Here is a 71071-nt window from a genome sequence, read left to right as displayed (position 1 = left end):
TTCCACATACTCCCCCTTCTTTGGCTAATAAATAGTCTAAGGCAAGACGATTTTGCATAATGTATGTGCGAGAAAGAGCACTTTCTTTGGCAAGTTGTTTTAAGGCAAGAGCTGTTTTGTTGGTAATGATTTCTACAACTGCTTGGAGCCTTATGATGCGATTAAGCATATAAATGGGTGTACGATAGCCCCAAGTGCAATCTTGGGCCCATGTAGCAGGGTCGTAATAGTTCATGATGCACTCAGGGGGCCATTCGTTATCCTTCCAGTTGCCAATGTTAATATTGTTTGAGATCCTAGAAATGTCACGTTTTTGTACGTGGCCCACCTCATCATATATAGGTATGCCAAGTATTTGGCGTCGTTTGAGAGGAAGAAGAAAAAAGGAGGGTTGAATGGCACCTAAAACACAAGAGCCATACCATCCCTTGGGAAGAACATTATATGCATATGCACCACAAATCCAGTATAACCCGTCAGGTGAAAACCATGGTAAAAGGTCATTTTCAGGGTCCTGTAAATACAATAAGTGTTCTATGGATGCGAGTGAATTGATGGGGGCAGTGGCATTGGTAGAAGACCACCATGTGTTATTATTCCAGGTGGACAGACACAACAGATTTCCCACTGGGACTCTGTCAGAGGCATTATTTCTTTGGTAACATACTCGCCCAATGAGATTAGAACTTAATAGCCAAGTTTCATTTGCTCGTTGGAGATAGGTATAGTTTGCTTTCCATATTGCAAGTTCAGTATAATTGGCCACTCTGGCATGCCATGGCCACTGATCTCCCATATTAGTTCCACCACACACAAAACAATTTTTTACAACCAACTCTTTTGCTATAGTTTCGGCTAAATTAATAAACATATTATGAGCTTTAGGAGGAGCGGGTAGTTGATTGAGTTTTGAAATCTCTTCCTCATATTCCCAAAACACCGAAAGAGAGGAAGAGGAGAGTATGTGGGTTTGAACCCGTACCACAATGTACCCGTAAGGGTCCTTTCCAGTGACATCAATACCAAGGCCAAATCCATAATAACGGGTTGAAGGGGAGTGCATAGTAGGGGCTGATAAACAAACAGTGTTACAATGGCCGGTGGAACATGTGGTGGCAGCTGGGCCTAAGGTAAAGTTAAAACCCTCAGGGCCAGATTGGATGGTTCCAATCAGGCCTGTGTACCAATAGTTATAAGCATCTTGAAAACTAACATGCCCAGTGGATTGCACCTTGTGAAGAGTAAAAAGATATTTTTGTACAGGAAGTATGATTGCTCCCATGAAAAGGAGCCACAGGTGACCCCCACAGCCCCATCACCCTGCCCTTTAGTTATGGCTGTGCAAGCATCAAAACAAACAGAAACTGAGCCCTTTTGGTTATTTGAGGGGCGATTCCGGGAGGTATTGTGAGCAACATACCCCGATCGTTGTTGGGCAAGTGAAAAGAGAGTTGAGGGTATTTGAAATTTGGCATTCGGATGCCAGCTACCCCCTTTATACCCATATACGTGAACAGAAGCATAAACAGGGCCCAGGGCGTGCGGGTGATAACACTGAGTTCCTGACGAAGTGGTGCAGCGGGCATACACAGTGTTGTTTCGGGTGCAAGAGTCTAGGTCCTTTGTACAGTCTGGCTTCAGTGTGTGGTAGATTAATGTCTGACGAGTGCGAGTGCCTGATTTTGTGGTCTGGATGCATTCCGCACAATCCTGAGAAAGGGTGGTTGCTCGCTTTGTCTTGGCAGGTGAGAAACTTTAAGAAAAGCGTCAAGTGAAGAAATGACTTGGCGAGTGGGAAGGCAGGTACGAAGAAGCTGGCACCAGTAAACACCAGAGTCTGAGAGTTGGGCGTGATGAAAGGTCAGCGTAGATGATGTAGGGTTGACACGAGAGGTAATTGTAATGGTAGAAGAGTTGGACAGCTGATGTTCCTCCTCGCCTTTTCGGGCCCATGTTAAAATCATTGGTCCAGGGCCATCCATGGTAGGGATGCAGGTGAAAGATGTGGTCCCATTAACTGGGGCGGTGGCAGTCCGCGGCATCAGCATCAGTGGAGGTGGTGGCTGATTGATCGCGGCGGCCGTCACATGTTGATTGTGTTTCGCAGTCCAACTTGCCATCAGGGCGATCAGTAGGAGGAGCTGCATCGCGGGCTTTCAGATGGCAGGGGCGGATGTGACGACCTGGAACCCAGAGGACACAGTCGGGAAGCTGGACTGCTGCGTAACCTCTCCCCCAGGTGATGAGATCAGCAGGTCCGCGCCACGTCAGGTCAGGTAGGCAGAGATAGTAGACTTGAGGTCGCTGGGCTACAGCAGACGGAGAGGTAGAGAAGTGACGACAGGCAGCAGATGACGGTGGGTGACCGGTGAGGTTGAGGAAATGCAGAGTATACAGGCACAGATTAAGAATATTTTGCCCCGCTGGGAGGTCTGGGGGTAGTTTCCCCTGTGAGTCAATATATCTGTCTAAGGCATGTTTCAAAGTGTGGTTGGCACGTTCTACCAATGCCTGGCCCTGACTATTGTAGGGAATGCCAAATTTATGTAGAATATCCCATTTTTTACAAAAGTCAGCAAAGGCCGTGCTAGTGTAAGCAGGGCCATTATCTGTTTTTAATTCTTGTGGGCGTCCCAACGATGCAAAGGTCTGAATACAATGATTAATTACATTTTTTGAGGCTTCGCCCCTTTGTGGGGTAGCCATGATGAACCCAGAATATGTGTCGATAGACACATGGATAAATTTCCATGGAGCAAAAGAGGGATATTGGGTAACATCCATTTGCCAGATTTGACAGCTTTCAGTCCCCCGGGGATTTACCCCCATGGGGATGGAATGCGCTTGTTTACTGCAGGTAGGGCATTGTTGTAAGATGGCAGTGGCTTCTGCCGTTGTTATGCCGAATTGTTTTATTAATGCCCTTTTGTTTTGGTGAAAGTAGGAGTGGCTTTCCCATGGGGTAAGTGAGGTGAGAGGGTAAACAAGAGTGTCAGAAGCCTGTGTGGAGGCCTTTGCTGCAGCAGTATCAGCAATATCATTTCCCTCTTGAAGAAAGCCAGGAAAAGGTTGATGGCTCCTGATATGTGCAACATGAAAGAGATGAGACCTTTGGGAAATTAACTGCTGCAGGATGAGGAAGAGAGATGGAAGGTCAGCTTCAATTGAGGGGGATAAGTATGAGAGATAAATAGAGGAGATTATCTGGGAAACATATAGGGAATCCAAGATTAAGTTGAAGGGTTGGTTGGGAAAGGTTTGAAAAGCCAGGATAGAAGCAACAAGTTCAGCCCTTTGTGCTGAGGTTTGGGGTGGGGTAATCTTAGTGTGCCATTTACCGTCTGACTGCCAGGCACAAGCACCATACTTTTTACTGCCATCTGCAAAGACCGTGATGGCATTTGGAATAGGAAACTGAGCATTAGGAGAATGCCATTCAAAGGGAACTGTTCTCAACAGCTGAACTCTGGGATCAGGAGGAGGGTGGCAAGAAAACTGTCCTGGCCAATCGGCCAGAGCAAATTGTAGTTGTTCACTATTTGATAAAAGAGCTTCCCAGGTGGATAGAGAGCAGGGAACGAAAATGGTGGATGGTTCTACGCCTGCAAGCATCTTAGAGCGGTGACGCCCTTTTTGTATTAAGAGTGCAAATTGTAGAGGTTTGGAAGTGATGGTAGAGCGAGGAGTGTGTTGTAAGTGAAGCCATTCTAAAATCAGTAAAGAAGGAGTGGCTTGGACAATAGCCCAAGTGTGTAAATGAAATGTGTTGCACAATAAGAGAGCAAAAGGAGTGTTTGGTGTCATTCTATCCACCCATCGTACCTGTAAGGCTTGATCAATGAGGAGCAATACCTTCAGCTGTTGTTCCTGTAGGGGAATAACATCAGCAGGATGCTTTCCTTGTGTGAGAGCAGAAAAAAGAGGTGATAATTGTGGTGTGGTCAGGCCTAAATAGGGACGGATCCAATTAATTGCACCTAAATATTGCTGTAATTGAAGCAATGTTGGTTGTTTTGGCAATTTTAAGGAGGGAGATGTGGGGGCGGCATGAGAGGAGAATAATTTGTGACCTAAATATTGGAAGGGAGGTTTAGTCTGAATTTTGTCGGGGGCAATGTATAATCCTCCCTTTTTCAGTATTTTTGACAATATAGGGAAGGTTTTGAGGACAGTTCCTGGTGGGCCTGGAGCTGCAACCAAAATATCATCCATGTAATGATATATTAAAAAGGAAGGATAAGCCAGTCGATAAGGGTGCAACACATGAGAAACAAAAAACTGGCACATTGTGGGGCTGTTAAGCATTCCTTGAGGTAACACCTTCCATTGATACCTACAAGTGGGTTGAGAATTATTAAGAGTGGGGATAGTAAAAGCAAAAAGCGGTCTGTCTTGGGGGTGCAATGGAATGGAAAAGAAACAGTCTTTCAAATCAATAATCATGAGGTCATAGTGTTGAGGGATCAAATTTGGGTTGGGAAGACCACACTGAAGCGCCCCCATTGGCTGTAATATTGCATTGATTTTCCTTAAATCATGCAGTAATTAATTAATTTAATTTATTAAACTTCTAGACCGCCCCCTCTCCCCAAAGGGACTCGTAATCGCCAAGTACCTGATTTCTTTTTAATGACGAAAACTGGAGTGTTATAGGGGCTATTTGTTGTTTCGATGTGGTCTTCTTCCAATTGTTTCTGCACCAGATTTTGCAAGGCAGATAATTTTTCCAAGGTAAGTGGCCATTGATCAACCCACACAGGAGTTGTGGATTTCAAAGTGAGGCGTAGCACCAAAGGAGATGACATTATTGTAAAACAAGTTTGGCATCAAATTGTGAAAGTAAATCACGACCCCATAGGTTAATATGTAGGGGTAACACAACAGGTTTGATGTGTGCGGTCACCGAACTGGAGGGTGATGTCACTGAAAGCCAATCAGAGCTAATTCGTGCAGGTTGGGAACCACCCACGCCTCGAACTGAAGGAGCTTCATGAGTACGCCAGTCGGAAGGCCATTCTGATCGTATGACCGAGACGTCAGCGCCGGTATCTAAAATACTAGAAAAAGGACGCCCATTGAGCGTAAATGTAACTACTGGGCGAGATGCCCGCATGGATTGTTCTATGGCCATGGCTTCAGGGGATTCCAGTAAAATCATTGTGGCAACAACATCGCCTTGATTAATGGTAATGGGAGTGTTAATCATTATTGAAAGAGCGAGGTCGGAAAAGGAGTCACAGCTTCTCATAAACGGAGCAGCTATGACACCCTGAGCTGTTAAATCCAGATTTGGAAAAATGAGAACGGGTAAAGCGGGGGGCAGAGGGAGGGGGAGCTTTGGAGAAATAAACAACTGATAAACATGAGCAGGTAACCCATAATGTACTGTTTCATCAGCCACCATTTCAAAAGATTGCGAACACCATTTGTCATTTGGAGGTTCAGCCTTTGGGGCGGGGCTAGCTGAATCTATCTACCATCCACTTATCATCCACGTACTGACTTACCATCTGATGTGGAACCTGGCTTGCTGACTCAATTTAACATCTACAGCACCCTGGCCCTTGCTGCAGCTCCCCCCAGTATATACTCGAGGTCAGACTTGCTCCTGCTACGGGAGTCCCCCCTCTCGCAGACATGGCCCTTTGCCCTTTCAAGGGCCCACCTTAATGACGGGTTTGTTAACCCCGAGAGGTGGAGGAAGCGAAGACTTAGGGGTTTTTTAACCAGATGTTTTTTATCCATTTTAGGGGGCACCAGGGTGGGTGGGAGGGATAATCAGGCCAGGAGGGGGACTTTTGCCAGGCGAACAGGTGAGGTCAAGGGGGAAGTGAGCGGAGTTGGGGGGGGAAGGGAAAATGACATTCCTATAGAGGGTTGTTTTATTCCAACGGTCGTGGGGAGGGGTGGGTGCGAGGACGGAAGAAAATCTCGCAGTCGGTTGGGAGACCGTGGCTGCTGGACACGCCCGGTCGCTTGTACCAATCCCCGCAGTCTAGGTGGCCAGGGCCTACAGAGCCAGGGCCTGAGGCTGATGCTCTGCAATGCAAGGTCCGCTGTTAACAAGCCCCCCTCATTAATGAGTTGATCTCAGAGGGGGAGCCGGACCTTGCAGGGATAACGGAGACCTGGTTGGGCCACGAGGGAGGTTTACCTCTCGTGGAGATGTGCCCACCAGGCTACCGTGCATTCCATCAGCCACGGGCCCTGGGTAAGGGTGGTGGGGTGGCGGTAATTATACGGGAGAGTCTGGAACCGAGAGAGTTCACTGTGCCGCAGATATCCGGTTGTGAGTCCCTTGGTGTGAAATGGGGCCCCGGGAGGCAGTTGGGCTTGCTGATTGTATACTTGGCTCCTCGCTATACATCAGCGGCCCTGCCTGAGCTCCTCGAGCTGATCGCGGAGACGGCGGTTGATACCCCCAAACTTGTGGTTATGGGGGATTTCAACCTGCCGTCGACGGGTGAAGCATCCGAGGTGGCTCGGGAGTTCATGGCTTCCATGACAGCCATGGACCTGACCCAATTAATTCAGGGCCCCACACACAAAGGTGGGCACACACTGGACCTTGTTTTTGTCTCTGGACAGTGGACGAGTGATCTGGGAATAGGGGATTCGGTTATTACACCCCTGTCATGGTCAGATCACTCATCTCTCCGGCTCGACTTCCCCGGCGCTACCCCCCACCGCGGGGAGGCGGAACCTGACTGTCCCAGATGGTTCCACCCCAGGCGACTGATGGAACCTGATAGGTTCCAGACGGAGCTTGGGCCACTTCCTGTAGCCCTGACCCACTCCCGGACGGAGGACCTAGTGGCCGCTTGGAATAGGGCGGCTGCTGGGGCCTTGGACCGGGTAGTGCCTTTGCGGCCTCTCCTGCGGCAACGAACCACCCTGGCTCCTTGGTTTACCGAGGAGCTGAGGGTGATGAAACGCCACAAGAGACGCCTAGAAAGCAGGTGGAGGTCCTCACGCTCCGAATCTGACCGAACACAGGTAAGATCCTATTTACGGACCTACCTTGTGGCACTGAGAGCGGCCAAACGTAGACACTGTGCCGCTCTTATTGCGTCCGCAGATAACCGCCCTGCCGCCCTGTTTTGGGTGACCCGCTCCCTCTTATCACAGAGGCCGCGGGAAGCCCCTTTGTAGGGTAGAGCAGAGGAGTTTGGGGAATATCTGCAGGACAAAATCGCTCAGATCCGGAGTGGATGTGCCCCCTTCAGTGGCCCAGGGGAGACGTCGGAAGCAAGTCTTGAGGCACCACGCTGGGAGGAGTTTGACTCTGTTGCCCCTGAGGATTTGGACAGGTTACGTGGGCGACTGCGAGCCACTACATGTTTATTGGACCCGTGTCCCTCCTGGCTTGTACTGGCATCCTGGGAGGTTACACGAGGCTGGCTCCTGGGTCTTGTGAACGCTTCATTGGAGGAGGGGTCCTTACCGACCGCCTTGAAAGAGGCGGTGGTGAGGCCCCTACTCAAGAGGCCTTCCCTGGACCCGGTGGAGCTAGCTAATTATCGTCCCGTCTCCAACCTTCCCTTTTTAGCGAAGGTTGTAGAGAGTGTGGTGGCACAACAGTTCCCACGTCACCTGGAGGAAACTGACTATCTAGACCCGCGCCAGTCCGGCTTCCGGCCCGGTCACAGCACGGAGACGGCCTTGGTCGCATTGGTGGATGATCTCTGGAGGGCCAGAGATAGGGGTTGTTCCTCTATCCTGGTCCTATTAGATCTATCAGCGGCCTTCGATACCATCGACCATGGTATCCTATTGCGCCGGCTGGAGGGGATGGGAGTAGGGGGCACCGTTTTGCGGTGGTTCTGCTCCTACCTCTCCGACCGGACGCAATGTGTGTTGGCAGGGGAGCAGAGGTCGACCCTGAGGCCACTCACTTGTGGGGTGCCGCAGGGGTCGGTCCTCTCGCCCCTCCTGTTCAACACATACATGAAGCCGCTGGGTGAGATCATCCGTGGTTTTGGGGTTGGATACCATCTGTACGCTGATGACACACAGCTGTACATTTCCACCCCAAACCACCCCAACGAGGCCATCGAAATGTTGTCCCGGTGCTTGGAAGCCGTTCGGGTCTGGATGGGGGACAACAGACTCAGACTCAACCCCTCCAAGACTGAGTGGCTGTGGCTACCGGTGCCCCGGTTCAACCAGTGGATTCCATCGCTGGCCATAGGGGGCGAACAACTGCCCCCCGTGGAACAGGCGCGCAATTTGGGCGTCCTCCTTGATGCCCAGCTGTCGATGGATGACCATGTGGCAGCCGTGGCAAGGGGGGTGTTCCACCAGGTTCGCCTGGTGCGCCAATTGCGCCCCCTATTGGATCGGGACGCCTTACGCTCGGTCACTCATGTGCTGGTGACGTCTCGCCTGGACTACTGCAACGCTCTCTACATGGGGCTCCCCTTGAGATGCACCCGAAGACTACAGCTAGTTCAGAATGCGGCCGCGCGGGCCATCATGGGAGGGACAAGGTACTCCCATATAACACCACTCCTGCGCGAGCTGCACTGGCTGCCTGTGGTTTTTCGGGTGCGTTTCAAGGTGTTGATTACTATCTTCAAAGCGCTCCATGGCACGGGACCTAGTTACCTGCGGGATCGCATCTCACCTCATACATCTTCGACCAATCCGCTCTCACAGGGAGGGACTCCTCCGGGTGCCGTCCACTAAGCAGTGTCAATGGGCGGCACCCAGGAACAGAGCCTTCTCTGTGATGGGCCCAACCCTCTGGAATGTCCTCCCCCCCGATATTAGAAATACCACCGACCTCCGCTCCTTCCGACAGAAGCTTAAGACCCACCTGTTCCAATTAGCTGGCTTAACTGATTTATAGTCCCATTTTAACCTCCTGGCAAACATCTTATTGGGTAGTTTTTAAGGGTATTTTAATGTTTATTTGTATTTTATTTTAAATATTGTACAGTCCACATCCTACCTCCTCCGTGTACCTATTTGTATATTTAATGTATAACTATACTTTGTATTCATACTGTTTTAGTATGACTGTACACCGCCCCGAGTCCTGTTTAGGAAAGGGTGCGGTTTATAAATTAAAGTTTATTATTATTATTATTATGAATGCCCCGCAATTAGTTTTCCGACTGGGGAGGGGTTTGAGTGGCGCGACACTGATTGGCCCAATGAAATCCCTTCTTGCAGCGAGGGCAAACGGTTTTCGGTTTGGTTTGCTGGTTGCTGCATCGTGAGGCACCCCCCCCCCCCTCAGGAGCTCTGCATTGTGCTTTAAAGTGGCCTGGTTTCCCGCAGTTAAAGCAATTTCCGGTGGGGCGGGAAGAAGAAGCGGGAAATGGCGACGGTGGCTGCATTGCCGCAGCCAGCACCTCCATTTTATGACTTGTGGTGCCGACAATGCGACAAGCCTGCATGAAGTCAGCAAGGGTGATCCCCGGCTTGTTCGCAATGGGCTGCAAAACCTTCTGGCAATCTGCATTAGCATTTTCATAAGCCAATTTAAGAAGGAGTTCATTGCGAGCCTCTTCATTGTCAATTTGGCGTTCAACCGCTAAATGAAGGCGGCTGAGAAACTCCGAATAATTTTCTGTAGGGCCCTGGACAATTTTTGAAAAAGTTTGGGTAGATTTTGCAGTGGAGTCATCAACCTTTCGCACAGCAGCCATAGCGGCTTGAAAAATAATAGGAAAAGCAGCGCGATCAGTTTGAGTCTGGGCTGTAATGGTGTTAATCGTGCCAGTGCCTAGGAGGTGATCCATAGTAACATTAACTGGGAGTCCTCCCTGGACAGCAATGGCAATCTGTTTTTGATATTCTGACCACCAAACGACATACTGAGCGGGTGTAAGAATCATATTAAACAGCATTTGCCATTCAGCCAGCAACATTTCCCCCGCAGATTGAGCAAGTGAGCAAAGCAAGCCTTGAGCATAACGAGATTGCAAGCCATAAGTAGAAACAGCAAGTTTAACTTCTTTTATCACCTTCATACTAAGTGGAGCGTAAACAGGAACAGCAGCGGCTCCAGCAGCCGCGTTTTGAGGGACAACAAAATCTACCAGATAGGCAGCGCAAGCCTCCATTTCCTTTATATCAAGGTCCCCCTGTGCCCGAGCTGCCAGCATGGCGCGAATCAATGATCTGCCCGCCGGTCGATTAGGAGCAGTGGGGGGGCAGGAAGGCATGGTGTCGTCTGATTTTTTTGCTGTTTTGTCTGGCTGCCCTTCGGTGGAAGTTTTTACAACCGAGTCATACGGAGGCGGCACCACCTCCGGGGCATTTTGATTTCCAAATGTATAGTGAATCATTACACATTCCATAATCATCCGCCAGGTGGTTAAATTTTGAATGGGTGACCTCGGCGGACTGTGGAAATATTCTCCCAATTTTGTCCATGTAGAGACTTTTAAGGAGCCCTTTTCGGGATAAGAAGGGCATTTTTCCCAAATATATAATAGTAAATTAACTAATTCCTTCTTTTTTAATCGGGGAAGAGTTTTACCCCCGTGAGAAGCTATTTTTATAGAAGATTCGGTTAATTTCCTCAGTTCTTGCAAATGTTCAACTTGCGGCTGAGAGAATTTTCCACCCATACTTACGGAGTAACCACGTCATGTTCCAGACAGGTCGAATGCGCAGCCTCTTCCAGGCGGGTAAGCGGGGGTGGTCTGAGACGTATTCCGCGAATCACATTGGGGTCACCAGTTGTGGAAAACCGGGGCTCAATCTTCCCGGTTTGGCCAGAGGCCTTCTCCGGGGGCCGATTTCATGAGATGGAGAGTGAAGACACCACACAGGATTCCTCGGGATGAGATCGCGCCCAGAATTGCATCTGGAGATCTCTATTATTGGTAGGCAAGGAAGGGTGGGGTAAGGGGTATGTACTACAATTACACGTAGGCTTAACACTACCATATTTGGTCATATTTCCTGTACAAGCATTCTATTGGCTCGTGGTGTCTTAATTTCATTGGCTGTACATCATGTCATTCTGGTGACGAGATCCTTTTGTCTCTTTTGTTTTTCCTCCTAACGTGGTCCGGCCTCTTCCCAGAGGCCTGCACGTAGTGGAAATTTACCAGGGATAGTTCTTCTGAGCACGTGTTATTTTTGTTTAGCCCTTAATGGTGGATCAAATACTACTGCAACAAATAATATTCTTCTTTTCTTCTGCTTTGTATTGAATTCTTCCCTCATCATCTTTTAATTGATATATCATCCTTTTTTCTCTTTCATTCTTCAGTCTGCATGCCAGCCATCGTCCAGGTTTGTTGGCTTGTTCAAAGTAATTTTGTCTGGCCGCTTTAATTTTCTGTGCTAATTCTTTTTGAGTTCTTAACTTGATCCTATGTTTAATTATCTCTCTTTTTTCTTTTTTAATTTTATTCTTTGGGTCTTTCTGTAGTTCATCTATGGCTTCCATGTCACTGTGTTAAAATTGTTTGCTAGCCTGAACTGACTGAATTGACACTAAATAGTTAAACTGAGAAAGAGTTATTGCGCAGGTCATAAAAGTTCTTATCTGACAGTGATGTACTGCGCATGATTCACACATTCCTGAGCTACTTCTGATTTTGTCCGGCTGCCAAGAAACTGGTAGGCGGAACTCTCTTTTATCAAAATGTAACAATTAGTTAGTTTCGTTTTATTTCCATTTATTATTTTTGCATTAAAGTTTGTTTATTAATTAGAATATGTTTCTCCAGAAAGCTTATTTCTTTTTCTTCGCACCTTAAAGAATATGCTGTTGGAAACAGCCCCGATCCTAGACCTCATTTAGTTCAGGGTGAAATCTTCCCCTGACAATTAATGGAAGCAGAGAGATGGTTATAATTTACGGCTGTTTTCCTTCAAGCTATCTTAAGATAACCGGCTAGGCTAATTAGCCATGTCGAAGAAGAAAAAGAAGAAGAAATGTGGAATGAGCTCAGATGGGTCCACTTCTTCTGATACAGAGACTCCCTCAGACACAGAGAAGCAAGATTCTTCAAAATTACTTCAAAAGCAACACATTTCTCCAGCGGCCGAGCCTGCTGTGAAGGAAGAGGCTACAGGAGGCGAGATCTACGAACAGAGGTCAGTAGTTCCCCCTTCTCAAATACCTCCAAAAGATTATGATTTATTGGGGGCCAAGCCAAAACTTTCCACATTACCAGAGCCACTTCACTCCCAGACTCTTGGAGATTATGAAACAATTGATGAATGGCAAAAGCCTCCGCGGCAACTGCCGGCAGAGGAAAAATACCCCCATGCAGAAAGCGAAATTTATGAATCCTTCTCCGGCACTGGGGAAGAAATGCAAAGCTATCGTGATCAGATAGAGCTGTTCGAAAAATACGCCAGGGAAGCCAGAGAATATTTTGAAAGAATGAAAAGAAGTAGGAGGGGTTCCCCCACTCCCAAAATGTCTGAGGACGCCATCTTGTCTTCAAAACAACAGCCTAAGACACACCCCACAGAGGACATTGTTTTAGGTGAATCAGAACAAAGAGATATGTACACGTCACCGAGGTCACGTGATCCCTTTTGTTCCACCACATTTCCGGCCACGTATAGAGGTCTGATGCAGCCAAGAAGTGAAGCTGCACTGCCATCTGCTGGCGGAGAAAATTTATTAGAGCAAAAGCTAAAGCAGCTACGCCACAGTTGGAAAGATTTATCTATAAGTCTTACAGAAGCCCAAGTTTTGCCTCCAAAGGTTAAGTCTTCAACGCCCCCTGGTGGTGTTGGATCCTCCCTAGATGGAAAAAGGCAAAGCCAAAGGCGAATGCAAGGAAGCCAACTTGATGTTGCCACACAAAGGCCAATGGTGCAATTACAGCACCCCCTGGTTCAACAACCAGCTTTGCAACCTGCACAAGTTATTCCAATGCATATCACTCAGCAGGCATTTTCAGTCACTCCTTTGACTGGTGAGTCAAAATTAAAGGAGTCAGGAGAGAATTATAAAGCCTGGGTCAGTGAAATTGCGCTCTTGCTTCGCAGAGAAGGCACATACTGCATGGTTTTTAATCCTCCTGCCCAGCCATGGACACCTGCAATGAGAGATTTGGAAAACAGAGCAATCACGACTTTGCTCATGTCGATGGAAATTGAGCTCCAGGGTACCTTTCCACCTGATGCAACAGCCCAACAAATTTGGGCTATTTTGGAAGATTGCTACAGGCCCATTTCAATTGAATCTTCATGTTTGCTCATGTCTGAATTCCATGGTTCGAAATTGAAACCTGGTGAACAAATTGGTGGACATTTGACCAAACTGAAAAGAATGAGAAGTGAATTGAGAGAAAGTGGCCATGTTATTGATGATATCCAAATGATCAGCTTCATCATTAACTCATTGAATCATGAATGGAAAGATGCCATTGCAAAGATTAACTACGTACCCATTACTCAACGCACTGTTAATCATGTATGTAGACTTTTAATTGAGGAGGAAGCTATTAAATTAGCCACACCACATCTACAACGACCCCCAGCGTCAAAAGCTCCAGCTAGACATCCCTTCCGAGGAAGAGGCTACACTCCAAGGATGCCAAGAAGCTACATCTGCAACCGTATGGGACATCACACCCGGGATTGTCCCCAACGACTTCCAGCTCCCGTCACATACCAGCCCAGAGGAACAGACTCCAGAGGCAGAGGTAGAGGCGGAAAACAAGGTAGTCGTGGTCCAAGGCGTGATCCACAAGCTCCACTTGCAACATTGGCCATAACCAACGTTCCACAACCTGATCCAAAGTACGACAGACGTCTTTTGTGGACTTTAGATAGTGGCGCAGCTGTACACGTTACCCACAGAAAGGAACTTTTCACAGAGATGGGCGAACCCGAGCCCGAATATCGAGAATTGTACTCCTTCTCCAACCACACTTGCAAGGTCGTGGGAAAAGGAATTGTTTACATTGAAGAGCTCGATACATTCATCCCTGATGTTTATTACATACCTTCAGCAACCAGTAATTTGCTTAGTCAAAGTCACTTGTCTAGAGAGTTAAAGTTCCAGGTTCACCACCTCGAGAAAGCAAGTTACATAGTTAAAGATGGAGATATTGTTGCTGAAACCATGCTGATTGGTGGTGTTTATTACTTAAAGCCAAACCCTAAAAGGCAAGCACAGGCAAGTATGCAAACTCCCAAAAGGAACAGCATGGGCCCAGAGAGAGTTGGTTCAGAGAGAGAACCCGTTACTGTTCCAAAGGCTCCTAAAGCCAACAAACAGAGAAAAAGGAAGCAGGTTGCTCAGAGCAAACCTGAGGTTCCTCATGAAACTGTTAATGTTGAGAATTCACTAACTGGTAAACCTTTGCATTCCAGGTGTATCCACAAGTGGCATAGAAGATTGGGGCACGCCAGTTTCCGTGTTCTTAGAAAGATGCCGGAGTTCGCAAAAGGTTTGGATCTAAAGGGGTGTAAGGTGTTTTTGGATTGTGCAGTTTGCAGGAAAGCTAAATCCAAAGCAGCTGCAATTCCCAAACACGCTACAAGCCTGTCAACACGCATTTTTGATTTGGTACACACTGACATAGTGGGTCCTTTCCCACCATCATTTGGTGGTAGAAAGTATTTTCTAACAATTGTAGATAATCATTCTAGATATGGATTTGTATATCCTATGAGAGAGAAATCTGAGACCTTTCAGATCTTTAAAGACTTTGCAGCTTTTGTTTCTACACAATACCAAGTTCGCATCGCCAGAATCCAGAGCGACCGTGGTGCAGAGTTCATGTCTCAGCGTTTCCAGGACTGGATGCGTAAGAATGGAATTCTTCATCAGACATCCGCTCCATATACACCGGCTCACAACCGAGTCGTAGAAAGAAGACAAGGGGTTCTACAAACCATGATGCGTTGTCTCCTAGAAGATGCCAATCTCGGTAGCATATACTGGGGTGAAGCAATCAAATATGCAAATTACATTGTCAACCGTACTTGGAGCAGTGTAATCAATCAAACTCCTTTCTACATGATGTATGGTTACAAGCGTGATCTTAAGAACCTCCACATTTTTGGTTCATACGCTATGGTGAACATTCCCTTAGCTAAAAGAAGAAAGGGAGATCCAGTAGCAAAGAGACTGAGATTTATGGGTATTGATGATAACTCAAAATGGAGCAAATTTATTGATCCTAAACATGTAATTGTCATTTCACAATCTGCTAATTTTGAGGAAGATATTGACTGGTCCAGGATTCATTCTAATGATCCTGGAGTTTATTTTCCTAGAGATGATGTTGCAGATGCCACGCAGCCTGATGACAATTTACAGGCAGATATCCCTTCTACCAGTTCTTCACAACCTGATGTTCCGTCTTCGCAAGCCGCAGATGCTGATGCTAGCGACGAACGTGAGGAAGAGGACAAAGAAGAAGAAGAATGGACTGTTGTTCCGAGACGTTCCAAGAGGGTCACAAAAGGAATCCCTCCACAACGATATTCATGGCAACTGACAAAAAACACCCTTGCCTTTGATTTGCAATGTTACTCTTCCTCCTGAGACATTCACACAAATCAAGCAGCTTCCTGAGTCCGAACAAGACAAATGGTATGAAGCAATGCAGGATGAAATGGACAGTTTAAAGGAACTTAATGTATTCACACCTGCAAAACCTCCAGCAAACAAGAAAGTCATTGGCACTCGATGGGTCTACAGAATCAAGAAGAAACCAAATGGTGAGTCTTTGTACAAAGCCAGACTTGTAGCTCAGGGTTTCGCTCAACGTTATCCTGAGGACTACACAAACACTTACTCACCAACAGTCAGAACTGAGAGTGTAAAAATTGCTTTAACCACTGCAACTATTCTTGATTTAGAAGTTTTCCAATTTGATGTGGACACAGCTTATCTACATGCAGACCTAGATGAAGAGATCTACGTGAGAAGCCCTCCAGGATTCCGAAAGCAAGAAGGGGATACCTGGTTCCTGAACAAAAGTCTTTATGGTCTGAAACAGTCAGGTTTAATGTGGTACTTATGTCTTACTGACAAACTAAATTCAATGGGCTTTATTAAGTCCGAAACTGATGAATGTGTGTTCACAAAAAGATCTAACAATGCATATGAGATAATTCTTGTTTATGTTGATGATATTGTTTATATTGGTCCAAATAAGAAAATGAGTGAGATTTTTACAAAAAGTTTGCAGAGATACTTCACATTGAAATCTTTAGGACACATTAGCACTTATTTAGGTGTTCAGATTGAAAAAACACAGAAGGGGTTTAGTCTTTCACAAGAGGAGAAAATTGACCACATTTTGCATCATTGCAACATGAAGGATGCTAACACAACAAAGACACCCATGCAAACAGATTTTCACAACTTAACACATGAACCAAGTCCTGAGTTCGAAGATCAAACACTTTATTGTTCAATCATTGGGTCACTATTATACATTAGTAGTTGGACCAGACCCGACATTGCACTTAGTGTTAATCTTTTATCACAACACGTAGGTAAGGAAACACAATTTCATTGGACATGCATTAAGAAGTTGTTGAAATACCTGAAACACACTAAACACATGAAGTTATTGCTAGAACCAACACATACTGATCATGCAAAGTTATGCTGTTATGCAGATTCTGATTGGGCAAGTGATAAGAAATCACGCAAAAGTACTTCTGGTTACATGATGTTCCTGAATGGATGTCCTGTTTACTGGCAAGTGACAAAACAGAGTTTTGTTTCATGTTCATCTACTGAAGCTGAATATGCTTGTGTTTCAGATGCATGTAATTCTCTAACATGATTTGATGCTTTGATCACAGATATCTGGACACATCCGATTCAATCAATCACCATGATGGAAGATAATGAATCGGTGGTTTATCTTTCTGAGTCACATTTTACAGGTTCTAGGTCCAGACACATGACATTCGTTATCAAAACGCAAATTTATTAGTTAAGCAAGGTTTTGTTAAATTGCAATATGTTTCTACACATGATCAGATTGCTGACATGCTCAACAAACCACTTCCAGCAGTTCAACACGAGCATCTGCGAAAGAAGATGTGCCTTATTTGATGATTTGATGACATCAGCCCAACTAGCAAAAGAAGGGGTGTCATTGCGTTAATTGTTTGCTAGCTGAACTGAAAAGTTACTGCGCAGGTCATAGGCCTTATCAGCAATGATTTACTGTGCATGGTTCTTAACACGTTTCTTAATACATCACACATTCCAGAGACTTCTTTACTTTTGTTATTCTGTTCGTCTGCCAAGAAGGTGGGCGACAATTGCTCTTGCCAAAATGTAACAATTAGATAGATTTGTTTATTTCTTATTTTCATATTAAAGTTTGTTTTTAATTAGAACATGTTATTGGGTCTTTTCGCTTTTTTCTGAAGATGTACTTTTTAGGAAAGCCGACGGTCTATACCTCATTAGCTCAGGGTGAAATTTCCCCTGACACCTCTAGCTAAGGAACCTCTTGAGGAACGTTCTGAGGCTGTAGACCACGTTCCTCAAACTAAAGAACCTCTCCTGAGGCTGTAGGCCACTTTCCTCTCACTAAGGAACCCTTTCTGAGGCTTTAGACCACTTTCCTCCAGCTGAGGACATTCTTGGGGAACATTCTGTGGCTGAAGGCCATGTTCCTCTAGCTAAGGAACCTCTTCTGAGGCTGTAGGCCACGTTCCTGTAGCTGAGGAACCTCTTTTTTTTTAAATTAAAGGTTTTTTTATTGTTTTAATTAAACACACACACACACAAAAAACATTCTTCATTACATCTTCCAGAAAGCATGTTGATTGGTTACAAATAAATTTCGTGTGTTACTACCACAATCATTCTTTATACTTCATTCATATTGGATTATATATTTTAAATGAAAAATCTTTATATACCATCAATGTACCATCACTCTCATTTAACTATATTTGTTTAAACGTGCTTTTATCTAGAATCATTTGTATTTAAGGACACAACCACATACTGGCATTCGTTAGCTATTTCTATAAATTTCAGGCTTATATCCAATTGCTTTCACCAATGCCAACCCATGTAGAATCATTAAACATTATCCATTAACATTTCGTTATTATTATTGTAGTTATCTAACATCTTTATAATAAATCTAGACAAAAATTTATTACTAGAATTTATAAGTACCCAGGAAAGATTACATCTTTATAACAAAATCTAAACAAATATAATTAATGAATCTTTTCCCCAGGTCCCATATTATAGTTTATATCTAAATTGTAGTAAAATTTATAGGTACCCAGAAAGAATTACACCTTCATAACAAAATCCAAACTAAAAAGTATTAATAAAATTGATAAGTCTTTTTCCCAGGTCCCAATTTACAGTTTATATCCAAATTGTTTTCACTAATTAGAGTTGTTATTTCACTATTATTATCATAATGAATTATCTGTTAATGAATAAACATTTTAAAAAGAACAAGAACATTCTATGAGCATCTACAAAATCCTACTTATTAATCACCAAAGATTAACTAAGTTTTTAATTATCAGCATTCATTGTCAACCTGTGTCTATCCAGTAACAAAACACTCTTATCTCTTTAGCCAGTCGTTGTGTCAATTCTCTTATTAATTTCTTTATAGAGTTCTTAAAGACTTCTCTCCACACTTTTTTGCTCAAAAAATCTCTCAAGTAGTCTCGTTGCCCTTCAACTGGAATTGACATTAACATATCTTTGATTATCAGACGTCTTTCCAAAGCTGCTTCTCCTCCTAGTTCCATCATCAAATCCATATATTGAGAAGAGGAATAGAGCTCCAAATAATAAAGTTCACTTTTCCATATCTTTCCATTTTCACTCATAGGTGCTTCATTAATAATAATAATAATTTATTAAATTTCTAGACCGCCCCCTCTCCCCGGAGGGACTCAGGGCGGTGTACAGGAATAAAATTTAAAACATACAAACGATCATACACATAAATAAAAATCAGATTAAACAACCCCTGTACAATTTATAAAAATTAAAAACAGACCTTAAAACCAATCTTAAAAAATTTAGAAATAGGACTGAGGTGGGATAGGTGGAATTAGGCCAAGCCGGCTAGCTGGAATAGGTGGGTTTTAAGTTTCTGACGGAAGGAGCGGAGATCCGTAGTCATTCTAATGTCGGGGGGGAGGTCATTCCAGAGGGTCGGGCCCATCACAGAGAAGGCCCTTCCCCTAGGCGTCGTCCGCTGGCACAGCCTAGTGGACTGCACCCAGAGGAGTCCCTCTCTGTGTGAGCGAATCGGCCGGAGGGATGTATGGGGCAGGATACGATCCCGCAAATAACTAGGTCCTGTGCCATGGAGCGCCTTAAAAATGATGGTCAACACCTTGAAACGCACCCGAAAAGCCACAGGTAGCCAGTGTAGCCCGCGCAGGAGAGGTGTTACGTGGGAGTAGCTAGAGACTCCCGAGACTGCCCGCGCGGCCGCATTCTGAACCAGCTGTAGCCTTCGGGTGCATCTCAAGGGGAGCCCCATGTAGAGAGCGTTACAGTAGTCTAGTAAGTTCATCTATTATCTTGCCTTTATCTTCTATATCTTCTATATCTTTATTCTCTTCTTTAGTTTTGGGAGCTCCAATCTCTTCCACTTTTTCTGCGCATAGCAATAATTTATCCAGCTTCTTTCCAAATCTCTCGAATCCTTCCAATATATTTTGAAGCCACTTTCCTCCAGCTGGGGAACCTCTTGGGGAACATTCTGAGGCTGTAAGCCATGTTCCTCTAGCTAAGGAACCTCTTCTGAGGCTGTAGGCCACGTTCCTCTAAATAAAGAACCTCTCCTGAGGCTGTAGGTCACTTTCCTCTGGTTAAGGAACCTCTTGAGTAACGTTCTTAGGCTATAGGGCACATTACTCTAGCTGAGGAAAATCTTGAGGAATGTTCTTAGGCTGTAGGTCACTTTCCTCCAGCTGGGGAACCTCTTGGGGAACATTCTGAGGCTGTAAACCATGCTCCTCTAGCTCAGGAACCTCTACTGAGGCTGTAGACCATGTTACTCTAACTAAGGAACCTCTTGAGGAACATTCTGAGGCTGTAGGCCATGTTCCTCTAGCTAAGTAACCTCTTCTGATGCTGTAGGACACCTTCCTCTAACTAAAGAACCTCTTGAGGAACGTTCTGAGGCTGTAGGCCATGTTCCTGTAGCTGAGGAAACTCTAGAGAAAAGTTCTGAGGCTGTAGGCCAATGTCCTCTATCTAAGGAACCTCTTCTTATGCTGTAGCCCACTTTCATCGAGCTGAGGAACCTCTTGAGGAACGTACTGAGGCTGTAGGCCACTTTCCTCTAGCTAAGCAACCTCTTCTGAGGCTGTAGGTCACATTCCTCTAACTAAAGAACCTCTTGAGGAACGTTCTGAGGCTGTAGGCCATGTTCCTGTAGCTGAGGACCCTCTTGAGAAAAGTTCTGAGGCTGTAGGCCAATGTCCTCTATCTAAGGAACCTCTTCTTATGCTGTAGCCCACTTTCATCGAGCTGAGGAACCTCTTGAGGAACGTACTGAGGCTGTAGGCCACTTTCCTCTAGCTAAGCAACCTCTTCTGAGGCTGTAGGTCACATTCCTCTAGCTAAAGAACCTCTTCTGAGGCTGTAGGCCACTTTTCTCGAGCTACGGAAACTCTTTAGGAACGTTCTGAGGCTGTAGGCCATGTTCCTCTAGCTAAGGAACCTTTTCTGATGCTGTCAGCCACCTTCCTCTAACTAAAGAACCTCTTGGGGAACATTCCGAGGCTGTAGGCCATGTTCCTCTAGCTAAGGAACCTCTTCTCAGGCTGTAGGCCACTTTAATCTAGCTGACGAACATCTTGAGTAAGGTTCTTAGACTGTACGCCACTTTCCGCTTGCTAAGGAACCTCTTCAGGAATGTTCTGAGGCTGTAGTCCATGTTCCTCTAGCTAAGGAACCTCTTCTGAGGCTGTAGGCCACGTTTCTCCAGGTACAATACCTCTTCTGAGGCTATAGGCACATTCCTCTAGCTAAGGAACCTCTTCTGATGCTGTCAGCCACCTTCCTCTAACTTAAGAACCTCTTGGGGAACATTCCGAGGCTGTAGGCCATGTTCCTCTCGCGAAGGAACCCTTTCTGAGGCTTTAGGCCACTTTCCTCCAGCTGAGGAAACTGTTGGGGAACATTCTGTGGCTGAAGGCCATGTTCCTCTAGCTAAGAAACCTCTTCTGAGGCTGTAGGCCACATTCCTCTAACTAAAGAACCTCTCCTGAGGCTGTAGGTCACTTTCCTCTGGTAAAGGAACCTCTTGAGGAACGTTCTTAGGCTGTAGGTCCCATTCCTCTAGCTAAAGAAACTCTCCTGAGGCTATAGGCGACTTTCTTCTAGATAAGGAACCTCTTGAGGAACGTTCTGAGGCTGTAGGCCATGTTCCTCTAACTAAAGAACCTCTCCTGAGGCTGTAGGCCACTTTCCTCTATGTAGGGAACCTCTTGAGGAACGTTCTTAGGCTGTAGGCCACTTTCCTCTTGCTAAGGAACCTCTTCTGAGGCTTTAGGCCACTTTCCTCCACCTGCGGAAACTCTTGGGGAACATTCTGTGGCTGAAGGCTATGTTCCTCTATCTAAGGAAACTCTTCTGAGGCTGTAGGCCACGTTCTTGTAGCCGAGGAACCTCTCTTGAGGCTGTAGGCCACTTTCCTCTAGTTAAGGAACCTCTTGAGGAACGTTCTGAGGCTGTAAGCGATCTTCCTCTAGCTAAGGAACCTCTTCTGAGGCTGTAGAATACATTCCTCTTGCTAAGGAACCTCTTGAGGAACGTTCTGAGGCTGTAGACCATGTTCCTCTAGCTAAGGAACCTCTTCTGATGCTGTAGGCCACCTTCCTCTAACTAAAGAACCTCTTGGGGAACGTTCTGAGGCTTTAGGCCATGTTCCTCTAGCTAAGGAACCTCTTCTGAGGCAGTAGGCCATGTTCCTGTAGCTGAGGAACCTCTTGAGGAATGTTCTGAGGCTGTAGGCCAATGTCCTCTATCTAAGGAACCTCTTCTGATGCTGTAGCCCACTTTCATTGAGCTGAGGAACCTCTTGAGGAACGTTCTGAGGCTGTAGGCCACTTTCCTCCAGCTGGGGAACCTCTTGGGGAACATTCTGAGGCTGTAAGCCATGTTCCTCTAGCTCAGGAACCTATACCAAGGCCGTAGGGCACGTTCCTCTAACTAAAGAACCTCTCCTGAGGCTGTAGGCCACTTTCCTCTAGCTAAGGAACCTCTTGCGGAACGTTCTATGTCTGTAGGCCATGTTTGTCTAGCTATGGAACCTCTTGAGGAACGTTCTGAGTCTGTAGGCAATGTTCCTCTAGCTAAGGAACCTCTTATGATGCTGTAGGCCACTTTCCTCTAGCTAAGGAACCTCTTGCGGAACGTTCTGAGGCTGTAGGGCACATTCCTCTAACTAAAGAACCTCTTCTGACACTGTAGGGCACTTTCCTCTATCTTAAGAACATCTTGTGGAACATTCTATGTCTGTAGGCCATGTTTCTCTAGCTAAGGAACCTCTTGAGGAACGTTCTGAGGCTGTAAGCCATGTTCCTCTAGCTAAGGAACCTCTCCTGAGGCTGTAGGCCACTTTCCTCTAACTGAGAAACCAAGTGAGGAATGTTCTGAGGCTGTAGGCCATGTTCCTTTAGCTAAGGAACCTCTTGAGGAACGTTCTGAAGATGTAGGCCACATTCCTCTACATAGGGAACGTCTTCTGAGGCTATAGGCCGCTTTCCTCTAGATGAGGAACCTCTTCAAGAACGTTCTGAGTCTGTAGGCCCTGTTCTTCTACTTTATTTATTTATTTATTTATTTCTTAGATTTTTAAACCGCCCCCTCTCCCAAAAAGGGACTCGGGGCCTTTTAAGGAATGTTCTAAGGTGCCTCTTAAGGAATGTTCTGAGGCTGTAGGTCACTTTAATGTAGCTGAGGAACATCTTGAGTAAGGTTCTAAGAAGGCCATTTTCCTCTTGCTAAGGAACCTCTTCAGCAATGTTCTGAGGCTGTAGTCCACGTTCCTCTATCTAAGGAACCTCTTCTGAGGCTTTAGGCCACGTTCCTCTTACTAAAGAACCTCTCTTGAGGCTGTAGGCCACTTTTCTCTAGATAAGGAACCTCTTGAGGAACGTTCTGAGGCTGTAGGCCACTTTCCTCTAGCTAAGGAACCTCTTTAGTAACGGTCTGAGGTTGTAGGACACTTTCCTCTTGCTAAGGAACCACTTCTGAGGCTATAGGCCACTTTCCTCCAGCTGAGGAACCACTTGGGGAACATTCTGTGGCTGAAGGCCATGTTCCTCTAGTTAAGGAACGTATTCTGAGGCTGTCGGCCATGTTCCTGTAGCTGAGGAACCACTTTTGATGCTGTAGGCCACAACATCTAGCTGAGGAACCTCTTGAGGAACGTTCTGAGGCTGTAGGTCAATTTCCTCTAGCTAAGGAACCTCTTCTGAGGCTGTAGAACACATTCCTCTTGCTAAGGAACCTCTTGAGGAACGTTCTGAGGCTGTAGACCATGTTCCTCTAGCTAAGGAACCTCTTCTGATGCTGTAGGCCACCTTCCTCTAACTAAAGAACCTCTTGGGGAACGTTCTGAGGCTTTAGGCCATGTTCCTCTAGCTAAGGAACCTCTTCTGAGGCAGTAGGCCATGTTCCTGTAGCTGAGGAACCTCTTGAGGAATGTTCTGAGGCTGTAGGCCATGTTCCTCTAGCTAAGGAACCTCTTCTGAGGCAGTAGGCCATGTTCCTGTAGCTGAGGAACCTCTTGAGGAATGTTCTGAGGCTGTAGGCCAATGTCCTCTATCTAAGGAACCTCTTCTGATGCTGTAGCCCACTTTCATTGAGCTGAGGAACCTCTTGAGGAACGTTCTGAGGCTGTAGGCCACTTTCCTCCAGCTGGGGAACCTCTTGGGGAACATTCTGAGGCTGTAAGCCATGTTCCTCTAGCTCAGGAACCTATACCAAGGCCGTAAGGCACGTTCCTCTAACTAAAGAACCTCTCCTGAGGCTGTAGGCCACTTTCCTCTAGCTAAGGAACCTCTTGCGGAACGTTCTATGTCTGTAGGCCATGTTTGTCTAGCTATGGAACCTCTTGAGGAACGTTCTGAGTCTGTAGGCAATGTTCCTCTAGCTAAGGAACCTCTTATGATGCTGTAGGCCACTTTCCTCTAGCTAAGGAACCTCTTGAGGAAGGTTCTGAGTCTGTAGGCAATGTTCCTCTAGCTAAGGAACCTCTCCTGAGGCTCTAGGCGACTTTCCTCTAGCTAAGGAACCTCTTGCGGAACGTTCTGAGGCTGTAGGGCACATTCCTCTAACTAAAGAACCTCTTCTGACACTGTAGGGCACTTTCCTCTATCTTAAGAAAATCTTCTGGAACATTCTATGTCTGTAGGCCATGTTTCTCTAGCTAAGGAACCTCTTGAGGAACGTTCTGAGGCTGTAAGCCATGTTCCTCTAGCTAAGGAACCTCTCCTTAGGCTGTAGGCCACTTTCCTCTAACTGAGGAACCAAGTGAGGAATGTTCTGAGGCTGTCGGCCATGTTCCTTTAGCTAAGGAACCTCTTGAGGAACGTTCTGAAGATGTAGGCCACATTCCTCTACATAGGGAACGTCTTCTGAGGCTATAGGCCGCTTTCCTCCAGCTGCGGAACCTCTTGGGGAACATTCTGTGGGTGAAGGCGATGTTCCTCTAGCTAAGGAACCTCTTCTGATGCTGTAGGCCACCTTACTCTAACTAAAGAACATCTTGAGGAACGTTCTGAAGCTGTAGGCCATGTTCCTCTAACTGAGGAACCAAGTGAGGAATGTTCTGAGGCTGTAGGCCACATTCCTCTACATAGGGAACGTCTTCTGAGGCTATAGGCCGCTTTCCTCTAGATGAGGAACCTCTTCAAGAACGTTCTGAGTCTGTAGGCCCTGTTCTTCTACTTAAGGTGCCTCTTAAGGAATGTTCTGAGGCTGTAATGTAGCTGAGGAACATCTTGAGTAAGGTTCTTAGAAGGCCATTTTCCTCTTGCTAAGGAACCTCTACAGCAATGTTCTGAGGCTGTAGTCCACGTTCCTCTATCTAAGGAACCTCTTCTGAGGCTGTAGGCCACGTTCCTCTAACTAAAGTACCTCTCCTGAGGCTGTAGCCCACTTTCATCTAGCTGAGGAAGGTTCTGAAGATATAGGCCATGTTCCTCTACCTAAGGATCCTCTTCTGAGTAAGTAGGCCACGTTCCTGTAAATAAAGAACCTCTCCTGAGGCTGTAGGCCACTTTCCTCTAGTTAAGGAACCTCTTGGGGAACCTTCTGTGGCTGAAGGCCATGTTCCTCTAGCTAAGGAACCTCTTCTGAGTAAGTAGGCCACGTTCCTGTAAATAAAGAACCTCTCCTGAGGCTGTAGGCCACTTTCCGCTAGCTACGGAACCTCTTGAGGACCGTTCTGAGGCTGTAGGCCACGTTCCTCTACCTAAGGAACCTCTTCTGAGGCTGTAGGCCATGTTCCTCTTACTAAAGTACCTCTCCTGAGGCTGTAGGCCACTTTTCTCTAGATAAGGAACCTCTTGAGGAACGTTCTGAGGCTGTAGGACACTTTCCTCTAGCTAACGAACCTCTTTAGTAACGGTCTGAGGTTGTAGGACACTTTCCTCTTGCTAAGGAACCACTTCTGAGGCTATAGGCCACTTTCCTCCAGCTGAGGAACCACTTGGGGAACATTCTGTGGCTGAAGGCCATGTTCCTCTATTTAAGGAATATATTCTGAGGCTGTCGGCCATGTTCCTGTAGCTGAGGAACCTCTTTTGATGCTGTAGGCCACAACATCTAACTGAGGAACCACATGAGGAATGTTCTGAAGCTGTAGGCCACGTTCCTGTAGCTAAGGAAACTCTTCTGAGGCTGTAGGCTCCGTTCCTCTAGCTAAGGAACCTCTTGAGGAACATTCTGTGGCTGAAGGCCATGTTCCTCTAGCTAAGGAACCTCTTCTGAGGCTGTAGGCCACGTTCCTCTAGCTAAGGAACCTCTTCTGAGGCTGTAGGCCACGTTCCTGTAAATAAAGAACCGCTCCTGAGGCTGTAGGCCATTTTCCTCTAACTGAGGAACCACATGAGGAATGTTCTGACGCTGTAGGCCATGATCCTGTAGCTAAGGAAACTTTTCTGAGGCTGTAGGCTCCGTTCCTCTAGCTGAGGAACCTCTTGGGGAACATTCTGTGGCTGAAGGCCATGTTCCTCTAGCTAAGGAAACTCTTCTGAGGCTGTAGGCCACGTTCCTGTAAATAAAGAACCTCTCCTGAGACTGTAGGCCACTTTCCTCTAGTTAAGGAACCTCTTGAGGAACGTTCTGAGGCTGTAGGCCACTTTCCTCTAGTTAAGGAACCTCTTGAGGAACGTTCTGAGGCTGTAGGCCATGTTCCTCTAACTGAGGAACCAAGTGAGGAATGTTCTGAGGCTGTAGGCCATGTTCCTTTAGCTAAGGAACCTCTTGAGGAACGTTCTGAAGATGTAGGCCACATTCCTCTACATAGGGAACGTCTTCTGAGGCTGTAGGCCACTTTCCTCTAGATGAGGAACCTCTTCAAGAACGTTCTGAGTCTGTAGGCCCTGTTCTTCTACTTAAGGTGCCTCTTTTTTTTTTTTTTTTTTCAAAAAGTTTTATTGGTTTTTTTAAAAAACATTTATGCGGAAAAGGGTAAGTGGAATGGTTACAAATTTTGGCAGTTGCAAGTGTGGCAGACGCCCCCTCCCTCCAGACTCCTAGGTTACATCAAAATATCAAACCTTAATACATAATCATAAAAAATCAGCATATTAATTCTAGAAAAGATAATTTTCAATCAGTTTATATAGTTATAGTATATAGTCTAGTTATAAATTCATTATTACTTTCGGTCTGTTTATAACATTGTGATTTTCTTATTTATTTTTGTGATCTGAGCTTTCTTGGTGTTGCCCCTTCACCCCCCGCTGGCAGAGCTCCGGCCCCTCCCGTGTCCTGTATGACCGTTGTAGTGTCTTCTGTTTTTTCTAGGTTCGCTTTATTTTTTTCCATAAAGGCCTGTGCCTCTATGGGTGTGTTGATTCTGATTCTTGTCTCCTCCCAGAATATCAGCATACCTTCAGGCATCAACCATCTAAACCACACCCCCTTCTGGTATAATTTATTCGCCAATTGCGAATAGCTTTTCCTTTTTTCCCTAATTTTTTTGGGAATCTGCTTCAGAATGGTTATCTCCCTGTCGTGGTATGTCAATGTTTGCCCCCTTTGTACACCCAGAATTTCATCTCTTGTGGTTTTCCTAAGGAATTTAATATGAACCTCCCTGGGTACATTATGGGTTCTGGCATATGCTGAATTCACTCTATAGGCTAGGTCTATCTCCCATTCCATCTGCTGTTTATCTTTGTGTATGTATTCAGCTAAAATATTTGTCATAATGTCCCTTATATTTTCCCCATCTGCTTCTATTACATTTTGAAATCTAAGATAAAAGGACATTCTCTCAAACTCTGTTTTCATTTGTTGGATGTCAAGTTCTTTGTTCCCCTTCTGTAAAGCCTCTACCCCCCCTTTCGCCTCCGCCACCCCACCCTCCACAAGGTCCAGTCTCTGTGAGTTTTTAAAAATTTGGGCTTGATTCTCTTTAATTTCATCTTTCATTTCCCTTAACTGTTTCTTAATTTCCTCCTGGCCCTGTAAAATTTGTTGAAGCATTTGTTGAAAGTCTATCTCTGTAGTCTTGGGTTGCATCAGTTCTGTTATCTTTGACTGTGTAGCTGGACTAGACGTTGCAGACGTTGGGGCAGAAGTAGCAAAGCCAGGCTTTCCAGGAGGTGGTCTTTTTGGAGATATGGTTTATGAAGCAAGGAGATCAGTCAGAGTAGAAACTGGGCAGCTGGAGAAGTAGAGCAGGCAGGCGAATTCAGAAGGCAGAGGATCCAAACAGGTGGGGGTTTCTTTAGTCACTCTAGCGATAGATGAAAGTTTTTTCTCCAAAGAGTTCAGAAAATAACAATCCACAAGAGATTTCTCTGGGTGACTCGGAGACAAAGACCGGAAGCCTGAATTTTAAAGGTGGAGTCAGGTTTCACAGTTCATGAAGACAACGGAAGTGTGCCATCTTGCCCTGCCAGCTTTGGGCACAGAGGCATAATAAAATTTTAAAAGTTCAGAAAGTTCTCAGTTCACCCATAAGTTCTAGATCTAAGTCCAAGGAAAGTCACTTTTATAGGGGTGAGGCATCATTAGTTGGCTCTCCCCCTTCCTCCTTCCCCTGGGGGCGAGAGCAAAATCTTTTCAAGCCGCTTGTCCAAGGGGGGGGGAAATCCCCCTCCCTCTAGCCGCACCTCCAGCAAAGTCCGAAAGAAACTTTGTTTAAAAAAAAGCTGAAAAGTCCATTAATTCAAAAAAAAAGGAATGAAGAAAGGAAGCCTCTCACCACACCGCCGCTGCTTCATTCAGAAGTATATTCTCCGATCGGCATGGGGCGAGACGCACGCGCGCGCGTCCTCCAAAAGGCTCCCCGATGCCTAGAACGAAGCGGAGAAGCCCCCGCCAGCCGACGCCGACGCCAGGACCCTCCGCGAGCCGTTCCCTCGGCAAGACACCCCTCCAGGGCGTCTTGTGCCCCCCCAAAAGCGGGGGGAGCCCACCGGGAGAGCTGGAGCAGGCAAAGACCTGCCTGTCGCCGTAGCCGCCGGAACCTCTTAAGGAATGTTCTGAGGCTGTAGGTCACTTTAATGTAGCTGAGGAACATCTTGAGTAAGGTTCTAAGAAGGCCATTTTCCTCTTGCTAATGAACCTCTTCAGCAATGTTCTGAGGCTGTAGTCCACGTTCCTCTATCTAAGGAACCTCTTCTGAGGCTTTAGGCCACGTTCCTCTTACTAAAGAACCTCTCTTGAGGCTGTAGGCCACTTTTCTCAAGCTAAGGAACCTCTTGAGGAACGTTCTGAGGCTGTAGGCCACTTTCCTCTTGCTAAGGAGCCTCTTTAGTAACGATCTGAGGTTGTAGGACACTTTCCTCTTGCTAAGGAACCTCTTCTGAGGCTGTAGGCCACGTTCCTCTTACTAAAGAACCTCTCCTGAGGCTGTAGGCCACTTTTCTCTAGATAAGGAACCTCTTTAGTAACGGTCTGAGGTTGTAGGACACTTTCCTCTTGCTAAGGAACCACTTCTGAGGCTATAGGCCACTTTCCTCCAGCTGAGGAACCACTTGGGGAACATTCTATGGCTGAAGGCCATGTTCGTCTAGTTAAGGAACGTCTTCTGAGGCTGTCGGCCATGTTCCTGTAGCTGAGGAACCTCTTTTGATGCTGTAGGCCACAACATCTAGCTGAGGAACCTCTTGAGGAACGTTCTGAGGCTGTAGGTCAATTTCCTCTAGCTATGGAACCTCTTCTGAGGCTGTAGAACACATTCCTCTTGCTAAGGAACCGCTTCACGAACGTTCTATGTCTGTAGGCCATGTTTCTCTAGCTATGGAAGCTCTTTAGGAACGTTCTGAGGCTGTAAGCCATGGTCCTCTAGCTAAGGAACCTCTCCTGAGGCTGTAGGCCACTTTCCTCTAACTGAGGAACCTCTTCTGAGGCTGTAGAACACATTCCTCTTGCTAAGGAACCTCTTGAGGAACGTTCTGAGGCTGTAGACCATGTTCCTCTAGCTAAGGAACCTCTTCTGATGCTGTAGGCCACCTTCCTCTAACTAAAGAACCTCTTGGGGAACGTTCTGAGGCTTTAGGCCATGTTCCTCTAGCTAAGGAACCTCTTCTGAGGCAGTAGGCCATGTTCCTGTAGCTGAGGAACCTCTTGAGGAACGTTCTGAGGCTGTAAGCCATGTTCCTCTAGCTAAGGAACCTCTCCTGAGGCTGTAGCCCACTTTCATCTAGCTGAGGAAGGTTCTGAGGATATAGGCCATGTTCCTCTAGTTAAGGAACCTCTTCTGAGTCTGTAGGCCACGTTCCTGTGAATAAAGAACCTCTCCAGAGGCTGTGGGCCATTTTCCTCTAACTGAGGAACCACATGAGGAATGTTCTGACACTCTAGGCCATGGTCCTGTAGCTAAGGAAACTCTTCTGAGGCTGTAGGCTCCATTCCTCTAGCTGGGGAACCTCTTGGGGAACATTCGGAGGCTGTAAGCCATGTTCCTCTAGCTAAAGAACCTCTCCTGAGGCTCTAGGCGACTTTTCTCTAGCTAAGCAACCTCTTGAGGAACGTTCTGAGGCTGTAGGCCACGTTCCTCTAACTAAAGAACTTCTCCTGAGGCTGTAGGCCACTTTCCTCTTGCTAAGAAACCCTTACTGAGTCTTTAGACCACTTTCCTCCAGCTGAGGAACCTCTTGGGGAACATTCTGTGGCTGAAGGCCATGTTCCTCTAGCTAAGGAACCTCTCCTGAGGCTGTAGGCCACGTTCCTCTACCTAAGGAACCTCTTCTGAGGCTGTAGGCCATGTTCCTCTTACTAAAGTACCTCTCCTGAGGCTGTAGGCCACTTTTCTCTAGATAAGGAACCACTTGAGGAACGTTCTGAGGCTGTAGGACACTTTCCTCTAGCTAACGAACCTCTTTAGTAATGGTCTGAGGTTGTAGGACACTTTCCTCTTGCTAAGGAACCACTTCTGAGGCTATAGGCCACTTTCCTCCAGCTGAGGAACCACTTGGGGAACATTCTGTGGCTGAAGGCCATGTTCCTCTATTTAAGGAACATATTCTGAGGCTGTCGGCCATGTTCCTGTAGCTGAGGAACCACTTTTGATGCTGTAGGCCACAACATCTAGCTGAGGAACCTCTTGAGGAACGTTCTGAGGCTGTAGGTCAATTTCCTCTAGCTAAGGAACCTCTTCTGAGGCTGTAGAACACATTCCTCTTGCTCAGGAACCTCTTGAGGAACGTTCTGAGGCTGTAGACCATGTTCCTCTAGCTAAGGAACCTCTTCTGATGCTGTAGGCCACCTTCCTCTAACTAAAGAACCTCTTGGGGAACGTTCTGAGGCTTTAGGCCATGTTCCTCTAGCTAAGGAACCTCTTCTGAGGCAGTAGGCCATGTTCCTGTAGCTGAGGAACCTCTTGAGGAATGTTCTGAGGCTGTAGGCCATGTTCCTCTAGCTAAGGAACCTCTTCTGAGGCAGTAGGCCATGTTCCTGTAGCTGAGGAACCTCTTGAGGAATGTTCTGAGGCTATAGGCCAATTTCCTCTATCTAAGGAACCTCTTCTGATACTGTAGCCCACTTTCATTGAGCTGAGGAACCTCTTGAGGAACGTTCTGAGGCTGTAGGCCACTTTCCTCCAGCTGGGGAACCTCTTGGGGAAGATTCTGAGGCTGTAAGCCATGTTCCTCTAGCTCAGGAACCTCTACCAAGGCCGTAGGGCACGTTCCTCTAACTAAGGAACCTCTCCTGAGGCTGTAGTCCACTTTCCTCTAGCTAAGGAACCTCTTGCGGAACGTTCTATGTCTGTAGGCCATGTTTCTCTAGCTATGGAACCTCTTGAGGAATGTTCTGAGTCTGTAGGCAATGTTCCTCTAGCTAAGGAACCTCTTATGATGCTGTAGGCCACTTTCCTCTAGCTAAGGAACCTCTTGCAGAACGTTCTGAGGCTGTAGGGCACATTCTTCTAACTAAAGAACCTCTTCTGACACTGTAGGGCACTTTCCTCTATCTTAAGAACATCTTGTGGAACATTCTATGTCTGTAGGCCATGTTTCTCTAGCTAAGGAACCTCTTGAGGAACGTTCTGAGACTGTAAGCCATGTTCCTCTAGCTAAGGAACCTCTCCTGAGGCTGTAGGCCACTTTCCTCTAACTGAGGAACCAAGTGAGGAATGTTCTAAGGCTGTAGGCCATGTTCCTTTATCTAAGGAACCTCTTGAGGAACGTTCTGAAGATGTAGGCCACATTCCTCTACATAGGGAACGTCTTCTGAGGCTATAGGACGCTTTCCTCTAGATGAGGAACCTCTTCAGGAACGTTCTGAGTCTGTAGGCCCTGTTCTTCTACTTAAGGTGCCTCTTAAGGAATGTTCTGAGGCTGTAGGTCACTTTAATGTAGCTGAGGAACATCTTGAGTAAGGTTCTAAGAAGGCCATTTTCCTCTTGCTAATGAACCTCTTCAGCAATGTTCTGAGGCTGTAGTCCATGTTCCTCTTACTAAAGAACCTCTCTTGAGGCTGTAGGCCACTTTTCTCTAGATAAGGAACCTCTTGAGGAACGTTCTGAGGATATAGGCCATGTTCCTCTAGCTAAGGATCCTCTTCTGAGTAAGTAGGCCACGTTCCTGTAAATAAAGAACCTCTCCTGAGGCTGTAGGTCACTTTCCGCTAGCTACGGAACCTCTTGAGGACCGTTCTGAGGCTGTAGGCCACGTTCCTCTACCTAAGGAACCTCTTCTGAGGCTGTAGGCCATGTTCCTCTTACTAAAGTACCTCTCCTGAGGCTGTAGGCCACTTTTCTCTAGATAAGGAACCTCTTGAGGAACGTTCTGAGGCTGTAGGCCACTTTCCTCTAGCTAAGGAACCTCTTTAGTAACCGTCTGAGGTTGTAGGACACTTTCCTATTGCTAAGGAACCACTTCTGAGGCTATAGGCCACTTTCCTCCAGCTGAGGAACCACTTGGGGAACATTCTGTGGCTGAAGGCCATGTTCCTCTAGTTAAGGAACGTATTCTAAGGCTGTCGGCCATGTTCCTGTAGCTGAGGAACCTCTTTTGATGCTGTAGGCCACAACATCTAGCTGAGGAACCTCTTGAGGAACGTTCTGAGGCTGTAGGTCAATTTCCTCTAGCTAAGGAACCTCTTCTGAGGCTGTAGAACACATTCCTCTTGCTAAGGAACCTCTTGAGGAACGTTCTGAGGCTGTAGACCATGTTCCTCTAGCTAAGGAACCTCTTCTGATGCTGTAGGCCACCTTCCTCTAACTAAAGAACCTCTTGGGGAACGTTCTGAGGCTTTAGGCCATGTTCCTCTAGCTAAGGAACCTCTTCTGAGGCAGTAGGCCATGTTCCTGTAGCTGAGGAACCTCTTGAGGAACGTTCTGAGGCTGTAGGCCATGTTCCTCTAGCTAAGGAACCTCTTCTGAGGCAGTAGGCCATGTTCCTGTAGCTGAGGAACCTCTTGAGGAATGTTCTGAGGCTGTAGGCCAATTTCCTCTATCTAAGGAACCTCTTCTGATGCTGTAGCCCACTTTCATTGAGCTGAGGAACCTCTTGAGGAACGTTCTGAGGCTGTAGGCCACTTTCCTCCAGCTGGGGAACCTTTTGGGGAACATTCTGAGGCTGTAAGCCATGTTCCTCTAGCTCAAGAACCTCTACCAAGGCCGTAGGGCACGTTCCTCTAACTAAGGAACCTCTCCTGAGGCTGTAGGCCACTTTCCTCTAGCTAAGGAACCTCTTCTGAGGCTGTAGGCCACGTTCCTCTTACTAAAGAACCTCTCTTGAGGCTGTAGGCCACTTTTCTCTAGATAAGGAACCTCTTGAGGAACGTTCTGAGGCTGTAGGCCACTTTCCTCTAGCTAAGGAACCTCTTTAGTAACGGTCTGAGGTTGTAGGACACTTTCCTCTTGCTAAGGAACCACTTCTGAGGCTATAGGCCACTTTCCTCCAGCTGAGGAACCACTTGGGGAACATTCTGTGGCTGAAGGCCATGTTCCTCTAGTTAAGGAACGTATTCTAAGGCTGTCGGCCATGTTCCTGTAGCTGAGGAACCTCTTTTGATGCTGTAGGCCACAACATCTAGCTGAGGAACCTCTTGAGGAACGTTCTGAGGCTGTAGGTCAATTTCCTCTAGCTAAGGAACCTCTTCTGAGGCTGTAGAACACATTCCTCTTGCTAAGGAACCTCTTGAGGAACGTTCTGAGGCTGTAGACCATGTTCCTCTAGCTAAGGAACCTCTTCTGATGCTGTAGGCCACCTTCCTCTAACTAAAGAACCTCTTGGGGAACGTTCTGAGGCTTTAGGCCATGTTCCTCTAGCTAAGGAACCTCTTCTGAGGCAGTAGGCCATGTTCCTGTAGCTGAGGAACCTCTTGAGGAACGTTCTGAGGCTGTAGGCCATGTTCCTCTAGCTAAGGAACCTCTTCTGAGGCAGTAGGCCATGTTCCTGTAGCTGAGGAACCTCTTGAGGAATGTTCTGAGGCTATAGGCCAATTTCCTCTATCTAAGGAACCTCTTCTGATACTGTAGCCCACTTTCATTGAGCTGAGGAACCTCTTGAGGAACGTTCTGAGGCTGTAGGCCACTTTCCTCCAGCTGGGGAACCTCTTGGGGAACATTCTGAGGCTGTAAGCCATGTTCCTCTAGCTCAGGAACCTCTACCAAGGCCGTAGGGCACGTTCCTCTAACTAAGGAACCTCTCCTGAGGCTGTAGGCCACTTTCCTCTAGCTAAGGAACCTCTTGCGGAACGTTCTATGTCTGTAGGCCATGTTTCTCTAGCTATGGAACCTCTTGAGGAATGTTCTGAGTCTGTAGGCAATGTTCCTCTAGCTAAGGAACCTCTTATGATGCTGTAGGCCACTTTCCTCTAGCTAAGGAACCTCTTGCAGAACGTTCTGAGGCTGTAGGGCACATTCTTCTAACTAAAGAACCTCTTCTGACACTGTAGGGCACTTTCCTCTATCTTAAGAACATCTTGTGGAACATTCTATGTCTGTAGGCCATGTTTCTCTAGCTAAGGAACCTCTTGAGGAACGTTCTGAGACTGTAAGCCATGTTCCTCTAGCTAAGGAACCTCTCCTGAGGCTGTAGGCCACTTTCCTCTAACTGAGGAACCAAGTGAGGAATGTTCTAAGGCTGTAGGCCATGTTCCTTTATCTAAGGAACCTCTTGAGGAACGTTCTGAAGATGTAGGCCACATTCCTCTACATAGGGAACGTCTTCTGAGGCTATAGGACGCTTTCCTCTAGATGAGGAACCTCTTCAGGAACGTTCTGAGTCTGTAGGCCCTGTTCTTCTACTTAAGGTGCCTCTTAAGGAATGTTCTGAGGCTGTAGGTCACTTTAATGTAGCTGAGGAACATCTTGAGTAAGGTTCTAAGAAGGCCATTTTCCTCTTGCTAATGAACCTCTTCAGCAATGTTCTGAGGCTGTAGTCCATGTTCCTCTTACTAAAGAACCTCTCTTGAGGCTGTAGGCCACTTTTCTCTAGATAAGGAACCTCTTGAGGAACGTTCTGAGGATATAGGCCATGTTCCTCTAGCTAAGGATCCTCTTCTGAGTAAGTAGGCCACGTTCCTGTAAATAAAGAACCTCTCCTGAGGCTGTAGGTCACTTTCCGCTAGCTACGGAACCTCTTGAGGACCGTTCTGAGGCTGTAGGCCACGTTCCTCTACCTAAGGAACCTCTTCTGAGGCTGTAGGCCATGTTCCTCTTACTAAAGTACCTCTCCTGAGGCTGTAGGCCACTTTTCTCTAGATAAGGAACCTCTTGAGGAACGTTCTGAGGCTGTAGGCCACTTTCCTCTAGCTAAGGAACCTCTTTAGTAACCGTCTGAGGTTGTAGGACACTTTCCTATTGCTAAGGAACCACTTCTGAGGCTATAGGCCACTTTCCTCCAGCTGAGGAACCACTTGGGGAACATTCTGTGGCTGAAGGCCATGTTCCTCTAGTTAAGGAACGTATTCTAAGGCTGTCGGCCATGTTCCTGTAGCTGAGGAACCTCTTTTGATGCTGTAGGCCACAACATCTAGCTGAGGAACCTCTTGAGGAACGTTCTGAGGCTGTAGGTCAATTTCCTCTAGCTAAGGAACCTCTTCTGAGGCTGTAGAACACATTCCTCTTGCTAAGGAACCTCTTGAGGAACGTTCTGAGGCTGTAGACCATGTTCCTCTAGCTAAGGAACCTCTTCTGATGCTGTAGGCCACCTTCCTCTAACTAAAGAACCTCTTGGGGAACGTTCTGAGGCTTTAGGCCATGTTCCTCTAGCTAAGGAACCTCTTCTGAGGCAGTAGGCCATGTTCCTGTAGCTGAGGAACCTCTTGAGGAACGTTCTGAGGCTGTAGGCCATGTTCCTCTAGCTAAGGAACCTCTTCTGAGGCAGTAGGCCATGTTCCTGTAGCTGAGGAACCTCTTGAGGAATGTTCTGAGGCTGTAGGCCAATTTCCTCTATCTAAGGAACCTCTTCTGATGCTGTAGCCCACTTTCATTGAGCTGAGGAACCTCTTGAGGAACGTTCTGAGGCTGTAGGCCACTTTCCTCCAGCTGGGGAACCTTTTGGGGAACATTCTGAGGCTGTAAGCCATGTTCCTCTAGCTCAAGAACCTCTACCAAGGCCGTAGGGCACGTTCCTCTAACTAAGGAACCTCTCCTGAGGCTGTAGGCCACTTTCCTCTAGCTAAGGAACCTCTTCTGAGGCTGTAGGCCACGTTCCTCTTACTAAAGAACCTCTCTTGAGGCTGTAGGCCACTTTTCTCTAGATAAGGAACCTCTTGAGGAACGTTCTGAGGCTGTAGGCCACTTTCCTCTAGCTAAGGAACCTCTTTAGTAACGGTCTGAGGTTGTAGGACACTTTCCTCTTGCTAAGGAACCACTTCTGAGGCTATAGGCCACTTTCCTCCAGCTGAGGAACCACTTGGGGAACATTCTGTGGCTGAAGGCCATGTTCCTCTAGTTAAGGAACGTATTCTAAGGCTGTCGGCCATGTTCCTGTAGCTGAGGAACCTCTTTTGATGCTGTAGGCCACAACATCTAGCTGAGGAACCTCTTGAGGAACGTTCTGAGGCTGTAGGTCAATTTCCTCTAGCTAAGGAACCTCTTCTGAGGCTGTAGAACACATTCCTCTTGCTAAGGAACCTCTTGAGGAACGTTCTGAGGCTGTAGACCATGTTCCTCTAGCTAAGGAACCTCTTCTGATGCTGTAGGCCACCTTCCTCTAACTAAAGAACCTCTTGGGGAACGTTCTGAGGCTTTAGGCCATGTTCCTCTAGCTAAGGAACCTCTTCTGAGGCAGTAGGCCATGTTCCTGTAGCTGAGGAACCTCTTGAGGAACGTTCTGAGGCTGTAGGCCATGTTCCTCTAGCTAAGGAACCTCTTCTGAGGCAGTAGGCCATGTTCCTGTAGCTGAGGAACCTCTTGAGGAATGTTCTGAGGCTATAGGCCAATTTCCTCTATCTAAGGAACCTCTTCTGATACTGTAGCCCACTTTCATTGAGCTGAGGAACCTCTTGAGGAACGTTCTGAGGCTGTAGGCCACTTTCCTCCAGCTGGGGAACCTCTTGGGGAACATTCTGAGGCTGTAAGCCATGTTCCTCTAGCTCAGGAACCTCTACCAAGGCCGTAGGGCACGTTCCTCTAACTAAGGAACCTCTCCTGAGGCTGTAGGCCACTTTCCTCTAGCTAAGGAACCTCTTGCGGAACGTTCTATGTCTGTAGGCCATGTTTCTCTAGCTATGGAACCTCTTGAGGAATGTTCTGAGTCTGTAGGCAATGTTCCTCTAGCTAAGGAACCTCTTATGATGCTGTAGGCCACTTTCCTCTAGCTAAGGAACCTCTTGCAGAACGTTCTGAGGCTGTAGGGCACATTCTTCTAACTAAAGAACCTCTTCTGACACTGTAGGGCACTTTCCTCTATCTTAAGAACATCTTGTGGAACATTCTATGTCTGTAGGCCATGTTTCTCTAGCTAAGGAACCTCTTGAGGAACGTTCTGAGACTGTAAGCCATGTTCCTCTAGCTAAGGAACCTCTCCTGAGGCTGTAGGCCACTTTCCTCTAACTGAGGAACCAAGTGAGGAATGTTCTAAGGCTGTAGGCCATGTTCCTTTATCTAAGGAACCTCTTGAGGAACGTTCTGAAGATGTAGGCCACATTCCTCTACATAGGGAACGTCTTCTGAGGCTATAGGCCGCTTTCCTCTAGATGAGGAACCTCTTCAGGAACGTTCTGAGTCTGTAGGCCCTGTTCTTCTACTTAAGGTGCCTCTTAAGGAATGTTCTGAGGCTGTAGGTCACTTTAATGTAGCTGAGGAACATCTTGAGTAAGGTTCTAAGAAGGCCATTTTCCTCTTGCTAATGAACCTCTTCAGCAATGTTCTGAGGCTGTAGTCCATGTTCCTCTATCTAAGGAACCTCTTCTGAGGCTGTAGGCCACGTTCCTCTTACTAAAGAACCTCTCTTGAGGCTGTAGGCCACTTTTCTCTAGATAAGGAACCTCTTGAGGAACGTTCTGAGGCTGTAGGCCACTTTCCTCTAGCTAAGGAACCTCTTTAGTAACCGTCTGAGGTTGTAGGACACTTTCCTATTGCTAAGGAACCACTTCTGAGGCTATAGGCCACTTTCCTCCAGCTGAGGAACCACTTGGGGAACATTCTGTGGCTGAAGGCCATGTTCCTCTAGTTAAGGAACGTATTCTAAGGCTGTCGGCCATGTTCCTGTAGCTGAGGAACCTCTTTTGATGCTGTAGGCCACAACATCTAGCTGAGGAACCTCTTGAGGAACGTTCTGAGGCTGTAGGTCAATTTCCTCTAGCTAAGGAACCTCTTCTGAGGCTGTAGAACACATTCCTCTTGCTAAGGAACCTCTTGAGGAACGTTCTGAGGCTGTAGACCATGTTCCTCTAGCTAAGGAACCTCTTCTGATGCTGTAGGCCACCTTCCTCTAACTAAAGAACCTCTTGGGGAACGTTCTGAGGCTTTAGGCCATGTTCCTCTAGCTAAGGAACCTCTTCTGAGGCAGTAGGCCATGTTCCTGTAGCTGAGGAACCTCTTGAGGAACGTTCTGAGGCTGTAGGCCATGTTCCTCTAGCTAAGGAACCTCTTCTGAGGCAGTAGGCCATGTTCCTGTAGCTGAGGAACCTCTTGAGGAATGTTCTGAGGCTGTAGGCCAATTTCCTCTATCTAAGGAACCTCTTCTGATGCTGTAGCCCACTTTCATTGAGCTGAGGAACCTCTTGAGGAACGTTCTGAGGCTGTAAGCCACTTTCCTCCAGCTGGGGAACCTTTTGGGGAACATTCTGAGGCTGTAAGCCATGTTCCTCTAGCTCAGGAACCTCTACCAAGGCCGTAGGGCACGTTCCTCTAACTAAGGAACCTCTCCTGAGGCTGTAGGCCACTTTCCTCTAGCTAAGGAACCTCTTCTGAGGCTGTAGGCCACGTTCCTCTTACTAAAGAACCTCTCTTGAGGCTGTAGGCCACTTTTCTCTAGATAAGGAACCTCTTGAGGAACGTTCTGAGGCTGTAGGCCACTTTCCTCTAGCTAAGGAACCTCTTTAGTAACGGTCTGAGGTTGTAGGACACTTTCCTCTTGCTAAGGAACCACTTCTGAGGCTATAGGGCACTTTCCTCCAGCTGAGGAACCACTTGGGGAACATTCTGTGGCTGAAGGCCATGTTCCTCTAGTTAAGGAACGTATTCTAAGGCTGTCGGCCATGTTCCTGTAGCTGAGGAACCTCTTTTGATGCTGTAGGCCACAACATCTAGCTGAGGAAACTCTTGAGGAACGTTCTGAGGCTGTAGGTCAATTTCCTCTAGCTCAGGAACCTCTACCAAGGCCGTAGGGCACGTTCCTCTAACTAAGGAACCTCTCCTGAGGCTGTAGTCCACTTTCCTCTAGCTAAGGAACCTCTTGCGGAACGTTCTATGTCTGTAGGCCATGTTTCTCTAGCTATGGAACCTCTTGAGGAACGTTCTGAGTCTGTAGGCAATGTTCCTCTAGCTAAGGAACCTCTTATGATGCTGTAGGCCACTTTCCTCTAGCTAAGGAACCTCTTGTGGAACGTTCTGAGGCTGTAGGGCAAATTCCTCTAACTAAAGAACCTCTTCTGACACTGTAGGGCACTTTCCTCTATCTTAAGAACATCTTGTGGAACATTCTATGTCTGTAGGCCATGTTTCTCTAGCTAAGGAACCTCTTGAGGAACGTTCTGAAGCTGTAAGCCATGTTCCTCTACCTAAGGAACCTCTCCTGAGGCTGTAGGCCACTTTCCTCTAACTGAGGAACCAAGTGACGAATGTTCTAAGGCTGTAGGCCATGTTCCTTTAGCTAAGGAACCTCTTGAGGAACGTTCTGAAGATGTAGGCCACATTCCTCTACATAGGGAACATCTTCTGAGGCTATAGGCCGCTTTCCTCTAGATGAGGAACCTCTTCAAGAACGTTCTGAGTCTGTAGGCCCTGTTCTTCTACTTAAGGTGCCTCTTAAGGAATGTGCTGAGGCTGTAGGTCACTTTAATGTAGCTGAGGAACATCTTGAGTAAGGTTCTAAGAAGGCCATTTTCCTCTTGCTAATGAACCTCTTCAGCAATGTTCTGAGGCTGTAGTCCACGTTCCTCTATCTAAGGAACCTCTTCTGAGGCTGTAGGCCACGTTCCTCTTACTAAAGAACCTCTCTTGGGGCTGTAGGCCACTTTTCTCTAGATAAGGAACCTCTTGAGGAACGTTCTGAGGCTGTAGGCCACTTTCCTCTAGCTAAGGAACCTCTTTAGTAACGGTCTGAGGTTGTAGGACACTTTCCTCTTGCTAAGGAACCATTTCTGAGGCTATAGGCCACTTTCCTCCAGCTGAGGAACCACTTGGGGAACATTCTGTGGCTGAAGGCCATGTTCCTCTAGTTAAGGAACGTATTCTAAGGCTGTCGGCCATGTTCCTGTAGCTGAGGAACCTCTTTTGATGCTGTAGGCCACAACATCTAGCTGAGGAACCTCTTGAGGAACGTTCTGAGGCTGTAGACCATGTTCCTCTAGCTAAGGAACCTCTTCTGATGCTGTAGGCCACCTTCCTCTAACTAAAGAACCTCTTGGGGAACGTTCTGAGGCTTTAGGCCATGTTCCTCTAGCTAAGGAACCTCTTCTGAGGCAGTAGGCCATGTTCCTGTAGCTGAGGAACCTCTTGAGGAACGTTCTGAGGCTGTAGGCCATGTTCCTCTAGCTAAGGAACCTCTTCTGAGGCAGTAGGCCATGTTCCTGTAGCTGAGGAACCTCTTGAGGAATGTTCTGAGGCTGTAGGCCAATTTCCTCTATCTAAGGAACCTCTTCTGATGCTGTAGCCCACTTTCATTGAGCTGAGGAACCTCTTGAGGAACGTTCTGAGGCTGTAAGCCACTTTCCTCCAGCTGGGGAACCTTTTGGGGAACATTCTGAGGCTGTAAGCCATGTTCCTCTAGCTCAGGAATCTCTACCAAGGCCGTAGGGCACGTTCCTCTAACTAAGGAACCTCTCCTGAGGCTGTAGGCCACTTTCCTCTAGCTAAGGAACCTCTTCTGAGGCTGTAGGCCACGTTCCTCTTACTAAAGAACCTCTCTTGAGGCTGTAGGCCACTTTTCTCTAGATAAGGAACCTCTTGAGGAACGTTCTGAGGCTGTAGGCCACTTTCCTCTAGCTAAGGAACCTCTTTAGTAACGGTCTGAGGTTGTAGGACACTTTCCTCTTGCTAAGGAACCACTTCTGAGGCTATAGGGCACTTTCCTCCAGCTGAGGAACCACTTGGGGAACATTCTGTGGCTGAAGGCCATGTTCCTCTAGTTAAGGAACGTATTCTAAGGCTGTCGGCCATGTTCCTGTAGCTGAGGAACCTCTTTTGATGCTGTAGGCCACAACATCTAGCTGAGGAAACTCTTGAGGAACGTTCTGAGGCTGTAGGTCAATTTCCTCTAGCTCAGGAACCTCTACCAAGGCCGTAGGGCACGTTCCTCTAACTAAGGAACCTCTCCTGAGGCTGTAGTCCACTTTCCTCTAGCTAAGGAACCTCTTGCGGAACGTTCTATGTCTGTAGGCCATGTTTCTCTAGCTATGGAACCTCTTGAGGAACGTTCTGAGTCTGTAGGCAATGTTCCTCTAGCTAAGGAACCTCTTATGATGCTGTAGGCCACTTTCCTCTAGCTAAGGAACCTCTTGTGGAACGTTCTGAGGCTGTAGGGCAAATTCCTCTAACTAAAGAACCTCTTCTGACACTGTAGGGCACTTTCCTCTATCTTAAGAACATCTTGTGGAACATTCTATGTCTGTAGGCCATGTTTCTCTAGCTAAGGAACCTCTTGAGGAACGTTCTGAAGCTGTAAGCCATGTTCCTCTACCTAAGGAACCTCTCCTGAGGCTGTAGGCCACTTTCCTCTAACTGAGGAACCAAGTGACGAATGTTCTAAGGCTGTAGGCCATGTTCCTTTAGCTAAGGAACCTCTTGAGGAACGTTCTGAAGATGTAGGCCACATTCCTCTACATAGGGAACATCTTCTGAGGCTATAGGCCGCTTTCCTCTAGATGAGGAACCTCTTCAAGAACGTTCTGAGTCTGTAGGCCCTGTTCTTCTACTTAAGGTGCCTCTTAAGGAATGTGCTGAGGCTGTAGGTCACTTTAATGTAGCTGAGGAACATCTTGAGTAAGGTTCTAAGAAGGCCATTTTCCTCTTGCTAATGAACCTCTTCAGCAATGTTCTGAGGCTGTAGTCCACGTTCCTCTATCTAAGGAACCTCTTCTGAGGCTGTAGGCCACGTTCCTCTTACTAAAGAACCTCTCTTGGGGCTGTAGGCCACTTTTCTCTAGATAAGGAACCTCTTGAGGAACGTTCTGAGGCTGTAGGCCACTTTCCTCTAGCTAAGGAACCTCTTTAGTAACGGTCTGAGGTTGTAGGACACTTTCCTCTTGCTAAGGAACCATTTCTGAGGCTATAGGCCACTTTCCTCCAGCTGAGGAACCACTTGGGGAACATTCTGTGGCTGAAGGCCATGTTCCTCTAGTTAAGGAACGTATTCTAAGGCTGTCGGCCATGTTCCTGTAGCTGAGGAACCTCTTTTGATGCTGTAGGCCACAACATCTAGCTGAGGAACCTCTTGAGGAACGTTCTGAGGCTGTAGGTCAATTTCCTCTAGCTAAGGAACCTCTTCTGAGGCTGTAGAACACATTCCTCTTGCTAAGGAACCTCTTGAGGAACGTTCTGAGGCTGTAGACCATGTTCCTCTAGCTAAGGAACCTCTTCTGATGCTTTAGGCCACCTTCCTCTAACTAAAGAACCTCTTGGGGAACGTTCTGAGGCTTTAGGCCATGTTCCTCTAGCTAAGGAACCTCTTCTGAGGCAGTAGGCCATGTTCCTGTAGCTGAGGAACCTCTTGAGGAACGTTCTGAGGCTGTAGGCCATGTTCCTCTAGCTAAGGAACCTCTTCTGATGCTGTAGCCCACTTTCATTGAGCTGAGGAACCTCTTGAGGAACGTTCTGAGGCTGTAGGCCACTTTCCTCCAGCTGGGGAACCTTTTGGGGAACATTCTGAGGCTGTAAGCCATGTTCCTCTAGCTCAGGAACCTCTACCAAGGCCGTAGGGCACGTTCCTCTAACTAAGGAACCTCTCCTGAGGCTGTAGGCCACTTTCCTCTAGCTAAGGAAACTCTTGCGGAACGTTCTATGTCTGTAGGCCATGTTTCTCTAGCTATGGAACCTCTTGAGGAACGTTCTGAGTCTGTAGGCAATGTTCCTCTAGCTAAGGAACCTCTTATGATGCTGTAGGCCACTTTCCTCTAGCTAAGGAACCTCTTGTGGAACGTTCTGAGGCTGTAGGGCACATTCCTCTAACTAAAGAACCTCTTCTGACACTGTAGGGCACTTTCCTCTATCTTAAGAACATCTTGTGGAACATTCTATGTCTGTAGGCCATGTTTCTCTAGCTAAGGAACCTCTTGAGGAACGTTCTGAGGCTGTAAGCCATGTTCCTCTACCTAAGGAACCTCTCCTGAGGCTGTAGGCCACTTTCCTCTAACTGAGGAACCAAGTGACGAATGTTCTAAGGCTGTAGGCCATGTTCCTTTAGCTAAGGAACCTCTTGAGGAACGTTCTGAAGATGTAGGCCACATTCCTCTACATAGGGAACGTCTTCTGAGGCTATAGGCCGCTTTCCTCTAGATGAGGAACCTCTTCAAGAACGTTCTGAGTCTGTAGGCCCTGTTGTTCTACTTAAGGTGCCTCTTAAGGAATGTTCTGAGGCTGTAGGCCACTTTAATGTAGCTGAGGAACATCTTGAGTAAGGTTCTAAGAAGGCCATTTTCCTCTTGCTAATGAACCTCTTCAGCAATGTTCTGAGGCTGTAGTCCACGTTCCTCTATCTAAGGAACCTCTTCTGAGGCTGTAGGCCACGTTCCTCTTACTAAAGAACCTCTCTTGAGGCTGTAGGCCACTTTTCTCTAGATAAGGAACCTCTTGAGGAACGTTCTGAGGCTGTAGGCCACTTTCCTCTAGCTAAGGAACCTCTTTAGTAAGGGTCTGAGGTTGTAGGACACTTTCCTCTTGCTAAGGAACCACTTCTGAGGCTATAGGCCACTTTCCTCCAGCTGAGGAACCACTTGGGGAACATTCTGTGGCTGAAGGCCATGTTCCTCTAGTTAAGGAACGTCTTCTGAGGCTGTCGGCCATGTTCCTGTAGCTGAGGAACCTCTTTTGATGCTGTAGGCCACAACATCTAGCTGAGGAACCTCTTGAGGAACGTTCTGAGGCTGTAGGTCAATTTCCTCTAGCTAAGGAACCTCTTCTGAGGCTGTAGAACACATTCCTCTTGCTAAGGAACCGCTTCAGGGACGTTCTATGTCTGTAGGCCATGTTTCTCTAGCTATGGAACCTCTTTAGGAACGTTCTGAGGCTGTAAGCCATGGTCCTCTAGCTAAGGAACCTCTCCTGAGGCTGTAGGCCACTTTCCTCTAACTGAGGAACCAAGTGAGGAATGTTCTGAGGCTGTAGGCCATGTTCCTTTAGCTAAGGAACCTCTTGAGGAACGTTCTGAAGATGTAGGCCACATTCCTCTACATAGGGAACGTCTTCTGAGGCTATAGGCCGCTTTCCTCTAGATGAGGAACCTCTTCAGGAACGTTCTGAGTCTGTAGGCCCTGTTCTTCTACTTAAGGTGCCTCTTAAGGAATGTTCTGAGGCTGTAGGTCACTTTAATGTAGCTGAGGAACATCTTGAGTAAGGTTCTAAGAAGGCCATTTTCCTCTTGCTAAGGAACCTCTACAGCAATGTTCTGAGGCTGTAGTCCACGTTCCTCTATCTAAGGAACCTCTTCTGAGGCTGTAGGCCACGTTCCTCTAACTAAAGTACCTCTCCTGAGGCTGTAGCCCACTTTCATCTAGCTGAGGAAGGTTCTGAAGATATAGGCCATGTTCCTCTACCTAGGGATCCTCTTCTGAGTAAGTAGGCCACGTTCCTGTAAATAAAGAACCTCTCCTGAGGCTGTAGGCCACTTTCCTCTAGTTAAGGAACCTCTTGGGGAACCTTCTGTGGCTGAAGGCCATGTTCCTCTAGCTAAGGAACCTCTTCTGAGTAAGTAGGCCACGTTCCTGTAAATAAAGAACCTCTCCTGAGGCTGTAGGCCACTTTTCTCTAGATAAGGAACCACTTGAGGAACGTTCTGAGGCTGTAGGCCACCTTACTCTAACTAAAGAACATCTTGAGGAACGTTCTGAAGCTGTAGGCCATGTTCCTCTAACTGAGGAACCAAGTGAGGAATGTTCTGAGGCTGTAGGCCACATTCCTCTACATAGGGAACGTCTTCTGAGGCTATAGGCCGCTTTCCTCTAGATGAGGAACCTCTTCAAGAACGTTCTGAGTCTGTAGGCCCTGTTCTTCTACTTAAGGTGCCTCTTAAGGAATGTTCTGAGGCTGTAGTCCACGTTCCTCTATCTAAGGAACCTCTTCTGAGGCTGTAGGCCACGTTCCTCTTACTAAAGAACCTCTTCTGAGGCTGTAGGCAACTTTTCTCTAGCTAAGGAACCTCTTGAGGAACGTTCTGAGGCTGTAAGCCATGTTCCTCTAGCTAAGGAACCTCTTCTGATGCTGTAGAAAACATTCCTCTTGCTAAGGAACCTCTTGAGGAACGTTCTGAGGCTGTAGGCCAGGTTCTTCTAGCTAAGAAACCTCTTAAGAAATATTGTGAGGCTGTAGGCCACTTTCCTCCAGCTGCGGAATCTCTTGGGGAACATTCTGTGGCTGAAGGCCATGTTCCTCTAGCTAAGGAACCTCTTGAGGAAAGTTCTGACGCTGTAGGCCAATTTCCTCCAACTGAGGAACCTCTTGGGGAACATTCTGTGGCTGAAGGCCATGTTCCTCTAGCTAAGGAAACTCTTCTGAGGCTGTAGGCCACGTTCCTGTAAATAAAGAACCTCTCCTGAGACTGTAGGCCACTTTCCTCTAGTTAAGGAACTTCTTGAGGAACGTTCTGAGGCTGTAGGCCACTTTCCTCTAGTTAAGGAACCTCTTGAGGAACGTTCTGAGGCTGTAGGCCATGTTCCTCTAACTGAGGAACCAAGTGAGGAATGTTCTGAGGCTGTAGGCCATGTTCCTTTAGCTAAGGAACCTCTTGAGGAACGTTCTGAAGATGTAGGCCACATTCCTCTACATAGGGAACGTCTTCTGAGGCTGTAGGCCACTTTCCTCTAGATGAGGAACCTCTTCAAGAACGTTCTGAGTCTGTAAGCCCTGTTCTTCTACTTAAGGTGCCTCTTAAGGAATGTTCTGAGGCTGTAGGCCACTTTAATGTAGCTGAGGATCATCTTGAGTAAGGTTCTTAGAATGCCATTTTCCTCCTGCTAAGGAACCTCTTCAGCAATGTTCTGAAGCTGTAGTCCACGTTCCTCTATCTAAGGAACCTCTTCTGAGGCTGTAGGCCACGTTCCTCTAGCTAAGGAACCTCTTCTGAGGCTGTAGGCCACGTTCCTGTAAATAAAGAACCGCTCCTGAGGCTTTAGGCCATTTTCCTCTAACTGAGGAACCACATGAGGAATGTTCTGACGCTGTAGGCCATGATCCTGTAGCTAAGGAAACTTTTCTGAGGCTGTAGGCTCCGTTCCTCTAGCTGAGGAACCTCTTGAGGAACATTCTGTGGCTGAAGGCCATGTTCCTCTCGCTAAGGAAACTCTTCTGAGGCTGTAGGCTCCGTTCCTCTAGCTGGGGAACCTCTTGGGGAACATTCGGAGGCTGTAAGCCATGTTCCTCTAGCTAAGGAACCTCTCCTGAGGCTGTAGCCCACTTTCATCTAGCTGAGGAAGGTTCTGAGGATATAGGCCATGTTCCTCTAGTTAAGGAACCTCTTCTGAGTCTGTAGGCCACGTTCCTGTGAATAAAGAACCTCTCCAGAGGCTGTAGGCCATTTTCCTCTAACTGAGGAACCACATGAGGAATGTTCTGACACTCTAGGCCATGGTCCTGTAGCTAAGGAAACTCTTCTGAGGCTGTAGGCTCCGTTCCTCTAGCTGGGGAACCTCTTGGGGAACATTCGGAGGCTGTAAGCCATGTTCCTCTAGCTAAAGAACCTCTCCTGAGGCTCTAGGCAACTTTTCTCTAGCTAAGCAACCTCTTGAGGAACGTTCTGAGGCTGTAGGCCACGTTCCTCTAACTAAAGAACTTCTCCTGAGGCTGTAGGCCACTTTCCTCTTGCTAAGAAACCCTTACTGAGTCTTTAGACCACTTTCCTCCAGCTGAGGAACCTCTTGGGGAACATTCTGTGGCTGAAGGCCATGTTCCTCTAGCTAAGGAACCTCTCCTGAGGCTGTAGCCCACTTTCATCTAGCTGAGGAAGGTTCTGAGGATATAGGCCATGTTCCTCTAGCTAAGGATCCTCTTCTGAGTAAGTAGGCCACGTTCCTGTAAATAAAGAACCTCTCCTGAGGCTGTAGGTCACTTTCCGCTAGCTACGGAACCTCTTGAGGACCGTTCTGAGGCTGTAGGCCACGTTCCTCTACCTAAGGAACCTCTTCTGAGGCTGTAGGCCATGTTCCTCTTACTAAAGTACCTCTCCTGAGGCTGTAGGCCACTTTTCTCTAGATAAGGAACCTCTTGAGGAACGTTCTGAGGCTGTAGGCCACTTTCCTCTAGCTAACGAACCTCTTTAGTAACGGTCTGAGGTTGTAGGACACTTTCCTCTTGCTAAGGAACCACTTCTGAGGCTATAGGCCACTTTCCTCCAGCTGAGGAACCACTTGGGGAACATTCTGTGCCTGAAGGCCATGTTCCTCTATTTAAGGAACATATTCTGAGGCTGTCGGCCATGTTCCTGTAGCTGAGGAACCTCTTTTGATGTTGTAGGCCACAACATCTAGCTGAGGAACCTCTTGAGGAACGTTCTGAGGCTTTAGGCCACTTTCCTCCAGCTGCGGAACCTCTTGGGGAACATTCTGTGGGTGAAGGCGATGTTCCTCTAGCTAAGGAACCTCTTCTGATGCTGTAGGCCACCTTACTCTAACTAAAGAACATCTTGAGGAACGTTCTGAAGCTGTAGGCCATGTTCCTCTAACTGAGGAACCAAGTGAGGAATGTTCTGAGGCTGTAGGCCACATTCCTCTACATAGGGAACGTCTTCTGAGGCTATAGGCCGCTTTCCTCTAGATGAGGAACCTCTTCAAGAACGTTCTGAGTCTGTAGGCCCTGTTCTTCTACTTAAGGTGCCTCTTAAGGAATGTTCTGAGGCTGTAGTCCACGTTCCTCTATCTAAGGAACCTCTCCTGAGGCTGTAGGCCACTTTCCTCTAGTTAAGGAACCTCTTGGGGAACCTTCTGTGGCTGAAGGCCATGTTCCTCTAGCTAAGGAACCTCTTCTGAGTAAGTAGGCCACGTTCCTGTAAATAAAGAACCTCTCCTGAGGCTGTAGGCCACTTTCCGCTCGCTAAGGAACCTCTTGAGGACCGTTCTGAGGCTGTAGGCCACGTTCTTCTACCAAAGGAACCTCTTCTGAGGCTGTAGGCCATGTTCCTCTAGCTAAGGAACCTCTTCTGAGGCTATAGGCCACGTTCCTCTAACTAAAGAACCGCTCCTGAGGCTATAGGCCACTTTCCTCTTGCTAAGGAACCTCTTCTGAGGCTGTAGGCCACTTTTCTCAAGCTAAGGAACCTCTTGAGGAACGTTCTGAGGCTGTAGGCCACTTTCCTCTTGCTAAGGAGCCTCTTTAGTAACGATCTGAGGTTGTAGGACACTTTCCTCTTGCTAAGGAACCTCTTCTGAGGCTGTAGGCCACGTTCCTCTTACTAAAGAACCTCTCCTGAGGCTGTAGGCCACTTTTCTCTAGATAAGGAACCTCTTTAGTAACGGTCTGAGGTTGTAGGACACTTTCCTCTTGCTAAGGAACCTCTTCTGAGGCTATAGGGCACTTTCCTCCAGCTGAGGAACCACTTGGGGAACATTCTGTGGCTGAAGGCCATGTTCCTCTCATTAAGGAACATCTTCTGAGGCTGTCGGCCATGTTCCTGTAGCTGAGGAACCTCTTTTGATGCTGTAGGCCACAACATCTAACTGAGGAACCACATGAGGAATGTTCTGAAGCTGTAGGCCACGTTCCTGTAGCTAAGGAAACTCTTCTGAGGCTGTAGGCTCCGTTCCTCTAGCTAAGGAACCTCTTGAGGAACATTCTGTGGCTGAAGGCCATGTTCCTCTAGCTAAGGAACCTCTTCTGAGGCTGTAGGCCACGTTCCTCTAGCTAAGGAACCTCTTCTGAGGCTGTAGGCCACGTTCCTGTAAATAAAGAACCGCTGCTGAGGCTGTAGGCCATTTTCCTCTAACTGAGGAACCACATGAGGAATGTTCTGACGCTGTAGGCCATGATCCTGTAGCTAAGGAAACTTTTCTGAGGCTGTAGGCTCCGTTCCTCTAGCTGAGGAACCTCTTGGGGAACATTCTGTGGCTGAAGGCCATGTTCCTCTAGCTAAGGAAACTCTTCTGAGGCTGTAGGCCACGTTCCTGTAAATAAAGAACCTCTCCTGAGACTGTAGGCCACTTTCCTCTAGTTAAGGAACCTCTTGAGGAACGTTCTGAGGCTGTAGGCCACTTTCCTCTAGTTAAGGAACCTCTTGAGGAACGTTCTGAGGCTGTAGGCCATGTTCCTCTAACTGAGGAACCAAGTGAGGAATGTTCTGAGGCTGTAGGCCATGTTCCTTTAGCTAAGGAACCTCTTGAGGAACGTTCTGAAGATGTAGGCCACATTCCTCTACATAGGGAACGTCTTCTGAGGCTGTAGGCCACTTTCCTCTAGATGAGGAACCTCTTCAAGAACGTTCTGAGTCTGTAAGCCCTGTTCTTCTACTTAAGGTGCCTCTTAAGGAATGTTCTGAGGCTGTAGGCCACTTTAATGTAGCTGAGGATCATCTTGAGTAAGGTTCTTAGAAGGCCATTTTCCTCCTGCTAAGGAACCTCTTCAGCAATGTTCTGAAGCTGTAGTCCACGTTCCTCTATCTAAGGAACCTCTTCTGAGGCTATAGGCCACTTTCCTCCAGCTGAGGAACCACTTGGGGAACATTCTGTGGCTGAAGGCCATGTTCCTCTCATTAAGGAACATCTTCTGAGGCTGTAGGCCACGTTCCTCTAGCTAAGGAACTTCTTCTGAGGCTGTAGGCCACGTTCCTGTAAATAAAGAACCGCTCCTGAGGCTGTAGGCCATTTTCCTCTAACTGAGGAACCACATGAGGAATGTTCTGACGCTGTAGGCCATGATCCTGTAGCTAAGGAAACTTTTCTGAGGCTGTAGGCTCCGTTCCTCTAGCTGAGGAACCTCTTGAGGAACATTCTGTGGCTGAAGGCCATGTTCCTCTCGCTAAGGAAACTCTTCTGAGGCTGTAGGCTCCATTCCTCTAGCTGGGGAACCTCTTGGGGAACATTCGGAGGCTGTAAGCCATGTTCCTCTAGCTAAAGAACCTCTCCTGAGGCTCTAGGCGACTTTTCTCTAGCTAAGCAACCTCTTGAGGAACGTTCTGAGGCTGTAGGCCACCTTTCCTCTAACTAAAGAACTTCTCCTGACCTGTAGGCCACTTTCCTCTTGCTAAGAAACCCTTACTGAGTCTTTAGACCACTTTCCTCCAGCTGAGGAACCTCTTGGGGAACATTCTGTGGCTGAAGGCCATGTTCCTCTAGCTAAGGAACCTCTCCTGAGGCTGTAGCCCACTTTCATCTAGCTGAGGAAGGTTCTGAGGATATAGGCCATGTTCCTCTAGCTAAGGATCCTCTTCTGAGAAAGTAGGCCACGTTCCTGTAAATAAAGAAGCTCTCCTGAGGCTGTAGACCACTTTCCGCTAGCTACGGAACCTCTTGAGGAAAGTTCTGAGGCTGTAGGCCATGTTCCTCTTACTAAAGTACCTCTCCTGAGGCTGTAGGCCACTTTTCTCTAGATAAGGAACCACTTGAGGAACGTTCTGAGGCTGTAGGACACTTTCCTCTAGCTAACGAACCTCTTTAGTAACGGTCTGAGGTTGTAGGACACTTTCCTCTTGCTAAGGAACCACTTCTGAGGCTATAGGCCACTTTCCTCCAGCTGAGGAACCACTTGCGGAACATTCTGTGGCTGAAGGCCATGTTCCTCTATTTAAGGAACATATTCTGAGGCTGTCGGCCATGTTCCTGTAGCTGAGGAACCTCTTTTGATGTTGTAGGCCACAACATCTAGCTGAGGAACCTCTTGAGGAACGTTCTGAGGCTTTAGGCCACTTTCCTCCAGCTGCGGAACCTCTTGGGGAACATTCTGTGGGTGAAGGCGATGTTCCTCTAGCTAAGGAACCTCTTCTGATGCTGTAGGCCACCTTACTCTAACTAAAGAACATCTTGAGGAACGTTCTGAAGCTGTAGGCCATGTTCCTCTAACTGAGGAACCAAGTGAGGAATATTCTGAGGCTGTAGGCCACATTCCTCTACATAGGGAACATCTTCTGAGGCTATAGGCCGCTTTCCTCTAGATGAGGAACCTCTTCAAGAACGTTCTGAGTCTGTAGGCCCTGTTCTTCTACTTAAGGTGCCTCTTAAGGAATGTTCTGAGGCTGTAGGCCACTTTAATGTAGCTGAGGAACATCTTGAGTAAGGTTCTTAGAAGGCCATTTTCCTCTTGCTAAGGAACCTCTACAGCAATGTTCTGAGGCTGTAGTCCACGTTCCTCTATCTAAGGAACCTCTTCTGAGGCTGTAGGCCACGTTCCTCTAACTAAAGTACCTCTCCTGAGGCTGTAGCCCACTTTCATCTAGCTGAGGAAGGTTCTGAAGATATAGGCCATGTTCCTCTACCTAAGGATCCTCTTCTGAGTAAGTAGGCCACGTTCCTGTAAATAAAGAACCTCTCCTGAGGCTGTAGGCCACTTTCCTCTAGTTAAGGAACCTCTTGGGGAACCTTCTGTGGCTGAAGGCCATGTTCCTCTAGCTAAGGAACCTCTTCTGAGTAAGTAGGCCACGTTCCTGTAAATAAAGAACCTCTCCTGAGGCTGTAGGCCACTTTCCGCTAGCTACGGAACCTCTTGAGGACCGTTCTGAGGCTGTAGGCCACGTTCCTCTACCTAAGGAACCTCTTATGAGGCTGTAGGCCATGTTCCTCTTACTAAAGTACCTCTCCTGAGGCTGTAGGCCACTTTTCTCTAGATAAGGAACCACTTGAGGAACGTTCTGAGGCTGTAGGACACTTTCCTCTAGCTAACGAACCTCTTTAGTAACGGTCTGAGGTTGTAGGACACTTTCCTCTTGCTAAGGAACCACTTCTGAGGCTATAGGCCACTTTCCTCCAGCTGAGGAACCACTTGGGGAACATTCTATGCCTGAAGGCCATGTTCCTCTATTTAAGGAACATATTCTGAGGCTGTCGGCCATGTTCCTGTAGCTGAGGAACCTCTTTTGATGTTGTAGGCCACAACATCTAGCTGAGGAACCTCTTGAGGAACGTTCTGAGGCTTTAGGCCACTTTCCTCCAGCTGCGGAACCTCTTGGGGAACATTCTGTGGGTGAAGGCGATGTTCCTCTAGCTAAGGAACCTCTTCTGATGCTGTAGGCCACCTTACTCTAACTAAAGAACATCTTGAGGAACGTTCTGAAGCTGTAGGCCATGTTCCTCTAACTGAGGAACCAAGTGAGGAATGTTCTGAGGCTGTAGGCCACATTCCTCTACATAGGGAACGTCTTCTGAGGCTATAGGCCGCTTTCCTCTAGATGAGGAACCTCTTCAAGAATGTTCTGAGTCTGTAGGCCCTGTTCTTCTACTTAAGGTGCCTCTTAAGGAATGTTCTGAGGCTGTAGTCCACGTTCCTCTATCTAAGGAACCTCTTCTGAGGCTGTAGGCCACGTTCCTCTAACTAAAGTACCTCTCCTGAGGCTGTAGCCCACTTTCATCTAGCTGAGGAAGGTTCTGAAGATATAGGCCATGTTCCTCTAGCTAAGGATCCTCTTCTGAGTAAGTAGGCCACGTTCCTGTAAATAAAGAACCTCTCCTGAGGCTGTAGGCCACTTTCCTCTAGTTAAGGAACCTCTTGGGGAACCTTCTGTGGCTGAAGGCCATGTTCCTCTAGCTAAGGAACCTCTTCTGAGTAAGTAGGCCACGTTCCTGTAAATAAAGAACCTCTCCTGAGGCTGTAGGCCACTTTCCGCTAGCTAAGGAACCTCTTGAGGACCGTTCTGAGGCTGTAGGCCACGTTCCTCTACCAAAGGAAACTCTTCTGAGGCTGTAGGCCATGTTCCTCTAGCTAAGGAACCTCTTCTGAGGCTATAGGCCACGTTCCTCTAACTAAAGAACCGCTCCTGAGGCTATAGGCCACTTTCCTCTTGTTAAGGAACCTCTTCTGAGGCTGTAGGCCACTTTTCTCAAGCTAAGGAACCTCTTGAGGAACGTTCTGAGGCTGTAGGCCACTTTCCTCTTGCTAAGGAACCTCTTTAGTAACGATCTGAGGTTGTAGGACACTTTCCTCTTGCTAAGGAACCTCTTCTGAGGCTGTAGGCCACGTTCCTCTTACTAAAGAACCTCTCCTGAGGCTGTAGGCCACTTTTCTCTAGATAAGGAACCTCTTTAGTAACGGTCTGAGGTTGTAGGACACTTTCCTCTTGCTAAGGAACCTCTTCTGAGGCTATAGGCCACTTTCCTCCAGCTGAGGAACCACTTGGGGAACATTCTGTGGCTGAAGGCCATGTTCCTCTCATTAAGGAACATCTTCTGAGGCTGTCGGCCATGTTCCTGTAGCTGAGGAACCTCTTTTGATGCTATAGGCCACAACATCTAACTGAGGAACCACATGAGGAATGTTCTGAAGCTGTAGGCCACGTTCCTGTAGCTGAGGAACCTCTTTTGATGCTGTAGGCCACAACATCTAACTGAGGAACCACATGAGGAATGTTCTGAAGCTGTAGGCCACGTTCCTGTAGCTAAGGAAACTCTTCTGAGGCTGTAGGCTCCGTTCCTCTAGCTAAGGAACCTCTTGAGGAACATTCTGTGGCTGAAAGCCATGTTCCTCTAGCTAAGGAACCTCTTCTGAGGCTGTAGGCCACGTTCCTCTAGCTAAGGAACCTCTTCTGAGGCTGTAGGCCACGTTCCTGTAAATAAAGAACAGCTCCTGAGGCTGTAGGCCATTTTCCTCTAACTGAGGAACCACATGAGGATTGTTCTGACGCTGTAGGCCATGATCCTGTAGCTAAGGAAACTTTTCTGAGGCTGTAGGCTCCGTTCCTCTAGCTGAGGAACCTCTTGGGGAACATTCTGTGGCTGAAGGCCATGTTCCTCTAGCTAAGGAAACTCTTCTGAGGCTGTAGGCCACGTTCCTGTAAATAAAGAACCTCTCCTGAGACTGTAGGCCACTTTCCTCTAGTTAAGGAACCTCTTGAGGAACGTTCTGAGGCTGTAGGCCACTTTCCTCTAGTTAAGGAACCTCTTGAGGAACGTTCTGAGGCTGTAGGCCATGTTCCTCTAACTGAGGAACCAAGTGAGGAATGTTCTGAGGCTGTAGGCCATGTTCCTTTAGCTAAGGAACCTCTTGAGGAACGTTCTGAAGATGTAGGCCACATTCCTCTACATAGGGAACGTCTTCTGAGGCTGTAGGCAACTTTCCTCTAGATGAGGAACATCTTCAAGAACGTTCTGAGTCTGTAAGCCCTGTTCTTCTACTTAAGGTGCCTCTTAAGGAATGTTCTGAGGCTGTAGGCCACTTTAATGTAGCTGAGGATCATCTTGAGTAAGGTTCTTAGAAGGCCATTTTACTCCTGCTAAGGAACCTCTTCAGCAATGTTCTGAAGCTGTAGTCCACGTTCCTCTATCTAAGGAACCTCTTCTCAGGCTGTAGGCCACGTTCCTCTTACTAAAGAACCTCTCCTGAGGCTGTAGGCCACTTTTCTCTAGATAAGGAACCTCTTTAGTAACGGTCTGAGGTTGTAGGACACTTTCCTCTTGCTAAGGAACCTCTTCTGAGGCTATAGGCCACTTTCCTCCAGCTGAGGAACCACTTGGGGAACATTCTGTGGCTGAAGGCCATGTTCCTCTCATTAAGGAACATCTTCTGAGGCTGTCGGCCATGTTCCTGTAGCTGAGGAACCTCTTTTGATGCTGTAGGCCACAACATCTAACTGAGGAACCACATGAGGAATGTTCTGAAGCTGTAGGCCACGTTCCTGTAGCTGAGGAACCTCTTTTGATGCTGTAGGCCACAACATCTAACTGAGGAACCACATGAGGAATGTTCTGAAGCTGTAGGCCACGTTCCTGTAGCTAAGGAAACTCTTCTGAGGCTGTAGGCTCCGTTCCTCTAGCTAAGGAACCTCTTGAGGAACATTCTGTGGCTGAAGGCCATGTTCCTCTAGCTAAGGAACCTCTTCTGAGGCTGTAGGCCACGTTCCTCTAGCTAAGGAACTTCTTCTGAGGCTGTAGGCCACGTTCCTGTAAATAAAGAACCGCTCCTGAGGCTGTAGGCCATTTTCCTCTAACTGAGGAACCACATGAGGAATGTTCTGACGCTGTAGGCCATGTTCCTGTAGCTAAGGAAACTTTTCTGAGGCTGCAGGCTCCGTTCCTCTAGCTGAGGAACCTCTTGAGGAACATTCTGTGGCTGAAGGCCATGTTCCTCTCGCTAAGGAAACTCTTCTGAGGCTGTAGGCTCCGTTCCTCTAGCTGGGGCACCTCTTGGGGAACATTCGGAGGCTGTAAGCCATGTTCCTCTAGCTAAGGAACCTCTCCTGAGGCTGTAGCCCACTTTCATCTAGCTGAGGAAGGTTCTGAGGATATAGGCCATGTTCCTCTAGTTAAGGAACCTCTTCTGAGTCTGTAGGCCACGTTCCTGTGAATAAAGAACCTCTCCAGAGGCTGTAGGCCATTTTCCTCTAACTGAGGAACCACATGAGGAATGTTCTGACACTCTAGGCCATGGTCCTGTAGCTAAGGAAACTCTTCTGAGGCTGTAGGCCACGTTCCTCTTACTAAAGAACCTCTCCTGAGGCTGTAGGCCACTTTTCTCTAGATAAGGAACCTCTTTAGTAACGGTCTGAGGTTGTAGGACACTTTCCTCTTGCTAAGGAACCTCTTCTGAGGCTATAGGCCACTTTCCTCCAGCTGAGGAACCACTTGGGGAACATTCTGTGGCTGAAGGCCATGTTCCTCTCATTAAGGAACATCTTCTGAGGCTGTCGGCCATGTTCCTGTAGCTGAGGAACCTCTTTTGATGCTGTAGGCCACAACATCTAACTGAGGAACCACATGAGGAATGTTCTGAAGCTGTAGGCCACGTTCCTGTAGCTGAGGAACCTCTTTTGATGCTGTAGGCCACAACATCTAACTGAGGAACCACATGAGGAATGTTCTGAAGCTGTAGGCCACGTTCCTGTAGCTAAGGAAACTCTTCTGAGGCTGTAGGCTCCGTTCCTCTAGCTAAGGAACCTCTTGAGGAACATTCTGTGGCTGAAGGCCATGTTCCTCTAGCTAAGGAACCTCTTCTGAGGCTGTAGGCCACGTTCCTCTAGCTAAGGAACTTCTTCTGAGGCTGTAGGCCACGTTCCTGTAAATAAAGAACCGCTCCTGAGGCTGTAGGCCATTTTCCTCTAACTGAGGAACCACATGAGGAATGTTCTGACGCTGTAGGCCATGATCCTGTAGCTAAGGAAACTTTTCTGAGGCTGCAGGCTCCGTTCCTCTAGCTGAGGAACCTCTTGAGGAACATTCTGTGGCTGAAGGCCATGTTCCTCTCGCTAAGGAAACTCTTCTGAGGCTGTAGGCTCCGTTCCTCTAGCTGGGGCACCTCTTGGGGAACATTCGGAGGCTGTAAGCCATGTTCCTCTAGCTAAGGAACCTCTCCTGAGGCTGTAGCCCACTTTCATCTAGCTGAGGAAGGTTCTGAGGATATAGGCCATGTTCCTCTAGTTAAGGAACCTCTTCTGAGTCTGTAGGCCACGTTCCTGTGAATAAAGAACCTCTCCAGAGGCTGTAGGCCATTTTCCTCTAACTGAGGAACCACATGAGGAATGTTCTGACACTCTAGGCCATGGTCATGTAGCTAAGGAAACTCTTCTGAGGCTGTAGGCCACGTTCCTCTTACTAAAGAACCTCTCCTGAGGCTGTAGGCCACTTTTCTCTAGATAAGGAACCTCTTTAGTAACGGTCTGAGGTTGTAGGACACTTTCCTCTTGCTAAGGAACCTCTTCTGAGGCTATAGGCCACTTTCCTCCAGCTGAGGAACCACTTGGGGAACATTCTGTGGCTGAAGGCCATGTTCCTCTCATTAAGGAACATCTTCTGAGGCTGTTGGCCATGTTCCTGTAGCTGAGGAACCTCTTTTGATGCTGTAGGCCACAACATCTAACTGAGGAACCACATGAGGAATGTTCTGAAGCTGTAGGCCACGTTCCTGTAGCTGAGGAACCTCTTTTGATGCTGTAGGCCACAACATCTAACTGAGGAACCACATGAGGAATGTTCTGAAGCTGTAGGCCACGTTCCTGTAGCTAAGGAAACTCTTCTGAGGCTGTAGGCTCCGTTCCTCTAGCTAAGGAACCTCTTGAGGAACATTCTGTGGCTGAAGGCCATGTTCCTCTAGCTAAGGAACCTCTTCTGAGGCTGTAGGCCACGTTCCTCTAGCTAAGGAACTTCTTCTGAGGCTGTAGGCCACGTTCCTGTAAATAAAGAACCGCTCCTGAGGCTGTAGGCCATTTTCCTCTAACTGAGGAACCACATGAGGAATGTTCTGACGCTGTAGGCCATGATCCTGTAGCTAAGGAAACTTTTCTGAGGCTGCAGGCTCCGTTCCTCTAGCTGAGGAACCTCTTGAGGAACATTCTGTGGCTGAAGGCCATGTTCCTCTCGCTAAGGAAACTCTTCTGAGGCTGTAGGCTCCGTTCCTCTAGCTGGGGCACCTCTTGGGGAACATTTGGAGGCTGTAAGCCATGTTCCTCTAGCTAAGGAACCTCTCCTGAGGCTGTAGCCCACTTTCATCTAGCTGAGGAAGGTTCTGAGGATATAGGCCATGTTCCTCTAGTTAAGGAACCTCTTCTGAGTCTGTAGGCCACGTTCCTGTGAATAAAGAACCTCTCCAGAGGCTGTAGGCCATTTTCCTCTAACTGAGGAACCACATGAGGAATGTTCTGACACTCTAGGCCATGGTCCTGTAGCTAAGGAAACTCTTCTGAGGCTGTAGGCTCCATTCCTCTAGCTGGGGAACCTCTTGGGGAACATTCGGAGGCTGTAAGCCATGTTCCTCTAGCTAAAGAACCTCTCCTGAGGCTCTAGGCGACTTTTCTCTAGCTAAGCAACCTCTTGAGGAACGTTCTGAGGCTGTAGGCCACGTTCCTCTAACTAAAGAACTTCTCCTGAGGCTGTAGGCCACTTTCCTCTTGCTAAGAAACCCTTACTGAGTCTTTAGACCACTTTCCTCCAGCTGAGGAACCTCTTGGGGAACATTCTGTGGCTGAAGGCCATGTTCCTCTAGCTAAGGAACCTCTCCTGAGGCTGTAGCCCACTTTCATCTAGCTGAGGAAGGTTCTGAGGATATAGGCCATGTTCCTCTAGCTAAGGATCCTCTTCTGAGTAAGTAGGCCACGTTCCTGTAAATAAAGAACCTCTCCTGAGGCTGTAGGCCACTTTCCGCTAGCTACGGAACCTCTTGAGGAAAGTTCTGAGGCTGTAGGCCACGTTCCTCTACCTAAGGAACCTCTTCTGAGGCTGTAGGCCATGTTCCTCTTACTAAAGTACCTCTCCTGAGGCTGTAGGCCACTTTTCTCTAGATAAGGAACCACTTGAGGAACGTTCTGAGGCTGTAGGACACTTTCCTCTAGCTAACGAACCTCTTTAGTAACGGTCTGAGGTTGTAGGACACTTTCCTCTTGTTAAGGAACCACTTCTGAGGCTATAGGCCACTTTCCTCCAGCTGAGGAACCACTTGGGGAACATTCTGTGGCTGAAGGCCATGTTCCTCTATTTAAGGAACATATTCTGAGGCTGTCGGCCATGTTCCTGTAGCTGAGGAACCTCTTTTGATGTTGTAGGCCACAACATCTAGCTGAGGAACCTCTTGAGGAACGTTCTGAGGCTTTAGGCCACTTTCCTCCAGCTGCGGAACCTCTTGGGGAACATTCTGTGGGTGAAGGCGATGTTCCTCTAGCTAAGGAACCTCTTCTGATGCTATAGGCCACCTTACTCTAACTAAAGAACATCTTGAGGAACGTTCTGAAGCTGTAGGCCATGTTCCTCTAACTGAGGAACCAAGTGAGGAATGTTCTGAGGCTGTAGGCCACATTCCTCTACATAGGGAACGTCTTCTGAGGCTATAGGCCGCTTTCCTCTAGATGAGGAACCTCTTCAAGAACGTTCTGAGTCTGTAGGCCCTGTTCTTCTACTTAAGGTGCCTCTTAAGGAATGTTCTGAGGCTGTAGTCCACGTTCCTCTATCTAAGGAACCTCTTCTGAGGCTGTAGGCCACGTTCCTCTAACTAAAGTACCTCTCCTGAGGCTGTAGCCCACTTTCATCTAGCTGAGGAAGGTTCTGAAGATATAGGCCATGTTCCTCTAGCTAAGGATCCTCTTCTGAGTAAGTAGGCCATGTTCCTGTAAATAAAGAACCTCTCCTGAGGCTGTAGGCCACTTTCCTCTAGTTAAGGAACCTCTTGGGGAACCTTCTGTGGCTGAAGGCCATGTTCCTCTAGCTAAGGAACCTCTTCTGAGTAAGTAGGCCACGTTCCTGAAAATAAAGAACCTCTCCTGAGGCTGTAGGCCACTTTCCGCTAGCTAAGGAACCTCTTGAGGACCGTTCTGAGGCTGTAGGCCACGTTCCTCTACCAAAGGAACCTCTTCTGAGGCTGTAGGCCATGTTCCTCTAGCTAAGGAACCTCTTCTGAGGCTATAGGCCACGTTCCTCTAACTAAAGAACCGCTCCTGAGGCTATAGGCCACTTTCCTCTTGCTAAGGAACCTCTTGAGGAACGTTCTGAGGCTGTAGGCCACTTTCCTCTTGCTAAGGAACCTCTTTAGTAACGATCTGAGGTTGTAGGACACTTTCCTCTTGCTAAGGAACCTCTTCTGAGGCTGTAGGCCACGTTCCTCTTACTAAAGAACCTCTCCAGAGGCTGTAGGCCACTTTTCTCTAGATAAGGAACCTCTTTAGTAATGGTCTGAGGTTGTAGGACACTTTCCTCTTGCTAAGGAACCTCTTCTGAGGCTATAGGCCACTTTCCTCCAGCTGAGGAACCACTTGGGGAACATTCTGTGGCTGAAGGCCATGTTCCTCTCATTAAGGAACATCTTCTGAGGCTGTCGGCCATGTTCCTGTAGCTGAGGAACCTCTTTTGATGCTGTAGGCCAAAACATCTAACTGAGGAACCACATGAGGAATGTTCTGAAGCTGTAGGCCACGTTCCTGTAGCTAAGGAACCTCTTCTGAGGCTGTAGGCCACGTTCCTCTAGCTAAGGAACTTCTTCTGAGGCTGTAGGCCACGTTCCTGTAAATAAAGAACCGCTCCTGAGGCTGTAGGCCATTTTCCTCTAACTGAGGAACCACATGAGGAATGTTCTGACGCTGTAGGCCATGATCCTGTAGCTAAGGAAACTTTTCTGAGGCTGTAGGCTCCGTTCCTCTAGCTGAGGAACCTCTTGAGGAACATTCTGTGGCTGAAGGCCATGTTCCTCTCGCTAAGGAAACTCTTCTGAGGCTGTAGGCTCCATTCCTCTAGCTGGGGAACCTCTTGGGGAACATTCGGAGGCTGTAAGCCATGTTCCTCTAGCTAAAGAACCTCTCCTGAGGCTCTAGGCGACTTTTCTCTAGCTAAGCAACCTCTTGAGGAACGTTCTGAGGCTGTAGGCCACCTTTCCTCTAACTAAAGAACTTCTCCTGACCTGTAGGCCACTTTCCTCTTGCTAAGAAACCCTTACTGAGTCTTTAGACCACTTTCCTCCAGCTGAGGAACCTCTTGGGGAACATTCTGTGGCTGAAGGCCATGTTCCTCTAGCTAAGGAACCTCTCCTGAGGCTGTAGCCCACTTTCATCTAGCTGAGGAAGGTTCTGAGGATATAGGCCATGTTCCTCTAGCTAAGGATCCTCTTCTGAGAAAGTAGGCCACGTTCCTGTAAATAAAGAAGCTCTCCTGAGGCTGTAGACCACTTTCCGCTAGCTACGGAACCTCTTGAGGAAAGTTCTGAGGCTGTAGGCCATGTTCCTCTTACTAAAGTACCTCTCCTGAGGCTGTAGGCCACTTTTCTCTAGATAAGGAACCACTTGAGGAACGTTCTGAGGCTGTAGGACACTTTCCTCTAGCTAACGAACCTCTTTAGTAACGGTCTGAGGTTGTAGGACACTTTCCTCTTGCTAAGGAACCACTTCTGAGGCTATAGGACACTTTCCTCCAGCTGAGGAACCACTTGCGGAACATTCTGTGGCTGAAGGCCATGTTCCTCTATTTAAGGAACATATTCTGAGGCTGTCGGCCATGTTCCTGTAGCTGAGGAACCTCTTTTGATGTTGTAGGCCACAACATCTAGCTGAGGAACCTCTTGAGGAACGTTCTGAGGCTTTAGGCCACTTTCCTCCAGCTGCGGAACCTCTTGGGGAACATTCTGTGGGTGAAGGCGATGTTCCTCTAGCTAAGGAACCTCTTCTGATGCTGTAGGCCACCTTACTCTAACTAAAGAACATCTTGAGGAACGTTCTGAAGCTGTAGGCCATGTTCCTCTAACTGAGGAACCAAGTGAGGAATATTCTGAGGCTGTAGGCCACATTCCTCTACATAGGGAACATCTTCTGAGGCTATAGGCCGCTTTCCTCTAGATGAGGAACCTCTTCAAGAACGTTCTGAGTCTGTAGGCCCTGTTCTTCTACTTAAGGTGCCTCTTAAGGAATGTTCTGAGGCTGTAGGCCACTTTAATGTAGCTGAGGAACATCTTGAGTAAGGTTCTTAGAAGGCCATTTTCCTCTTGCTAAGGAACCTCTACAGCAATGTTCTGAGGCTGTAGTCCACGTTCCTCTATCTAAGGAACCTCTTCTGAGGCTGTAGGCCACGTTCCTCTAACTAAAGTACCTCTCCTGAGGCTGTAGCCCACTTTCATCTAGCTGAGGAAGGTTCTGAAGATATAGGCCATGTTCCTCTACCTAAGGATCCTCTTCTGAGTAAGTAGGCCACGTTCCTGTAAATAAAGAACCTCTCCTGAGGCTGTAGGCCACTTTCCTCTAGTTAAGGAACCTCTTGGGGAACCTTCTGTGGCTGAAGGCCATGTTCCTCTAGCTAAGGAACCTCTTCTGAGTAAGTAGGCCACGTTCCTGTAAATAAAGAACCTCTCCTGAGGCTGTAGGCCACTTTCCGCTAGCTACGGAACCTCTTGAGGACCGTTCTGAGGCTGTAGGCCACGTTCCTCTACCTAAGGAACCTCTTATGAGGCTGTAGGCCATGTTCCTCTTACTAAAGTACCTCTCCTGAGGCTGTAGGCCACTTTTCTCTAGATAAGGAACCACTTGAGGAACGTTCTGAGGCTGTAGGACACTTTCCTCTAGCTAACGAACCTCTTTAGTAATGGTCTGAGGTTGTAGGACACTTTCCTCTTGCTAAGGAACCACTTCTGAGGCTATAGGCCACTTTCCTCCAGCTGAGGAACCACTTGGGGAACATTCTGTGCCTGAAGGCCATGTTCCTCTATTTAAGGAACATATTCTGAGGCTGTCGGCCATGTTCCTGTAGCTGAGGAACCTCTTTTGATGTTGTAGGCCACAACATCTAGCTGAGGAACCTCTTGAGGAACGTTCTGAGGCTTTAGGCCACTTTCCTCCAGCTGCGGAACCTCTTGGGGAACATTCTGTGGGTGAAGGCGATGTTCCTCTAGCTAAGGAACCTCTTCTGATGCTGTAGGCCACCTTACTCTAACTAAAGAACATCTTGAGGAACGTTCTGAAGCTGTAGGCCATGTTCCTCTAACTGAGGAACCAAGTGAGGAATGTTCTGAGGCTGTAGGCCACATTCCTCTACATAGGGAACGTCTTCTGAGGCTATAGGCCGCTTTCCTCTAGATGAGGAACCTCTTCAAGAACGTTCTGAGTCTGTAGGCCCTGTTCTTCTACTTAAGGTGCCTCTTAAGGAATGTTCTGAGGCTGTAGTCCACGTTCCTCTATCTAAGGAACCTCTTCTGAGGCTGTAGGCCACGTTCCTCTAACTAAAGTACCTCTCCTGAGGCTGTAGCCCACTTTCATCTAGCTGAGGAAGGTTCTGAAGATATAGGCCATGTTCCTCTAGCTAAGGATCCTCTTCTGAGTAAGTAGGCCACGTTCCTGTAAATAAAGAACCTCTCCTGAGGCTGTAGGCCACTTTCCTCTAGTTAAGGAACCTCTTGGGGAACCTTCTGTGGCTGAAGGCCATGTTCCTCTAGCTAAGGAACCTCTTCTGAGTAAGTAGGCCACGTTCCTGTAAATAAAGAACCTCTCCTGAGGCTGTAGGCCACTTTCCGCTAGCTAAGGAACCTCTTGAGGACCGTTCTGAGGCTGTAGGCCACGTTCCTCTACCAAAGGAAACTCTTCTGAGGCTGTAGGCCATGTTCCTCTAGCTAAGGAACCTCTTCTGAGGCTATAGGCCACGTTCCTCTAACTAAAGAACCGCTCCTGAGGCTATAGGCCACTTTCCTCTTGTTAAGGAACCTCTTCTGAGGCTGTAGGCCACTTTTCTCAAGCTAAGGAACCTCTTGAGGAACGTTCTGAGGCTGTAGGCCACTTTCCTCTTGCTAAGGAACCTCTTTAGTAACGATCTGAGGTTGTAGGACACTTTCCTCTTGCTAAGGAACCTCTTCTGAGGCTGTAGGCCACGTTCCTCTTACTAAAGAACCTCTCCTGAGGCTGTAGGCCACTTTTCTCTAGATAAGGAACCTCTTTAGTAACGGTCTGAGGTTGTAGGACACTTTCCTCTTGCTAAGGAACCTCTTCTGAGGCTATAGGCCACTTTCCTCCAGCTGAGGAACCACTTGGGGAACATTCTGTGGCTGAAGGCCATGTTCCTCTCATTAAGGAACATCTTCTGAGGCTGTCGGCCATGTTCCTGTAGCTGAGGAACCTCTTTTGATGCTATAGGCCACAACATCTAACTGAGGAACCACATGAGGAATGTTCTGAAGCTGTAGGCCACGTTCCTGTAGCTGAGGAACCTCTTTTGATGCTGTAGGCCACAACATCTAACTGAGGAACCACATGAGGAATGTTCTGAAGCTGTAGGCCACGTTCCTGTAGCTAAGGAAACTCTTCTGAGGCTGTAGGCTCCGTTCCTCTAGCTAAGGAACCTCTTGAGGAACATTCTGTGGCTGAAAGCCATGTTCCTCTAGCTAAGGAACCTCTTCTGAGGCTGTAGGCCACGTTCCTCTAGCTAAGGAACCTCTTCTGAGGCTGTAGGCCACGTTCCTGTAAATAAAGAACAGCTCCTGAGGCTGTAGGCCATTTTCCTCTAACTGAGGAACCACATGAGGAATGTTCTGACGCTGTAGGCCATGATCCTGTAGCTAAGGAAACTTTTCTGAGGCTGTAGGCTCCGTTCCTCTAGCTGAGGAACCTCTTGGGGAACATTCTGTGGCTGAAGGCCATGTTCCTCTAGCTAAGGAAACTCTTCTGAGGCTGTAGGCCACGTTCCTGTAAATAAAGAACCTCTCCTGAGACTGTAGGCCACTTTCTTCTAGTTAAGGAACCTCTTGAGGAACGTTCTGAGGCTGTAGGCCACTTTCCTCTAGTTAAGGAACCTCTTGAGGAACGTTCTGAGGCTGTAGGCCATGTTCCTCTAACTGAGGAACCAAGTGAGGAATGTTCTGAGGCTGTAGGCCATGTTCCTTTAGCTAAGGAACCTCTTGAGGAACGTTCTGAAGATGTAGGCCACATTCCTCTACATAGGGAACGTCTTCTGAGGCTGTAGGCAACTTTCCTCTAGATGAGGAACATCTTCAAGAACGTTCTGAGTCTGTAAGCCCTGTTCTTCTACTTAAGGTGCCTCTTAAGGAATGTTCTGAGGCCGTAGGCCACTTTAATGTAGCTGAGGATCATCTTGAGTAAGGTTCTTAGAAGGCCATTTTCCTCCTGCTAAGGAACCTCTTCAGCAATGTTCTGAAGCTGTAGTCCACGTTCCTCTATCTAAGGAACCTCTTCTCAGGCTGTAGGCCACGTTCCTCTTACTAAAGAACCTCTCCTGAGGCTGTAGGCCACTTTTCTCTAGATAAGGAACCTCTTTAGTAACGGTCTGAGGTTGTAGGACACTTTCCTCTTGCTAAGGAACCTCTTCTGAGGCTATAGGCCACTTTCCTCCAGCTGAGGAACCACTTGGGGAACATTCTGTGGCTGAAGGCCATGTTCCTCTCATTAAGGAACATCTTCTGAGGCTGTCGGCCATGTTCCTGTAGCTGAGGAACCTCTTTTGATGCTGTAGGCCACAACATCTAACTGAGGAACCACATGAGGAATGTTCTGAAGCTGTAGGCCACGTTCCTGTAGCTGAGGAACCTCTTTTGATGCTGTAGGCCACAACATCTAACTGAGGAACCACATGAGGAATGTTCTGAAGCTGTAGGCCACGTTCCTGTAGCTAAGGAAACTCTTCTGAGGCTGTAGGCTCCGTTCCTCTAGCTAAGGAACCTCTTGAGGAACATTCTGTGGCTGAAGGCCATGTTCCTCTAGCTAAGGAACCTCTTCTGAGGCTGTAGGCCACGTTCCTCTAGCTAAGGAACTTCTTCTGAGGCTGTAGGCCACGTTCCTGTAAATAAAGAACCGCTCCTGAGGCTGTAGGCCATTTTCCTCTAACTGAGGAACCACATGAGGAATGTTCTGACGCTGTAGGCCATGATCCTGTAGCTAAGGAAACTTTTCTGAGGCTGCAGGCTCCGTTCCTCTAGCTGAGGAACCTCTTGAGGAACATTCTGTGGCTGAAGGCCATGTTCCTCTCGCTAAGGAAACTCTTCTGAGGCTGTAGGCTCCGTTCCTCTAGCTGGGGCACCTCTTGGGGAACATTCGGAGGCTGTAAGCCATGTTCCTCTAGCTAAGGAACCTCTCCTGAGGCTGTAGCCCACTTTCATCTAGCTGAGGAAGGTTCTGAGGATATAGGCCATGTTCCTCTAGTTAAGGAACCTCTTCTGAGTCTGTAGGCCACGTTCCTGTGAATAAAGAACCTCTCCAGAGGCTGTAGGCCATTTTCCTCTAACTGAGGAACCACATGAGGAATGTTCTGACACTCTAGGCCATGGTCCTGTAGCTAAGGAAACTCTTCTGAGGCTGTAGGCCACGTTCCTCTTACTAAAGAACCTCTCCTGAGGCTGTAGGCCACTTTTCTCTAGATAAGGAACCTCTTTAGTAACGGTCTGAGGTTGTAGGACACTTTCCTCTTGCTAAGGAACCTCTTCTGAGGCTATAGGCCACTTTCCTCCAGCTGAGGAACCACTTGGGGAACATTCTGTGGCTGAAGGCCATGTTCCTCTCATTAAGGAACATCTTCTGAGGCTGTCGGCCATGTTCCTGTAGCTGAGGAACCTCTTTTGATGCTGTAGGCCACAACATCTAACTGAGGAACCACATGAGGAATGTTCTGAAGCTGTAGGCCACGTTCCTGTAGCTGAGGAACCTCTTTTGATGCTGTAGGCCACAACATCTAACTGAGGAACCACATGAGGAATGTTCTGAAGCTGTAGGCCACGTTCCTGTAGCTAAGGAAACTCTTCTGAGGCTGTAGGCTCCGTTCCTCTAGCTAAGGAACCTCTTGAGGAACATTCTGTGGCTGAAGGCCATGTTCCTCTAGCTAAGGAACCTCTTCTGAGGCTGTAGGCCACGTTCCTCTAGCTAAGGAACTTCTTCTGAGGCTGTAGGCCACGTTCCTGTAAATAAAGAACCGCTCCTGAGGCTGTAGGCCATTTTCCTCTAACTGAGGAACCACATGAGGAATGTTCTGACGCTGTAGGCCATGATCCTGTAGCTAAGGAAACTTTTCTGAGGCTGCAGGCTCCGTTCCTCTAGCTGAGGAACCTCTTGAGGAACATTCTGTGGCTGAAGGCCATGTTCCTCTCGCTAAGGAAACTCTTCTGAGGCTGTAGGCTCCGTTCCTCTAGCTGGGGCACCTCTTGGGGAACATTCGGAGGCTGTAAGCCATGTTCCTCTAGCTAAGGAACCTCTCCTGAGGCTGTAGCCCACTTTCATCTAGCTGAGGAAGGTTCTGAGGATATAGGCCATGTTCCTCTAGTTAAGGAACCTCTTCTGAGTCTGTAGGCCACGTTCCTGTGAATAAAGAACCTCTCCAGAGGCTGTAGGCCATTTTCCTCTAACTGAGGAACCACATGAGGAATGTTCTGACACTCTAGGCCATGGTCCTGTAGCTAAGGAAACTCTTCTGAGGCTGTAGGCCACGTTCCTCTTACTAAAGAACCTCTCCTGAGGCTGTAGGCCACTTTTCTCTAGATAAGGAACCTCTTTAGTAACGGTCTGAGGTTGTAGGACACTTTCCTCTTGCTAAGGAACCTCTTCTGAGGCTATAGGCCACTTTCCTCCAGCTGAGGAACCACTTGGGGAACATTCTGTGGCTGAAGGCCATGTTCCTCTCATTAAGGAACATCTTCTGATGCTTTTGGCCATGTTCCTGTAGCTGAGGAACCTCTTTTGATGCTGTAGGCCACAACATCTAACTGAGGAACCACATGAGGAATGTTCTGAAGCTGTAGGCCACGTTCCTGTAGCTGAGGAACCTCTTTTGATGCTGTAGGCCACAACATCTAACTGAGGAACCACATGAGGAATGTTCTGAAGCTGTAGGCCACGTTCCTGTAGCTAAGGAAACTCTTCTGAGGCTGTAGGCTCCGTTCCTCTAGCTAAGGAACCTCTTGAGGAACATTCTGTGGCTGAAGGCCATGTTCCTCTAGCTAAGGAACCTCTTCTGAGGCTGTAGGCCACGTTCCTCTAGCTAAGGAACTTCTTCTGAGGCTGTAGGCCACGTTCCTGTAAATAAAGAACCGCTCCTGAGGCTGTAGGCCATTTTCCTCTAACTGAGGAACCACATGAGGAATGTTCTGACGCTGTAGGCCATGATCCTGTAGCTAAGGAAACTTTTCTGAGGCTGCAGGCTCCGTTCCTCTAGCTGAGGAACCTCTTGAGGAACATTCTGTGGCTGAAGGCCATGTTCCTCTCGCTAAGGAAACTCTTCTGAGGCTGTAGGCTCCGTTCCTCTAGCTGGGGCACCTCTTGGGGAACATTCGGAGGCTGTAAGCCATGTTCCTCTAGCTAAGGAACCTCTCCTGAGGCTGTAGCCCACTTTCATCTAGCTGAGGAAGGTTCTGAGGATATAGGCCATGTTCCTCTAGTTAAGGAACCTCTTCTGAGTCTGTAGGCCACGTTCCTGTGAATAAAGAACCTCTCCAGAGGCTGTAGGCCATTTTCCTCTAACTGAGGAACCACATGAGGAATGTTCTGACACTCTAGGCCATGGTCCTGTAGCTAAGGAAACTCTTCTGAGGCTGTAGGCTCCATTCCTCTAGCTGGGGAACCTCTTGGGGAACATTCGGAGGCTGTAAGCCATGTTCCTCTAGCTAAAGAACCTCTCCTGAGGCTCTAGGCGACTTTTCTCTAGCTAAGCAACCTCTTGAGGAACGTTCTGAGGCTGTAGGCCACGTTCCTCTAACTAAAGAACTTCTCCTGAGGCTGTAGGCCACTTTCCTCTTGCTAAGAAACCCTTACTGAGTCTTTAGACCACTTTCCTCCAGCTGAGGAACCTCTTGGGGAACATTCTGTGGCTGAAGGCCATGTTCCTCTAGCTAAGGAACCTCTCCTGAGGCTGTAGCCCACTTTCATCTAGCTGAGGAAGGTTCTGAGGATATAGGCCATGTTCCTCTAGCTAAGGATCCTCTTCTGAGTAAGTAGGCCACGTTCCTGTAAATAAAGAACCTCTCCTGAGGCTGTAGGCCACTTTCCGCTAGCTACGGAACCTCTTGAGGAAAGTTCTGAGGCTGTAGGCCACGTTCCTCTACCTAAGGAACCTCTTCTGAGGCTGTAGGCCATGTTCCTCTTACTAAAGTACCTCTCCTGAGGCTGTAGGCCACTTTTCTCTAGATAAGGAACCACTTGAGGAACGTTCTGAGGCTGTAGGACACTTTCCTCTAGCTAACGAACCTCTTTAGTAACGGTCTGAGGTTGTAGGACACTTTCCTCTTGTTAAGGAACCACTTCTGAGGCTATAGGCCACTTTCCTCCAGCTGAGGAACCACTTGGGGAACATTCTGTGGCTGAAGGCCATGTTCCTCTATTTAAGGAACATATTCTGAGGCTGTCGGCCATGTTCCTGTAGCTGAGGAACCTCTTTTGATGTTGTAGGCCACAACATCTAGCTGAGGAACCTCTTGAGGAACGTTCTGAGGCTTTAGGCCACTTTCCTCCAGCTGCGGAACCTCTTGGGGAACATTCTGTGGGTGAAGGCGATGTTCCTCTAGCTAAGGAACCTCTTCTGATGCTATAGGCCACCTTACTCTAACTAAAGAACATCTTGAGGAACGTTCTGAAGCTGTAGGCCATGTTCCTCTAACTGAGGAACCAAGTGAGGAATGTTCTGAGGCTGTAGGCCACATTCCTCTACATAGGGAACGTCTTCTGAGGCTATAGGCCGCTTTCCTCTAGATGAGGAACCTCTTGAAGAACGTTCTGAGTCTGTAGGCCCTGTTCTTCTACTTAAGGTGCCTCTTAAGGAATGTTCTGAGGCTGTAGTCCACGTTCCTCTATCTAAGGAACCTCTTCTGAGGCTGTAGGCCACGTTCCTCTAACTAAAGTACCTCTCCTGAGGCTGTAGCCCACTTTCATCTAGCTGAGGAAGGTTCTGAAGATATAGGCCATGTTCCTCTAGCTAAGGATCCTCTTCTGAGTAAGTAGGCCACGTTCCTGTAAATAAAGAACCTCTCCTGAGGCTGTAGGCCACTTTCCTCTAGTTAAGGAACCTCTTGGGGAACCTTCTGTGGCTGAAGGCCATGTTCCTCTAGCTAAGGAACCTCTTCTGAGTAAGTAGGCCACGTTCCTGAAAATAAAGAACCTCTCCTGAGGCTGTAGGCCACTTTCCGCTAGCTAAGGAACCTCTTGAGGACCGTTCTGAGGCTGTAGGCCACGTTCCTCTACCAAAGGAACCTCTTCTGAGGCTGTAGGCCATGTTCCTCTAGCTAAGGAACCTCTTCTGAGGCTATAGGCCACGTTCCTCTTGCTAAGGAACCTCTTGAGGAACGTTCTGAGGCTGTAGGCCACTTTCCTCTTGCTAAGGAACCTCTTTAGTAACGATCTGAGGTTGTAGGACACTTTCCTCTTGCTAAGGAACCTCTTCTGAGGCTGTAGGCCACGTTCCTCTTACTAAAGAACCTCTCCTGAGGCTGTAGGCCACTTTTCTCTAGATAAGGAACCTCTTTAGTAATGGTCTGAGGTTGTAGGACACTTTCCTCTTGCTAAGGAACCTCTTCTGAGGCTATAGGCCACTTTCCTCCAGCTGAGGAACCACTTGGGGAACATTCTGTGGCTGAAGGCCATGTTCCTCTCATTAAGGAACATCTTCTGAGGCTGTCGGCCATGTTCCTGTAGCTGAGGAACCTCTTTTGATGCTGTAGGCCACAACGTCTAACTGAGGAACCACATGAGGAATGTTCTGAAGCTGTAGGCCACGTTCCTGTAGCTAAGGAAACTCTTCTGAGGCTGTAGGCTCCGTTCCTCTAGCTAAGGAACCTCTTGAGGAACATTCTGTGGCTGAAGGCCATGTTCCTCTAGCTAAGGAACCTCTTCTGAGGCTGTAGGCCACGTTCCTCTAGCTAAGGAACCTCTTCTGAGGCTGTAGGCCACGTTCCTGTAAATAAAGAACCGCTCCTGAGGCTGTAGGCCATTTTCCTCTAACTGAGGAACCACATGAGGAATGTTCTGACGCTGTAGGCCATGATCCTGTAGCTAAGGAAACTTTTCTGAGGCTGTAGGCTCCGTTCCTCTAGCTGAGGAACCTCTTGGGGAACATTCTGTGGCTGAAGGCCATGTTCCTCTAGCTAAGGAAACTCTTCGGAGGCTGTAGGCCATGTTCCTGTAAATAAAGAAC

This window comes from Natrix helvetica (assembly GCF_964273705.1).
Source record: "Natrix helvetica genome assembly, chromosome: W".
NCBI lineage: Eukaryota > Metazoa > Chordata > Lepidosauria > Squamata > Natricidae > Natrix > Natrix helvetica.
This window is presented reverse-complemented; position numbering follows the sequence as displayed.